General features: G+C 32.3%; 3 protein-coding genes and 1 pseudogene across 3 annotated transcripts; 2 read left to right on the top strand and 2 right to left on the bottom strand.

Moving 5' to 3' along the window:
• Nucleotides 1-28,102: 28,102 nt before the first annotated feature.
• LOC145557318 (uncharacterized) lies at nucleotides 28,103-36,412 on the bottom strand. Its single transcript, XM_081618512.1, has 4 exons — nucleotides 35,887-36,412; nucleotides 29,523-29,838; nucleotides 29,241-29,415; nucleotides 28,103-29,029 (listed from the first exon to the last, which is right to left on the bottom strand). The coding sequence occupies exons 1-4, from the start codon at nucleotides 36,410-36,412 to the stop codon at nucleotides 28,103-28,105; spliced, it is 1,944 nt and encodes a 647-aa protein (XP_081474638.1).
• Nucleotides 36,413-40,358: 3,946 nt separating this feature from the next.
• LOC145557316 (protein NRT1/ PTR FAMILY 2.3-like) lies at nucleotides 40,359-44,404 on the bottom strand. The gene is made up of 4 exons (XM_081618511.1): nucleotides 44,278-44,404; nucleotides 42,504-42,721; nucleotides 41,354-41,910; nucleotides 40,359-41,208 (listed from the first exon to the last, which is right to left on the bottom strand). Exons 1-4 carry the CDS (start codon nucleotides 44,402-44,404, stop codon nucleotides 40,359-40,361), a joined length of 1,752 nt encoding a protein of 583 aa, XP_081474637.1.
• A 3,612-nt stretch (nucleotides 44,405-48,016) lies between these two features.
• On the top strand, nucleotides 48,017-49,384 carry LOC145557315 (stemmadenine O-acetyltransferase-like). The gene has a single exon (XM_081618510.1). The coding sequence runs from the start codon at nucleotides 48,017-48,019 to the stop codon at nucleotides 49,382-49,384; it is 1,368 nt and encodes a 455-aa protein (XP_081474636.1).
• Nucleotides 49,385-51,402: 2,018 nt separating this feature from the next.
• LOC145559419 (2-methylpropanoate--CoA ligase CCL4-like) lies at nucleotides 51,403-56,269 on the top strand (annotated as a pseudogene).
• Nucleotides 56,270-58,593: the final 2,324 nt, after the last annotated feature.

The raw sequence follows: 58,593 nt of genomic DNA, 5'->3' as shown, positions 1-58,593 counted from the left end.
CTTCATTTCTGAAGCGCCAGTTCCTGTGAGGGAACTCTTCTATATGGCTAGCTCTGCTTCTGGCCTTCTTGTTCCTCATGGTATTTTTACAAGACACTTCATTCTCCTAGTCTTTGTAACTGATCTGAGTACACACTTAAACAATCAAGCGCTTATTAGTTTGTAAGTAAGTGAGGTTGTGTCATCATCAAAATCATTAAGTCCAACAAATGTAATTAAGGAGAAAGAGTGAATAATTAATTAAACAACTAAAAGTTCAGCACCACCACTAATCAACGCACACGCCACCAGAACCACCAGCAACGAAAAGCTACCACCTAGAACCACCAACGAAACCACCCAGAAACCACCCGAAATCACCCAACGAAACCACTTCTACCCGAAACCACCCAGATCTAGAACCCACGCCACCCACAACCACCACCCAGACCTACCACACCAAACCCACGAAACCACCAAAATCCCTCCTCCACCCCTGTGAAACCACCAACACCACCGATACTACCAGATCTAGACCCACCAACACCATCGATAACGACCAGCTCAATAACCACGCCACCAACCCCACGACCCTCCTCTACCCCTACAAAACCAAAAAAAAAAAAAAAAAAAAAAAAAACACCTTTACCACCGAACCACAAAAACCCATCGACGACCCAGCAGAACCACCCATGACACCACCAAAATCACCAACGACTTACTAGAACCACCCACGACCTACCAGAACCACCCACGACACCACCTGCAAAATCATCGACAAACCACCAAACTCACCAACAATTAGATCTGAAACCCACTAAAAGGGTGGTTTGGAATTTGATTATGAAAGATAAAGATGATGAAATGATAGATGAAGGAGGAGAGAGAAAGATAATGGGTTTGATTATTTGGGTGTGATTTCATACATAATTAATTTAGATTAAGGTTATAATGGATTGTTATTATGTGTAGCATTATGTGTTAAAAAAATTTAAATAAGGGTATATGGGTCATTTTGACAGAAAAAAAATTTCCAAATAAGGAAAAAAAATAAGTTTGTTGCAAGAAATGTGAACCACCCCAAAATGGCAAATGTTGCAAGAAATAAGAAATGGAGGGAGTATATTTTTTTAAAAGTAGGAGTTAGGTGAGATCTCATACTAACTACGGTCACGGAGTCGCGCCCGTGGTCGTTGGATGCTTATTGATGTTTCCGAAAGGAGGCATGGGGTTTTTCTTTTATTGATGTTCCAAATGGAGCATGGGTTGGACAACCTTGTCTATTGCGTAATCCAATGAATAAAAATAATGATTTACCTATTATTAATTAATGGAGTCTTAGTAATATAAATAGTTGAGTCATGTGTCGAGTCTATAAACTAATGATGCGTGGTGATAGATTATTAGTAGCATGTTAGGGATTTCTTTTATGTTTTGCAACTTGTATGTACTCAGCTTTGCTAATTGCGTGATTTGTGTGTCTTTCTTTGGTCATGGCCTTCGCCTTTCAATGACCCTGTAATGATCCAATCTTTACACTTGTAATATTGGGGAGCAGACTCATCACAGGTGTTTACATAGTTTGGACTTGCATCAAGGTGAAGGGATTTTGAGTGGAGTGTTGGTTATTGTTCACAGTTTATTTCTTTTCATAAGTTTGAATTTATTTAAACTCGGGTTTTATTTATTTACTAATTATGCATCAAGGCAATCATCAGGAGTTTTAAAAACTTCAACTGTCCGCAATGTGTCCATATTATATATCATCGATCTATGGCATCCTACCGCCATCACCTTCTTCTTGTCATTATTGTAAGTTTGATGATGAAATTTAATGAATTCATATATAGGAATCAGTCAATGAACACCAGCTTTTACAAAGACACCTCCATCTTATTAGGCTTTTTGCTGGAACCCTTGCTAAGATCTCTGTCCACAAATCCATCGGTAATTCCTCCGCCATTAATTTTGGTATTCAAGGAAAGAAATTAAAAAAAAAAAAAAAAAATTGGCAAAGAGAATCGGCTCACAAACTCAAGAGTAATCGTGCGTCAATTATGTTAATTGGTCATACGGAAAAAATTAGACCTCAACTAACAATACATGTATATATAACTAGTTTTGTGCCCGTGCGATGCCCGGGTTGTTTATTAAATTTTAAGATATATTTTAATCTATATGTCAAATTTTAAAATATATCATTGATACAAAATTAGTTAGCAATTGACGTATTTTTGTAACAATTTAAACTTGGAGATATGTAATGACTAATAATAATAATATTGGTGAAAAACATTTCTTGACCCTGTCTGAAATGACTCGTGACCCGACCTGATTAACAGGTCTACACACAATAATAAAATTATATTAGATTGTGAAGTATATTATTTTAATTGATTAGAATATATTATAACCCATGGATGTGGTACATTTTGAACTAATTCCTTCGCTCTAAAAAAATATTATGATACAAAAAATAAATTTATATGATAATTTATGAGAGTTATAATCTAATTATTTTTTGAACAAAATTATAATTCAATTTGTACATATGAAATATTGGTACTTTATCAAAAATAAAACTCTAAATTAACAATTTTATCCTAAAATTATATCCAAAGTTGATAGAAAATAAAATTCTAAACTAACTTTTTTATCCTACAAATTGAATTTTATATAACTCTATCCTACGTGGCACGAAACTTGGCAAAAAGTTGGAACGCCAAGTGTCGCTGTCTCGTCACCTGGCTAAAAGTTTAGCTTTATATATTAGTTATATGATATGATGGGGGTAGCAATACCTAAAGCTCCACAATATTCTATCATATCTTTAATAAGCTCCCTATATATATCACAATACTATCCTATATTATCTAGAACTATATTAGTATCCGTGCAATGTTTCTATAATGTTTAATCTTTTGTTGTTGAAAACTTTCTAATATGATTTGGCTCGTAATTTTTTTTAAAAAAATTTATTATATAAATATATATCAAAAACATGTACTTGAAAAAAAAAAGTTATAAAATGTTGCATCATAATGTAATACTTCCTCCGTTCTATTAATTAATATTGCAACAATGGACTTTTTGCACTATTCATCACTCTTGTTTGACCATATAATGAGTTATACGTAAGCAAAATATAGTCAAGTGGGATGTTGTTGGATTCGTCTCATAAAATACTTTCACAATATCAACTTTTTATAATTTTTACTCTTACACGATTATAGATATTTAGCATATAAAATGCGTTTTGGGATGCGTATTTTCCTCCAAGTTGCAATATTAACATAACGGAGGAAAGTATTTACTATGTTATTAAAAATATACTAAATGATGGTTAGATTAAATATATTAATGTTATATAAATGTATAATTCATTAAGCTTATACGTTTAAAGTGGAAGCTAAATAAACGTGTATTTACTTCTTTTTTTTTTTTTTTTAATGTGTATTACTTTGTTAAAAAAAAATGTGTATAATTAGCTACCAATATCTATGTCTATTTAATATTGTTATATTATGAATATCCAAAAGTAGTGTGGAGTATATACAACAATATTGATGTCAAATTCAAATTTCACACCTAATTGGTCCTAGTTTCTAGCTAGAAAAGACGCAAAAAAATAATTGATGACATCATAGGTAAAATTTGGAGGGAAAATTTTTTATGAGAGTTTGACACGTAATCACTTTAAGAAATTGCTGACATCGTCAAAGTTTTGTTTTAGTAATAGTTAATAGATATCTCCAATAGGGGCAATAGAGATTGATATTGGAAAGTATTTATGCTAAACCGATTTTTTTTTTTTTTGTTTTTTTGTTAAGAAAAGCGAAAAAGAATTTTATATTAAACTTAAATTCTCCACATACGTTCAGTGGCGGAGCTATTAAGGGGCTGGGTGTAACACCCCAATAATTCTCCCTTTTCCAAACCACTTACTTTAAATAAAAATAGAGGAGAATCATTGGCATGTTACCGCCACGTGTTAAAACGTTAAGGCTTTATCAAAGTATCGCAGCGGAAATCCAACTTAAATCTTAAAATAATATAATTTAGAAAACCAATTCAATAAGTCAAAGCTTACAAATTGGAACCATAAAGACCCTTATTTAAAACCAAACCAATAATCAAAGTCCCAAAACATAATTAAAGTAGTAAAACATAAATAAGTTCAACACAAAGAACAAATACTCTCAATCACACCAATCCCTTGACAATGCGTATGTCAAATCCCCGAACTTCACATCATCAAGCTAACCTGTGCGATACTGCTCCCCAATAATACAAGTGTAATAATTGGATCATCACAGGGTCATTGAAAGGCGAAGGCCATGACCAAAAGAAAACACACAAAAGCACGCAATCAGCAAAGCTGAGTACATACAAGCTACAACGTACCAAACCTAGCATGCTCAACTAATTAAAGTAAATAAACATACAACACGAATTCATTAATCAAGACTCCACACTTAAACAATTCAATCGACTCAACATACTTGCTAATCAATTCTAAACACTCGACTCTTTATATTTAATTTAATTAATTTAGTTTGGAGTAAGCAATAGACGAGGTTGTCCAATCCACCAAATCATTTTGGTTCCAAATGACCATTTAAAATAAAAGTTTAGCGCGATGCAAGGATGGGCGCGACTCCATTCTCACAAAGTTAGTCTAGGATCCCATCTAACTTTCATTATAAAATAAAAATGTAAATACAAAAAAAAAAGAGGACATATTGATCAAACAAGCCTCAGAAATCCACGGGCTACCACCGTGTACCCCAACCCATAATTATCAATACTCTAGAAGTGCACGCTTTCCAGAGTTTTATTGCTCATCCATGTTTCACTTTACGTGATTACAATTTTAATTAATAGCCGACTCATTCAAGAAGACCATTGTTGACCCTTATGTGTTTTGATGATGACTCAAGAAAACTTACACGTTTTAACAAGTGTCTTTAAGTATTGTAAGTCTTAGGTTTCAAGGAGGAAACTGAAGTATGTGATGATATACCTGAGGAGGAACGAACATACTAGAAGGCAAAGAAGGCTAAAGACTAAACGAGAAGATAAAATAAAGAAAGCAAGACTTTAGTTCCCCGAGGGAACTAAAGAGTGAAAACTTCAGAGTCGAAGAATCCTCAGAGAAAGCAAGGATTTTAAAAGTTAATAGGTTATCTTTTTAGCTTCTTGTACGTATAAATTATATTGACATTAGTAGGAGTCAAGTGGAATAGTTATCTTATTTTAATTAATTATATTTTCCTATATTTCTATTAGATATTATTTATGTAAATAATTATCTTTTGGAAATATTAAATATCTTTCTAAATTATCTTTTAACTGATTTGGTTTTTATTTTTAAGAAAAAGATTTATTCTGGAAAATATTTTAACGTGGGTTTTAATCAGTCAAATTGGTTGAGAAAATTAAGGAAGCAGTTTTAAGAGTTTGAAAAAATCGTGGGTTAGTTGCGTTCACTTGCAGCACAAGTATTTCACTTCTACGTGCTCCTCAAGTTGAGGAACGTGGAGTTAGTGGAACTAACTAACTGTTTAGTGGATACATTTCTAACCCTATAAATAACGCTTTCCTTAGTTTGCAAAAACACACTTGAGCATTCTAGCATATTTATTCTTACTTATTCCACTTGAGTCTAAAAGTGTCCTTGTGATTTATATTAGAGTTTAATTCATTGAGTTGTAATTTGGGGAGAGAGTTTGAGTGAACTCTAGAGTGTTTATTGCTTTGAGTGAAGCAAGGAGATAGAGAGAGTTTTGAGCGTTCAACTGATTGAGGGATCGGTTGAAGGGGAACTCAAGTTTGTTGAGGAACTTGAGTTAGAGTCTTAGATTGTAATAGGTTGTTTGCCCTATTATAATTAAGAGTTGAGTTTTAAAATCCCTTGTGGTCGTGGTTTTTCTTCTTAATTAGGGCCAAGAAGTTTTCCACGTAAAATCTCTCTGTGCACTTTAAGTTTTCGCTTAGTTTCTTTACAAATTCCGCAAAAATTACCCTAGTTTCCCCACAATACAATTCACCCTCCCTCTTGTATTGTTCGTTCAAGTCAACAACCATACATAACAATCATACATCAATTCACTTTTAATTTTATTTAGGACGATGGTGATCACATCGCAAGTTGACCTTTAATTCCATTAAACTTCCAAATTATTCAAAATTGTTGAACATAGTCAACCCACCTAGCCATTTCGGCTTAATCCACCTTTACTCAATATACTAATAAGTCATGCTCGAGTAATAAATAAAATAAATAACAACCTTGTGGAATAATTAATAAATTCATTCCACTTAAACCGTTCAATTCCAATCCTTTAATAATCCAAATGTGGTTAACAAACCAATCCAATAAAATATGTTTGTATCAACATTTCATACAAACAATTAATCCAATATAATTCAACATACTTGCATCCATAATTCCATACAAGCATAATTAATTCACGAAAACATGCCTCATAAACATAAATACATGAATTAATTAAATATATAACCAAACAATTTTCATCCAAGTGTTCTCTAATCATGAAACTAAGTTCTTTTCTTTGGTACCTAAACATGATACTACTTACAACGAAGTAGACATGTACGTACCTCGTGTAAACAATTCGGTTGGCCACTTAAAAACTAGAAATCACCTTAAAAAAACTCCTCTCCTAATCCAAACAATAACATCTCAATCAATACCCAATCAATCAAATTTACAACAATACTAACTTACTTTAAAACCTTCAAAATCTAAATCAAACAACACTTTAAAACCTTCCCTTTAGTTTAAAATTAAAGGCTTATATATAGTTCTTTAAATTTTATTCATAAAAACCTTAAAATACACTCTTATACATGAAATCACAGCAAGTTTAAAGTCTAATAAAAATCTGAAAATTATTTTAAAACCCCTAATAATTTCCCTTTTTAATGGGTGATTAAACCCTCTTTATAAAACATCAAAAGTAGTACTTAGAAACTATTTCCAACACTTAAAAATTCAATAAAAACATATATTTATGCTTAATTAACTTTAAACATAATTAATTTTATTAATCAAACTCTCAAGGATAATATTTTAAGTATAAAAAAAACTTCGTTAAAATAAAAAACTGCCCAAAAATCATATTTAAAACTTTGTTTCCACATGGAAAACACTACTTTTTTGTCAAAATAGAATGAGTTCAGAACCTGATCGGGATTAAAACGGGATTAATATTAATGAACGGAAATCTTAAAATTAAAACACGAATTTAAGTGTTCAAAATAATCTGGAATTAAGTTAAACTAATTAGTACTTATAATCACCAAAATTTCAAAACATCATTACTATAAAAGCCCTAAATCAATTGTTCATAAAAACCCTAAAATCATGATTTTCAATAATTAAAAACCCTAGGTTATAAAATTTACAAAATCTGAAAATTATGACACTTATAAAATCTGAAATTATAAAGTTTAAACATCAAAATAAAATTTGATACTAATTAAATTAATTTCAAACAATAAAATCAAAACCCATAATCAATAATTATAATTACACAAATTAATAAAACTAAGGAGAAAGAAAATAAGACTAACCTTTTTGTGTGGGAAATTTTTTGGGGATTCATGGGGTATTTATAGGAGAGAATTGTAGGGTAAATAAGAAGATTGAGCCTCATAAAAATAATGGGTCGATTAAGTAAACAAATGGGTTAGGCTTGTGTGATTGGACATAAATTGTAGAATAAAGGTGCATAAAATAATTTGTTCAAATAAATTTCGACCCAGATTAATAATTTGAAACTTTTGAAATTAAATTATGAAAAATAACAAATAAATATTATAAATAAAATAAATTTTCATTTATAAAATATTTAAAAATACGGGGGATTACACTGGGTGGCACCGACCTCGCCATTTTTTTAATTTTATTATTTAAAGGTGTAAATTTATAGGTTAAAGAAAACTTTAATGCAATAAATAATACGGAGTATTAAATTAGCTTTGTCATAGTGGTAATGTATTATATTTGTGTTAAAAGTCTTGGGTTCAAGTCTTTATACAAGCATTTTAATTATTTATTTATTTAGTGCCCTCCACTTTAAATATTCTACATCCACCACTGCATACGTTATCAAATCCTATTTATAACTCTATATACGTTCTCAAATCTTATTTATACTTGTATTTGGTTTAGGCAAATTTGTTAGAAAAAACCTTAGCTTTTAAAAGCACCATTCTGCGAAAAAAAAAAAAAAAAAAAAAAAAAAAAAAAAAAAAAAAACCCTTTTAAAAGCTTTTTTGTTTAAAATAACCACCACGTCCATTATTTTTGCGAGAGGAAACCTATTAACTTAAATAACCTCTAATTTACTTAATTAATCTCTAATTTCCTCCCATTTCTTCTAACTAACTTCTAATCCATCAAACTACTTAATAATTAGATTTAATTTATAAATAAACCACCACCCCAACCACCAACCAACCACCCTTTCCCTTCCCTCCCTTGGCAGCAACCCCTACCCCGGCCCACCGAATCCGCTGCTCGGATCCACCCCACCTCCGGCGACCTACTTCCACCGTCGGCCGACCCTCCCTCCCTTCCTTATCCCCGTCAGCGACCACCACCTCCCTTCAAATATTTGGCTCTAGTTTACTCAAACATGCTCAAATCAAGTCCAAATCAAATGCAATTTGCTTTTAAATCACCCTAGCATCACATATATACATAATCAAAGCCAAAACAAGTATCAATTGCAAGCAAGAAGCATAAAATTAAAAACCCCCCAAATTGATTTTCTAGGGTTTATTTTTCAAAATAAAAAGGTGGTGGTCGCCAGCGGAGATAAAGGGGAAAAACAGGGTTGGACGGTGGTGGAGGTAGGTCGCCGGAGGTGGGGGATTTGGGCGGAGGGTCCTGTGGGGGGGGGGGTTGCTACCAAGGGAGGCAGAAGGGGAGGAGGTGGTTGAGGAAGGTGGTTTGTTTTATATATAAATTAAATATAATTATTTAGTAAGTTAGTGGATTAGAGCTTAATTAGAAGAAATAGGAGGAAATTAGAGATTAATTAAGTAAATTAGAGGGTAATTAAGTAAATAGGTTTCCCCTTGCAAAAAAAAAAATAAAGGTGGTGGTTTTTTTAACCAAAAGGCTTTTAAAAGGTTTTTTTTTTCGCAAAATGGTGCATTTAAAAGGTTTTTTATGACAAATTTGCCTTTGGTTTAGTTGGTTTTTTAATTTGTTAACTACAATTAAAATTAAAATTAAAATTGGTTGGTTAATTGGTTATATCTTATATCAAAGGTTGGGACGGAATCTATTAGTTTAGGGAAGCATTTGCCGCACTATATACAGTATATAATATACATGTTATATAAAATATTAGGATTATCAAAATAATTTTTATGGTGCTTTTTAATCTTCGTATCATATCTATATCTATACTTAGTATTTAAAAACTATAACCAAGAAACTAAGAAAGACACATGTCCTCATCCATTCTATTACAATTCTCTAATCATAGTGCTGCATGTCATCTAACACTATTAATTTTTTTATTACACCATTTTTAAAAATTCTTTCATTAAACTTATAATTCATCTTTCATACATACTTCATCTCTTCATCTTCATCTCTCCCCTTTAATTCAACCTTTTCCTATTCTGTTTTTAATTTTAGCCCTTTCACCTTCTACTTAAGCCTTTTTTTTTATTATTATTATTATTTTTAAAGTCCAAAATTTTAATTTTCTTAATCATGTTTCCAATTACATATTATACCCTATAATGACTTACTAATATTTCTTCACTTATCTATCAATACAATTTTATATGAATAACCTGTGCATCGCACGGGCCAGAAGGCTAGTTATTACTAGTATGTGCCCAAGTCACGAGGCAGCAACACTTGGTGTTCCATCTTTCGCCAAGTGTCGTGCCACGTACAATAAATTTAAATAGACTATATAAAATAAAATAATTTAGTTAAGAATTTATTTTGATATAATTTTAGGATAAAATTGTTACTTTAGAGTTTTATTTTCGATAAAATACGAATATTTCAGGTATACAAATTGAATTATAATTTATTAAAAAAAGTATTAGATTATAATTCTAAAAAATTATAATATAAATTTATTTTTTATATCATAATATTTTTTGGAGCGAAAGAAGTAATTCAAAGCATAAAGCATAAAACATCTATTTATAATGAATACTAATCAGTTAAAATAATATACTTCACAATATAATAGAATTTTATTACTATATAGACTTGTCAATTATGGTTGGGTCATGACTCATCTGGATTGAGTGATCACTTCAAGTTACGAGTCAAGAAATGTTCAACTCTTCCCTAAAGTTTTGGGTTAGGATCAACCCAATGAGCTTTGAACATTTATTTTATTTAATTTATTTTTTACTAATTTTTTTAATTTTTTAAAATGTATTAAATCGAACATTTCCACCAACATTATTATTAGGCATTACATGCCTACTAGATAGAAAATCGTCACAAAAGCAAATCAATTCCTAATAACTAATTTTGTATCAATAATGTATTTTAAAATTTGATGCATAAATTAAAAATTTATGTTAAAATTCAATAAACAATCCGGGCATTGCACGGGGCAAAAAACTAGTTTTATGTTAAACTTAAACTATCCATATACGTTCAGTGGCGGAGCATTAAGGGCTGGGTGGCACCGGCTCTGCCATATTTTTTTTTTAATTTTATTAAAAGAAAATTAAAATTTTATTAAAAAAAATTATTAAAAAAATTATTTAATTTTATTAAGTTAAAGGTGTAAATTTATAGGTTAAATACAATTTTAATGAAATAAAAAATGTCAAATTAGCTTCGTCATAGTAGTAATGTATTGAATTTGCGGAAATTTCACCAAATGCTTCTGAGTAATTTTTTTATTCACCAAATACCCATCAAAACTTTCAAATTCACCTTACGCCCCTGATTTTAACAGAAATGTCACCAAATACCCTTAATGACTAACGGACGTTAACTCCGCTAGATATTAGGATAAATATGCCACGTGGCATGCTGGATTGGTTCTATTTTAATTTTTTAATTTAATTATAATTAATTAAAAAAATAAAAACTTAAAAAAAAAAAAAAAAAAAAAAAAAACCCAAGCCACCTCCCTTCCTCCATCAACCCAGCCCCCTGCCAAACCGCCGGCATCCACCCCCACCCCTCCCCACGCCGGTGCCGGCGTGATCCCTCCCTCGCCGGAGATTCCATCTCCCCACCCACAACCCCTCACTCCTCTATTCCCCATCACGACAAACAACAAAAACCCCCAAATCGGAAAACCCACTCCCCTCTCTCTCGTAAAATCCATCCTACCGCCGACGTCCAAGAACCCATCCCCGAGATGGCGAACCCAAACCGCCCATCCCCCCTTCCTTGACCACTACACCAAAACCCCAAAATCAAAAACATTAAAATCGAAATCTAGGGTTTTATTCGATTTGGGGATTTTGATTTTGGAGTTTAATTAAGGTGTTTATCGGCTGGGGATGGGGTTTGGGGACTGGCTGAGCGTTGGCTAGGCACCATCGGGAGGGGAGATGGGTTTTTTCGAGTTGTGGGTGGGGGAAAGTGGTTTTGGGAAGGAGAGGGGCGGCGACGTGGAGGGGAAGAGAAGGGGAGTGGCTGCAGATGTCGGTGGGTGGTGGTGGTAGGGACTGGGGCTGGGATTTGGTGGGTGGCGCCGGTGTGGGGATTCAGGCAGAATCCGCGCAGGTGTGGTTGGGGGTTCAGGGGACTTTCGTCGGTTGGGGAGTGGGGCTGGGCTTTGGTGGGTGGGTTTTTTTTAATTTTTTTTTGTTTTAATTTTTATAATAATCGATTAATTACTTTTAAAATTTAAATAATTAAATAAACAACCAATAACATTTTGCCATGCGGCATATTTAGGCTTTAAATACTAACGGAGTCAACTTCCGTTAGTCTTTGGGCATTTAGTGATATTTTTGTTAAACTCAGGGGCGTAAGGTGAATTTGAAAGTTTTGATGGGTATTCGATGAATAAAAAAATTACTCAAGAGAATTTGGTGAAATTTCCGTTGAACTTGTGTTAAAAGTTTTGGGTTCAAGTCTTTATACAAGCATTTTTTTTTTTTTTATTTAGTTCCTTCCACCTTTAATATTCTACATTCGCCATTGCATACGTTATCAAATCCTTTTTATAACTCTACATACGTTCTAGTGGTGGATCCAGGAATTGTACCTAGGGGGTTCAAACTTCATCAAACACCCAATATTCGAATGCACGGATATGAATCGGGTATTTAAGTATATGACTACGGACGACTATGGACGACTATACTAAGGGATTAAATCTGAACCGTTGATTTATTAGTTGTCTAATCATAGCCACCCAACCCAACACCTAAGCTACACAATCATCCAAGGATTGTTTAGTTACTTTTTTTTTTTTTTTTTTTTTTTTTTTTTTGTTTTACACATATGAATATATATATTTTTTCATTAAAATCGAAAAAAAAATTACATATTTCATCTTCAACCTAAATCATCTTTCACATTATTAATCTTTTATGTCATCTTCATCCTAAAGCCTTCATCTTCAACCAATAACATTCATTCTCCAAAAAAACTAACAATTATGATTTAAAAATTCATTAAATTGTTGTTTGGTTAAATAATGAAGGATTAAAAATTAATTAGTTACACGTAATTAGTTTCATCTTCAATTTTCATCATCAATAATGTTCAACTCAACCCTTATCAATGGATTATTAAAAGAAAAATCTTCATTCCCAACCTTAACCTTTATCATCAATTTCAAACTTGATTCATCAATAATGTGAAATTGGTAATAAAAAAATGATAATCACTACATTAATATCTACGTTTTTTTAGTCAATATAAATTGTAATATGATATCAATTACATGTTTTATGATTAAGCCACCATTGATGGACATCAAGGGTTAGCAGTTAATTCCTCACAAAAAAAAAAAAAAAAAATTGGAAAATGTGCGTGATAAGAGTATCTTTTAGTCTTCATTCTCCACCATCTTTGCCTTATATTTTATTAAAATAAAATTTTTTAAAAATTATTTCCAAAGGATAATTTTCTTTATATTTAAAAAATACTTTATGTATATTATTTATACATGGATTTTTTTTTTTACTATTTTTGCATACATTGAAATACTTAATTAAATTTGTTCAAAAAAAACTTAATTATATGTATTGGAATATTCAAATTTAATCAAATTTTCACATAACAAATTCTAACTATGTTTAATTAATAATTATTAATAACTTTTTTTCGAAAAAAAAATAATAAAATTATTAATAACTAACATTGTTGTGACATAGGAATATCTTAAAATGTTTTCATCTTTGCCTATAGTTAATCACTCATCATATTTAAGTTAATAATATCTTGTTTCTTTCTTTTACCCTTTTTCTACAACAAAAATCCCCAAAAAGAATCCCATTACAAATTTAAACCTTGGTGATTTGTGATTTAAGGTTGGATATCCCAATATCTTTTCATCTTTGCCTATAATAAGTATATTACCCAACTAGAAAATTATTTTAAATACCAGAATTTCTTTTATTTATTATTTTTTTTTTTGAGGAAAAGCGAGAGAGGATTATGATAAGGTTAATCTTTTTAACTTAAAATTATAATAAGGTTAATCTATTTAAATTAAAAATAATAAAAAATTACTATCATTGGTTGTGATGTATAGTCAAAATTAAAATTAGGGGTGGGGGTTTATCAGTTGGTAATTTGGTATATTATGCCGTTAATAACACTAAAAAAATGTTGAAAGAAATGTCTAACTTAGATTTTTTTTTTTTTAAAAAATCAAAAAAATAATAAAAAAAAAATAATAAATCTAAGTTGTGAGTAAGATCATTATAATAAGAATTTCGCTTTTAGATATCCTCGATTTCTTTTTATGCGTATGCAAAATTTGAATGTCATTAGTCAATTAGAACGATTGACAAATATAAAAATTAATTAATTAATATATAGATCACGTTCGACGTATACAGTGTTTTCCGTTTTGGGTATACCTAAGTTATATGTGAGCATATCTAAAACGAAGCGGTTCAATTTTTTTATTTATTTTACAAAATATAGAAGTGTAGACACCCATTTGTGTCTCCCCAAAACCAAACCCAGTGATGAGTACCTTTCGCGTCGAATCATAATCGAATGAAGCGAAAGTGTGGAAAGTCTAGTGTTGCGGAAAGTTTTAATTTCTTTTCTCTTCTCTTTGTTTTTGAAAACTTATTTTAAGAAAATAGTCAATCCAGTTTGGTTGGTCCATGATATGGGTCCAATAATGGTGTAGTTGGATGGGGTTTGAAAAGACCTTCCCAACGATATATTATAAGCCCAATTCCGATGAATATTGAGGAAGTTATGGCCAATTTACTAAACTGGGCCCGGTTTGAGCCTTATATACGGCCCAATGATCTAGGGGATGGCCTAATATGATTTATCATTCCTAATGCAATTAGGAATGGTTTTAGTCTTCTAGATTCTTCTAGAAGGTTCTTTTCATTCCTAATTCAATTAGCATTGATAAATTGACTTTTGTTGACTTTTCAGAGTTTTAATCAAAATCAAATAGCATTTTCGAGGAAATTATATGATTTTATCCTCCAGTACGGTAAACTTATCTGATTTCCGAAAACGCGTTGGAAATAAGCTTGGCGCCTAACCCCAGGCCTTGGCGCCTGGAACCAGGCCTGGCGCTAGCCATTGGCGCCTGGCGCTAGTGTTGGTGCCTGGCGCCAGTTAGCCAAGGGTGGCGCCAGCTCTGTTTTTTATGCGTCAGACTCTGTTTTGTTTAATTTATCTTTTTGGCTGATTTTCTCTATAAATATCGTATTAAATACTCCGTTTTGATTCACCAATTCTCCTCATTCACAAATTTTCACCTACAATCAGTTTTCATTCGCAATCATTAATTATCTAATTCTCTCTTAATCATTCACCAACTCTCATCAAGATTTTCTTGATTATTCTCTCTCTCTCTCTCTCTTTTTCTAAACTAGCCTTTTCTCAAATACAAAATTCCGCATTCCCAAGATCTAGAAACACCTAGCCATATTCGAAGTTGCCTTCGCCCTAGACGTGAAAGGTTTAATTTCTGAGGGATTGGTCCCAAATCTCTATTTCAATTATTTAATTTAATTGTTGTTTATTATTTTCCTTGAAGTTACTAACGTGTGTATTTTGTTATTAGAAAGAGGTACGAGGCATCAAAGTAAGTGCTTTAATGGTTTTAATTGATATTATGATGTAGAAATCATGCTTATATTGTTATTATGATATTCCTAGTATCATGTTTAGGGAAAAGGTTATAATATCAAATATGCTTATTATGATTCCTGCGATACTTCTTATGTTCTTCCTAATATTTATGATTGTTAGTATCATGTTAGGGTTAAAGATTTGATTTTTAATGCTTAGTGACATGCTAGGGTTTGTTATTAATCTTGTTAGTATCATGCCTAGGATCTTGCTATTATGCTTTAATATTAACATGAACATGATTATGATTATAATTGTTATAATTTATGATGATTATGAATATTATTATTGTTATTTTGATGATGATTATTTTATTTATGATTATTATTATTATGATTATAATTATTATTCATGATGATTATTATATGTTGCTTGATATTTTATTGTTATTGCTTGATCACCTTTTATTGCATGTTTAAAGGGAATTGGTACTTGTAGTCACGCTTAATCAGATAATTAATAATCTTGTTAGGGTTAATGTGATTATAATTCAAGTGATCGCCAATAATAGATTTATTTGTGCATTAAATTCAACCAACATAGATAAACAGGTTTAGGGATAATCCTAATGATTGCATGTTAATCAAAAAGCGCACATGAATACGATCAAAATAAAGTAGAGGCCTATTATTAGAGCAGGTTCAATCTCTTTTAGGTTGGATTTGTACCTTCATCCCCGAACCCTTATTTGGTTCTAGACCTTATGGAGTTGACGATCTCTTGGATCGTTAAGGGGTGTAACCTTCATCCTATGAACGGTTTACAAGTTCCTTAAAAAACTTGTTAGCGACTCTTTTGCTCTATCTTCTTCCCTTTTGGACACCACCGTACTTTAGTGTATGATCACAGTGGGGTTCAAGCTAGGGGTTAACGCTTGAAATTTATTCCCTACAAGAAGTATATGGTTATTTCAGATAATCACATCCATTTTTAGAACTCCTGGCTAGATTTATTGTTACTCTATCTGACTGAGGTCTCATTAGCATAATCAAGGTTATTATTAAAGTAGAACTGAACTGAATAAGCTTATAAAAAAAATAAAAAAAAAAACTTATATTCTGATTTTATATTTATCTATTAACATAATTGATATTTCCAAGGAAAAAATGACGCAAAATAATATTAATAAAGGAAACAATGATGCAAATTATTATTTTTTTTTTTGTGTATTCATCTTCAACCAAAACTCATGTCCATAGCTTCAACATCTAATAATGGCGGACGATTATTTACGAATTCATATGGCTGATCAAATTAAACATAAAATCATACCTATTCTAACAATTAATCACGAAATAATAAGATATAATCCGTAAACCTTCAAGAATGTAGATATTGAAATTGATTACAAACTCTGATTTTAAGAAAATTGAAGCATATATGTAATGATTATACGTTAATCTTAATTAAATCTTATATAATTTGATAATTTTTAGATGTGTTTTGGATGATTAATGAAAGTTGAAGGTTAAATTGGATGGTAAAAAAATTCATAATTTGAAAAGAAAAAAAAAATTACCCTCTAAAAGTAAGAAAACAAACAACACTTTGTTGACGGGGCGCTGACTGGTCGTTGACTGGTCATGACTTAAATAAGGTGTAAATTAGATTTTATAATTTTTCAAAACTGTAATATTCAAAGGCTAAGATTAAGCAACAACCACAATAAACGATTTATATTTAATCCCTTAGCGTAGTCGTCCATAGTCGTCTGTAGTCGTCCGTAGTCGACGACTACGCTAGAAGCTTCCATTAAAGTATAAGATAGAGTGTTCAAATAAATATCAATACACAAGTACATAACAAAATGAGTCCAAATTTCAATAAAATTGCTAAATAAATTGATCATATACAATAATACATAATTTTAAAGTTTGAATTGGCTCATTTGGAATAGGGATTAATGTTTGATATTCATAGTATCCTCTTAGTGACCTCCAGGCCAGGACTAGTTTGATGTTTTGGCTCCTTACTTTCAGGCTACAATGTTTACATTTAGCAATTAAATATGGAACTGATTCACGACATTTTCCTGTGAAAGAAATTTTGAAACGTAAAACTTTGTTTCTTAGAGATTCTTATTTTATGATGTTTGTTTTGAAGAAAAAAAAAATTAAATCAGTGTATGATAACTTGTTATTTGATACGATTTTAGAGTGATTTCGAACCTTGTTTACTTGGTATATTGGCACTTTGGTTCACTTTTACTCTATTTTTGTTCAACTTTTGTGTATCCCTTGCTTCACGGGTTGTTAGTGTTTTTGTTGGGTTTTTAGGTTCAAAGACGACCATTTGAGGAATTTGGATGATAAACCGAGGTTAGAAGCCGAAACAATGGAGCAAAACCGAAGAAAAGTGAAGACAAAGGCCTTAGAGAGTCTGCACGGACGTGCAAAGTATGGCACGTCCATGCAGAAGTGTTCCAGCACGACCAGATGCTACTGCCTACTGCTTTCAAGGCCTGCACGTCCGTGCAGAGCTCAGCACGTCCGTGCAGGATATTCAGCACGTCCGTGCCTGATCCTGCACGTCCGTGAAGGTTGCTCAGCCCAAATCAGTTTCAAAACTGATTCTACTGAACAAGGCCTGCACGTCCGTGCCATATTTGGCACGTCCGTGCAGGACGCCCTGACTAAAACAATACCTTCTGCCTCCCAGGTGCACGCCCGTGCCAACCTCAGCACGTCCGTGCAGGTATAGCTGCACGTCCGTGCCAACCTCAGCACGTCCGTGCTGACCTGTAGCTGTGCCCGACTCTTATTTTCTCCGTCCTTTTTATTCGGGGGTCTTTATAAATAACCCTTGGAGCTCATTTGTACGGCATCCAAGTTTTTAGTGCTTAACACAAATATTCTCAAATCTTTAGTTAGATTATAATTATTAGCTTGGAAATTTCATTCTCAATCATTGTAGAAGACAAGTTCCACCATTGATATTCAAGTTGAAGCTTCTAGTAACATTTTCCCACTCTTCTCTTCCATTTTAATTGCTTTGATTGTTAATTATCTTGCTTAATTCTTATATGCTTAGATTGTTATTTAGCTTAATCTTTAGTTAATTCTTGTTCATGAGTTACTTGAAATCCTTAATTGCTTTAATCTCTATGGATTGTGAGTAGTCTAATTTTCTAGGGTTTGGGTAAAACCCTCAATGTAGTCACTAATTACTTGTTTCATGTGTTAATTTGGTAATTTTTGGGTGTTAATAAGTTGAGCTTAAGTGGTTTAATTTCTTAGTTCTTGTATATGGCCATTGCTAGAACTATTATCTAAGCTTTCTCAACGAAGGATCGAGAGATGAACTTGAGTTAGCTCCCTTATGCTTAATTGACTTGAAATGCCATGAGAATAGGAATTTCCAGTCAAGGGAATGTTTTTGTCATCGTGATTATGCTTTAATACTTGTTTTATGCTTTGTAACCACGAGAGTAGGTTGTATTCATAATTCGAGTAATCCCTCTAGCTTGAGAGAGTAGTTGGGTGCTTTAGATGACTTCCCCTATATTATCCCCTCAAATTACCATTGTTTGCTACTTGCTAATTGTGATTTGTGACGAAATTGAGTGGTATATCCCAAGCCCTAGAACTCTCTAAATATTGTTAACTTCCCCCTAGCTTTAGTTGACTTGAACTAGTACTTATTACATAAAACCAAACCAATTTCAACTTCATTTAGCTTATTTATACGGTAGTATATCGGTGGTTGATTCAACGCCTCTCTTGGGTTCGACCCTTTCTTACCCTTGCTATTAGCTAGTGAGACCAAGATAGGACTTTATCTTTGGTAGGCTCGACGACGGCCAATCAGTGTATTTATATGTGCTCAAAGAGATAAGAGATGAAACATAAAAATAAACAAAAATAAATAAAAATTCAAATCACGACATATACATGGTTTTTTTTTTTTTTTTTTTTTTTTTGCTATTTTCTAACTTAGGTTGTTCATTTTATTGAGAAGACTTGCCTTGAGATTAGATAAGGAAGTGAGATAAACCTACTGTTTGTCGCAAAAAGGTGAGAGAGAAGCTAACCCATGGAATGGTAATGAGTACGATTGATTGCCCCATCTTCCAATGAAACAGTTGTGATACAACCAAGGAAAAAAAAACACTAAAAATGTATCCTGGCAGCCTCAAACCCATTAAGTGCTGCCCAACTCAACATTAACCTATCTAATTGGGCTACGCCCAAAACATTGTATATAATTGTTTCAAATATTTTTTATATAGTTATTCTGTTTTTTTTAATATTCCCATTTTTTTTTTCCGGATCTATCCAATGGGGTTCAGTAAAACCCCCTAAACCCCCGTAAGATCCGCCCTTGGTACGTTCTCAAATCCTATTTTTACTTGTATTTGGTTTAATTGGTTTTTTAATTTGTCAACTACAGTTAATATTAAAATTGGTTGGCTACTTGGTTATATCTTATATAAAAGGTTGGGACGGAATCTATTAGTTTAGGGAAGCATTCGCCGCACTATATATAGTATATAATATATAGGGCTTGTCCTAGTTTATCTCCTAGATAAACATTTGATGTTTATCAAGGGGTAAATATGTAAATTTCTATATAAAATGAAGGATATATTCGTAAATTGCACTATCATTCATCTTCTTCCTCAACTTTACTTCACGCACATCCATGTATCTCTTCTTCCTCCTTCCTTCACCCGCCTCCATTACAAGCATCTGTTTCTTCCTTCGACACCTTCATCTTCTTTTTCAAGCTATTTCAATGACTTCTCTAACACCAACACCGACATCACCCCTCCAAAACTAAGAATGTCATCATAATTGTTTTTCAACATAAATAAAAAAATTGAAAATGGTAAATTAATTATACATTTTCCTAACAGATTTCATGTTTAAATTGACTAATTATGCAATTTTCATTGGAGAAATTAAAGGAAGATCGCACTATTTCATTTTCTTATAAACATTATCTTTTTCTCCTACTCCGTATATTTTATACAGATTATATGAATGGGGTTTCAACTCTTTATTAATTTATCAATATATTAAATTTTGCTTAAATTATTTGTACTACATACATATTACACACAAATAAACTAAAAAATATTGTTAAAACTGTAACATATTGTTAAAATCGTGCATCGCACGAGTCTAATCTAGTTAATACTAAAATAAACACCGCTGACATCATTTGGTTTTTTGTAAATTGTACAGTCGGCTTCTCCTTAAATTTTTTCCCGCCTAAACTTTTTTTTTTCTCTTCCAATTTTCTTTATTTATTTTATTTTCTATTTAATTTTTATTTATTTTGGAAAAGCTAAATATTGACTGCAAAATACTTTTATCTTATAAGTTACATATAGCTAATCTTAAGCAAAACAAATATTAACCCTGTATATATGCGATTACTTTGTCTAATTACAAATTCCACTGAATTTTGATGTAAACATGAATTTTTTTTTTCATTATATAGAGTACTATTTTAATTTTGACTTGAAAATGCGTGTATACAATTATAAATCTTCTATACTCATATATCAAAAAGCGTTCCTAAAAACGTTTATGTGCCACGTGGCACCCTCGTCATGTCATATTTCAACTATAAGCATATTCTAATAAAAATTTCTATCACGAGATTCGAACTCATAACTACAAAAATATGCATTAGGTGTCTTACCATCTCATTCATATATTAATCATGTTTTTATACTCCACTCATAAATATATAGTTATATAGATTGGATGGAGATCTGAACATTTAAAAACTAAAATTCTTTTAAAAAAAAATTGATCATATTATTTGCTAATTACGCTAATCGAGGTAATACATACAAGCAAGAAAAATTAACTATTGGTATAAATTAATTTTAGTTATTTAATTATTTTGATAACAATTATTTCTTTATTTTCATTATATTATAAATTATAACAAAGGACATGTTTATATAAGTTTTTTAACAGAAACACATTTGTATATTTAATCAATAGTTGTTCCATAAATAATTTATTCAAAGGTATAATGAAAAATTATTATAAATTATAAACAATAACGGATAAATAAATAATAAAGAATGAACCTGTCTATTCAATTACAAATGTTCAAAAAAAAAAAAAAAAAAACCAGAGCATTTCCTGGGCCACACACTACTTTTTTTTATAATATTTGTGCATCGCACGGGAGCTAATCTAGTAGATATAATGATTGAATAAACATAACCTAAAAATCCAGCATTTCGGCAATACACAAAATTCAGAATAGATTGACATGACCATATACATTTAATCAAATTCTCTTAGATCATTTAAAATTTCAAGAAATTCGGTAAAAACTAATAATTTTAAGGAAAATGCTATACATAACATATAACCATTTAAAACACTACTGAAAATTGTTTAAATTTAGAAAATCATGATAAAAACACACTAATTACACTGATCTATGCGTGATTTTTTTTTCATAAATTTCCAATTTTATACAATTTTCAAGAGTTTTTTTAATGCTTATAAAGAAAATATGAGATAAATCCAACAAAACAACATTTAAGTTTAGACATGGAATTAAAATTAGGAAAAAGGAAAGTGATACCTCAATTTGGATATTTAATCTCTATGGAAAAAAAATTATTATTTTACTTCTTCATCGAACTTCTCGAAATTGCTATATATAGTCAAAATCTACAAAAATAAAAACTAAGTTTGATGAAAAAATATTTATAAAACTAAACTAAATTATTTAAAAAGTCTTAGAGAAGTTAAAAATCGTCTGAAGAAGAGATATTAAAGAAAGGAAAAAAAACTAGAGAGAAAAAGAAGGAAAGATAAGAGAGAAACAGAAGAACATAGAGGAAGTGAAAAAGAGAGAAAGCAAAAGAAACCAACAAACAAAAGAAAGCAAAAGAGACCAACAAATAAAGAAAGAAAAAAAATGGATAGCAAATTAAATTTTACATGTGTGAGTCTAGTTAGAAAAACGCCTCAACTTAATTAATCTAGCTCATCTGTCCCTTATCTAGTGGCCTATTTGGTTTTTTTTCAAAGGAATTAAGAAAGTTGCTTGTAAACTTGTAGCTTCCTTAAAGCTAATTATTGTGAGCATAAATATTCATGTAATTTAGAAAGAGAGAGAAAAGAAAATGTAGTTGTTAATAATTGAAGAAAGGGAGAGGGAAAGTGATGATATGGGACATAGGGAGTAGTGTACATCAATTTCTTTTATTAAATAACATTTGTCTAAACCGATTTAAATCACTAAGAAATATTCGATCATAAGGGCATAAGGGCATAAGGGCCTAGATAATAATGTACTAGTTAACTTTTTTTTTTTTTTTGAAATAAAAATGCTTCATAAATGAAGTCATACAACATCTACAAAGAGATTTAGGTCTAATAAATACATGATAATTGAATCAAATAAAAACATTCCATAAACAAAGCTACGATCGTTGTTGCAAATCGTACATTCTATATACCCTCTTTCATATCGCTGTGATTTACAGTCTTCATTGGTGAGGGGGTTTATCGATCTGTTGTAGTCGTACAGAAATTTTCCGTCTGATTCGCTAGATTGCAATCGAAATATTAACCTCTTTTTCGATCCTGCACAAAATTTTACCCATGAAACAACTCTATAGCAATCCATGAAATAAAAAGGCAAATCCTCCCTCAAAAGAGAGAAGAAAAACCCTGTCTTTTGAGGGAGAAATATTCCTTCTAGAAAAAGAAGAGTTATTATAAACCTAAAACAATAGAAAAAGCACACAAAAACAAATAATTGGGGCATTCTACCGATAAAAATCGATGGAAGCCCCTCCAAAATTCAACTATAAAGGCTAGGGTTTTAGAGAGAGAAGAGAGTATTGTACTAGTTAACTTGCCATTATTATTAACCATGTCTAGGATTTTTCCTTTCTTTTCTTTGTTTATATGGGAATTTGCATGTTAAAAAAATCTTAACAATCGATTTTTTTTAAAATAATATTCTTCATACATACTCGTACAACATAACATAGCCATCGGGTCTTATTTTATTCATTTTAAAATAATTTATTAATATTCAATTGTTATTATTATCCTTAATGAGCCGCTCACGATATTTATGGTCAAATTTTTGCGTTAACGAATGTGTAAAAAGTAAACGAATATTATATTTATTTAATTATTTAATCTGAGGAACTAACTTAATTTTAAAAAATAGTATTAATTTTTAATAACCGACTTAAAAATTAATAACGACTAAATAAAATATAAAAAAATCTTAATAATATAAGAAGTACCCATCGTACGCTACGTACAATGATTTTGACTAGAAGAAAAAAAAATTATATAAAATAATAATCTTGAAAACATAAGTAAATTATATATCCTATTCCTAATAATGATTGAGTTAATCTTAAAGCTTAGTTGTTTTCTTGATTTCACGTGTAAAAGAAATGTCGTTTTTATATTTATTTAAAAATAATAATAATAATAATAATAATAATAATAATAATAATAATAATAATAATAATAATAATAATAATAATAATAATAATAATATAATAATAATAATAACAATAATAATAATAATAACAATAATAATAATAATAATTATTATTATTATTTTTGTTTTTTTTTTGGGTTTTTCTACATGGTACCCTCTAATTATCGCATTTTCTATGTTGTGCCCTTCTTAATCCAAACTTCTACACGGTGCCCACAAATTTTATGTATTGTTTAATATTTGCCCTTTATAAACGGTTTTGTTGATGGTAATTAACTAGTAGTTAAGTTAACCACCCACCTTAGTTAATTGCTACTTAATTTAAAGGACATAATACAAAATAAAACCTCATTCTGATCAAACCCCTCAAATTCCCTCTCTCGCGCACCCTATTTGATTGAAAACGGCTATATCATTGAATTCCCAATTGTTACAAACCCTATAAGATTTTTACTCGGAAATTCGAAGCTAATAAGGATCGATTAATATGTACACATATCACTTCATCAAAAATGAGAGGCAAATAATACAAACATAACTACTGTGTTTTTGGATTGCTACTTTCATGTTTTACAAATTTACAAATTTTTTTGGATTACATTTGAGTCGACATGGGAGAATGACGATACGGTGAATATGGGCCTGAATTTGAGGGGTTTACGGGGGAAAATTTTATGGGTTTTAACGGGGAAGGTTGCGGGTTAGAAATTGGTTGAGGTTGTTTGCTAATTCATTGTTGCAGAATTCAGATATTAATTAGTGATAAGTTGATTGAGAAAGTTCAGAGAAAAAGAGTTCTTTTTATCAATGTTCATTTTGGAGAAGAAGAAGAAAGAAACTCACAATGATGGAAGATCTTGAGTTTGGGGGAAATATAACTAAATTATCTTAAAATAGTTAAAAGTAATTAAGTTAATTAAACTCGTGGGCACCGTGTAGAAGTTTGGATTTAGAAGGACACAACTTAGAAAACGCGATAACTTGAGGGTACCATGTAGAAAAACCCTTTTTTTTTTGTTTTGGGAGGAACTAACTTAAAACTTTTAAAAAAAATCTTGAATTGTTTTTTTTAATGAAGAGTAGGAAATAAATTCTTAAATCATGAGATGTTGATAAATGACTTTGAAAATAAAATGTTATTTTTTAATTCAAGGTGTAAAAATGTTCTTTTAAACAAAATTTTTTTTTTTTTTTTGAGGAACTAATGAATTAACTATAAAAAAAAAAGAAAAAAAAAAAGAAGCCTAACAACTGAGTGACTAACTAAGTAACTAACAACCCAAAAAATAACTAACTTATAACGATTTTCAAGAAGATGAAACAAATGTTTTGTTTTAATCTTAATTCAACGTGTAAAAATTTTCTTTAAAAGAAAAGATTATTTCATATTTAAAAAAAAGGACGTTTAATAACCGACTTATATATATATATATATATATATATATATATATATATATATATATATATATATATATATATATATATATATATATATATAAAGAAAAGGAAAGAAAGAAAGTTCAACGACTAACGACTAACGACTAACTTAATCAACGAATAACAAGTTATAACGGTTTTGAATGAGGGGTTTTGCTATATAAACATAGGAGGGCTAACATTTTCATTTGATTGTGTGAAAAACAAAAACAAAAGCATTACAGAAACAAGAACTAGATCGAATACATTTCAAGAAAAAGAAAGATCAAATAAAACTAGTAGGTAGGTTAACAAGTATGACATATCAAAACGAAGCATCAAGTTCGGGCAGTGAAACTGGAGGAGTGATGGAGAAGGGGAGAAACGGAAGGTTTTGGAGGTTCGAGCAGAAAATATCGGGGCGAGAAGGTTACGATATTTTTTCTCATTATTATATTTGTCATTATTATATTTGTCATTATTACTAATTATTTTTGGGCCCCATGCAATGTACGGATCTATAAATTATAATTTATTAATAATAATAATCAATTTAAATATGGTTAATTGAAATTAAATGACTTATGTGACTTTTTTTTTTTTGAAATTTAAATTAATTAATGTTTATCCTTTAAATTCTTATATGTTACAAATATATATACACAAAATTTATTAAAATAATTTTAAAAAATAGTATTTTGGAGGGAAAAATTTTCACAAAATTATGCCAAGTGTTTCATCTGGTAATTACTTTAGTGTAGATGCATATTTAAGTGCAAAATTGGTGAAATAGATTATTAATTAAATGTTAAATATTTTCATTTGAGATTAATACTTTTATCTATTACAAATTTGACTAAATTTATAATTTATTTTAAAATAAAAATAATAAATGGTATACTATGTACAACGTATGAAATAACAAATTCTATCACATAAATACAATAAATATTTATTTTAAAAGATACAAACAAATCGTGCGTCACATGCACAAGCCTAATCTATTTGAGAGTATAAAATTTATACTAAATCAATAATTCGATTTTGTTTTTTTTTCTTTGTGAAAAAATCATTATAAATCAATTGAACTACTTTGATATACATTTTTATTAATATATAACTTTATTTACGTTTAATAATTATCCGCACATGACAAATGAACAAGTAGATAATAACGCACAACTATTTATAGTTTTACAAATTACATAAAACTATTTACAAATCAATAAATTTACGGATTAGCTTCAATTTCTTTTTTGTCTGTTAATTTACATGCTTCTATATAAACATAATGGAGAAAAGCTTCAAACATAATTGGTTGATCAATAATTTTTGTAAAATTTTAACATTAGAATTATCATTATAAATAATTTTAACATAATTCTTATTTTACTTAAAAATCTAATCATCCACTTTTCACCAAAATTACCAATTTCTTTACACTATATAAAAGTTTCATTTATTTCCTTATTAATTTATTTATCACGTATCCTTTCACTAACTAAAAAAAACATAACAACTAATGGTTTTTTATATTTGTCTAATTTGTTAGAATTATCCAGTGTAATGGCAACATTTTAAACAGTATTAATCTCCATTGTGCTTTTCTAATCCCTAATTAATTGTAATTTTCCTCAAAAGCTAATTGTACTACATTAGGAACGATTTTAGAAGAACCAAGATTTTAAACCATAATACAGTAATCAACATATCACTTAAAAAAACACAAAATCATAATACGTCTATTTTTTGCCCTGATTAAACAAAAATTCTAATCAGATTTTTATAGGAAATAATTAGTTTTCTAATCATGTGCAAGTTAATGAAATATATTAATAGGTTTTGCAGAAATTAATAGATGTCCTTTATTTACACACCCCTATTTTTATATTTTTTGTTTTTATGTTCATAGACAGTAACTGTGATTTTTGTAATAAAAATTACTCATATTAATTAGTTGGTTGAATAATCAGATTAACTTAGTTTATAAAATATTTTTCTTGTCTTACACGATAGTTTTAGAGTGATATGTAATTGGAAAATGTTTTGTTATGAAAATCTCGTGTACATCAATGCGCAGTAACACATTAATCAAATCAGGTAAAATAAAATATATAATTTTGGCACAACAACACAAAACTCATTAATGCTCCACTATAGAGACAACCAAATTATTTGGAGTTGTGATTGGAAAAGTAATTTAAATAGTATTATTTCGTTGTGGGTTGCCAATAGCACAATAATTATTGGACACCGGGCCATTTTATTTATTTACTACGATTAATATAAACTTATCAAAAATTCATATCGCTTCTTTTATAAACATGAAAAATAATACTTCATTAGTTCCAAAAATATTGCAACAAGAATAAAACTATGCATAATTATAAAATAGTAATATTGTGAAATTATTTTATGAGACGAATCTAATAAAACCCCATATAACTGTATTTTATTTGATGTATAAAATTTTGTTCATATTAGATGTTAAAATTTCACTTTTTAAAATCATATCATAATAAATAATTTTAGCACAATTTTTCTTCCAACTTAAAAAGTTTGTTCCCATTTTATTCTAAAATTACCAACTTCTCCATAGTCTCCAAAAATTTCATTTGAGATTTTTCTTATTATTTCTCTCTTTATTAACAAAAACAAACAAAAATCTAATTTTTTTTAAAGTGTTTATTTCCTCATAATTGTCTAGTGTTTTGACAACATTGTCAACACTAATAATACCCATTTTTACATTACTCAATCCCATAATATAGTGGTGGATCCAGGATTCGGACAATGGGGGTACGAACTCAATAAAAAGCAGAAAAATAATTCAATAGAAAGAAAAAATTATTCAATACCAATAAAAATGACAAAATCCATATTACAAATAATGAAAAGACAAAGATTACATAAGTGACACATTAAATCTTACAAATGCATATGACAGGTTTTCATAACTTGAAAGCGATTAATTACATCATCATCACTAACTTGCAAAAACAAGTCCCTCTCAATAAATGTGACTAAACAATCATTCATAAATTGGTCACCCATACTATTCCACAATTTGTTTTTCACAATAGTCGTCGAGGAAAAAACCCTTTCCACACTTGCGGTTGCTACGGGAAGAATCAAGGCTAGTTTTAAAAGTAAGTAAACTAGCTTATAATCTTCATGTTTCTCGGTTTCAACTAACTTCATGGAAAGCTCCCCGAGATCTTTGACATCTCGAAACCTTTCATCATTTCGCATGTCACCAACAAAAAAATCAAGCTCAAAGGCTAGAGTTACCAAATCATTTTCCGAGAACTCATTTGGATATAATTCGGCAAGCCTAACCAATTTGCACTCATCAAAAGCCGCAAAAGAATTAAGTGGACTCAAACAAGCCATACAAGAAAGTAACTCCATGTTTAACTCATTGAACCTATTGTTGAGCTCTTGAAGTTGCAAATCAATAACAGATAGAAACATTTCAACACGAAAACGATGAAGATTTGTAGCTTTTGCAAAGAAGCGTTTTGATCTTCCATGGGGTTCATACATACCATTCATATCGGGAACTACAATTTCATGTTTAGCACAAAAGGAACATACCTTATTGAAAAAGTTTTCCCATCTATGATCTCTCATTCTCTGCAAACGTTCCTTAGTTAAAGAAACAAGAGTCATGGCATTAACAATATTTGCGTCCTTTCTTTGCAAAGCTTGACTTAATACATCTGTGTAACCAAATAATTCAAGCATTAATTGTGTCATGAAAACAAATTCAAAAGACTCAAATGTAGCCATAATAGTTCTAGCCTTTCCATGATCTTCTCCATAAATGGGGTTGTTTCCAATTTTCTCAAATACCTTTATGATTGTGGAATACAAAGTAGTGACATTCAAAAGAGTTCTGTAGTATGACCGTCAACGAGTTGCACCCGGCCTCTTTAAACCAAGTTCTTGGTTTAACCCTTGTCCACTTTCAATTTCACCCAATTCTAATGCTTGTAACACTTCTTGAGCTTGAATTTCTCTAAGCATTTCTCTACTCTTACAAGAAACCCCAATGACATTCAACAAATAGCCAAATGCAATCATCATTATCCTTAGCAACCGCAACAAGAGTCAATTGAAGTTGATGTGCAAAACAATGAACATAATAAGCAGAGAAAGTTTCATTCTTGATCAAAGTTTTAAGCCCATTTATCTCACCCCTCATATTGCTAGCACCATCATAACCTTGACCACGAACTCTAGACAAACTCAATGAATACTCCATAAGTAAAGACTCAATTTCTTGCTTAAGTGACAAAGAAGTGGTATCCTCAACATGCACAATCCCGATAAAACGTTCACAGACCCTCCCTTTTTTTTATTAACATAGCACAAGCAAAGAGCTAGTTCTTCCTTTTGATAAATATCACTAGACTCATCCGCTAATATCGCAAAATAATCATCACCAAGCTCTTCAATAATAAGCCTAGTAATTTCTTTGGTACATGAATTTATTAGTTCTTTTTTAATAGAAGGAGATGTCATTTGATTGTTTCCAGGAGCATTTTTTAAGACAACATTCTGAACATCAACATTATTCTCAGCAAGCCATGATAAAAGCTCAAGAAAACTGCCTCTGTTATTGGAATCCTCACTCTCATCATGACCACGAAATGCTAGACCTTGTTGTAAAAGAAATCTTAAACATTTAAGTGAATAGGTAATGCGGGATTTATAAACACTAGCAAGTTCAGCATTTTGAGAGTCAATTGATTCAATAATTGATGCCTTTGGTCTGATGAAAAAATTATATTTTTCTTGAGCTTCATTATGACAACTTCTAAAACCCCCAACATGTCTGTCAAATCTAGCAATTTATTCCAACCCCTAAACCCTTCATTCACAAAAGCATCCTGTAGGGAATAATATCAAGCCTTTAAAATCCCACTAGCTTGAACCCCACTGTGATCATACACTAAAGTACGGTGGCGTCCAAAAGGGAAGAAGATAGAGCAAAAGAGTCGCCAACAAGTTTTTTAGGAACTTGTAAACCGTTCACGAGGTGAAGGTTACACCCCTTAACGATCCAAGAGATCGTCAACTCCATAAGGTCTAGAACCAAATAAGGGTTCGGGGCTGAAGGTACAAATCCAACCTAAAAGAGATTGAACATGCCCTAATAATAGGCCTCTACTTTATTCTGATCGTATTCATGTGCGCTTTTTGATTAACATGCAATCATTAGGATTATCCCTAAACCTGTTTAATCTATGTTGGTTGAATATAATGCACAAATAAACTATTATTGGCGATCACTTGAATTATGATCATATTAACCCTAACAAGATTATTAATTATCTTATTAAGAGTGATTACAAGTATAAATTCCCTTTAAACATGAAATAAAGGTGTGATCAAGCAATAAATAATATCAAGCAACATAATAATAAATAATCAATCATTAGAATGAACATGAATAATAATTATAATAATCATAATAATAATAATATCATCATAAATAAAATAATCATCATCAAAATAATAATAATAATAATATTCATGATCATCATAAATTATAACAATTATAATCATAATCATGTTCATGTTAATATTAAAGCATAATAATAATAGCAAGATCCTAGGCATGATACTAACAAGATTAATAACAAGCCCTAGCATGTCACTAAGCAATAAAAATCAAAGTTTTAGCCCTAACATGATACTAACAATCACAAATATTAGGAAGAACATTGGAAGCATCATAGCAATCATATTCAATATTAAAAATACCCTAGACATGATACTAGGAATATCATAATAACAATGTAAACATGATTTCTACATCATAACATCAATAAATCAATTAAAGTACTTACTTTGATGCCTCGTACCTCTTTCTAATAACAAAATACACACGTTAGTAACTTCAAGGAAAATAATAAACAAACAATTAAATTAAATAATTTAAAGAGAGATTTAGGACCAAACCCTCAGAAATTAAACCTTTCACGTCTAGGGCGAAGACAACTTCGAATATGGCTAGGTGTTTCTAGATCTTGTGAATGCGGAATTTTGTATTAAAAGCAAAGTTTAGAGGAAAGATGAATGAGGGAGATGAATGAAAGAATGCTAATTAAAACTAATTGTTGAGGAAAACATGTGAATGAGAAGAATTGGTGAATGAATGGTGAATGATAGATGTAGATGATCCATGAAAACGGAGTTTTTAATACGATATTTATAGAGAAAATCAGCCAAAAAGATAAATTAACAAAACAGAGTCCGACGCTCAGAAAACAGGGCTGGCGCCAACCCTGGCTAGCTGGCGCCAGGCACCAACACCAGCGCCAGGCGCCAATGGCTAGCGCCAGACGCCAGGCCTGGTTCTAGGCGCCAAGGCCTGGGGTTAGGCGCCAAGCCTGATTCCAACGCGTTTTCGAAAATCCGATAAGTTTACCGTACTGGAGGATAAAATAATATAATTTTCTCAAAAATGCTATTTGATTTTGATTAAAACTCTGAAAAGTCAATTTATCAATGCTAATTGAATTAGGAATGAAAAGAACCTTCTAGAGGAATCTAGAAGACTAAAACCATTCCTAATTGCATTAGGAATGATAAATCATATTAGGCCCTCCCCTAGATCATTGGGCCGTACATAAAGCTCAAATTGGGCCCAGTTTAGTAAATTGGCCATAACTTCCTCAATATTCATCGGAATTGGGCTTATAATATATCGTTGGAAAGGTCTTTGCAAGCCCCATCCAACTACACTACTATTGGACCCATATCATGGACCAACCAAACTGGATTGGCTGTTTTCTTAAAATAAGTTTTCAAAAACAGAGAGAAGAGAAAAGAAAATAAAACTTTCCGCAACACTAGACTTTTCCACACTTTCGTTTCATTCGATTATGATTCGACGTGAAAGGTACTCATCACTGGGTTAGGTTTTGGGGAGACACATTTGGGTGTCAAAACATCCCCTGCTGGAAAACTAGTTTTATCTCTAAACAAGTAACAACTAAAACAAAAGGCAGCATCCAATTCAACACTATACTCAAGCCAAGCATACTTGTCAAACCAAGAAACGCTAAAGCGACGCATACCTCCTAATTCACGTTGAGGAAAATCATGTGTACGCAGCTGACAAGCCTTTTTGAGAATGTATCCTCTCCTTACAGCATCTCGATCATTGGGAGGATAAGAGGAGATTGGCTTTCTTTTTTAGGGGTCATGTGGAAGAAGCTCAACATCATAAATAGCTTCCTCACAAGTAGTTCTTGATGTACTGTAAGGTGTATTTTCAGCCCTTTCTTATTCAATTTCTTCCTCAATTGGAGGATTTGAAGCAGCAGGGACTTCATGCTCCATGGTCTCCATCTCCTCATCAACAAATCCATCAACTTCTTGCTCATTATCATTTATTAGAGGCTCTTATGATGGTTGTGAGCTTGGAGAAGATGCAGTACAAGATTTATGTGATTTCCCTAAACCTCCCTTCCAAAAGTATTCTAAACTTTTGTTTTTCATCCTCCAATTCTGTCAAATTTATACAAAGTTTTGGCATGAATTGCATATAAAATTAAATTAAACTAACTTAATTAAACAATTAGTAAAGCAATTAATTCAATATAATCTAAGTAATCTAACAAGCAGTATAACAACTAATTCAACATTTCAACTTATTCAAGCATTCAACAGTGAAACTAATCAACTACCAAATTGAAAAATTAAAACTAATTCAACAAATTAACACACCAAAATTATTAAACAAGTAGTTACTGTTAAAATTATATATTATTCAACAAATTAACAAACAAATTAATAAAATTATTCAACAAATTAACAAACAAATTAATAAAATTATTCAACAAATTAACAAACCAAAATGACAAAACTAATTCAATAATTCAACTAACTAATCATACTTATGACATATAAATTATAAAATTAAAAGTTAGATTGAGGAACTAATTCAAGGATTCAAGCATTCAACTATTAAATTGATTATTGATATAAATATATAATGAAAGCATTTAAGCACTTACTGTGAGAATCACTTGTAACGTTGTAGGAACTAGTAACTCAGAGTAATTCAATGATTAAGCCGTTGCCAGAGTGGGCTGAGGTCGTCACTCGTGAGGCGCCGCTAAGCAATATGGGGAGACGATGAATTTCGGATCTAGTTTTTCTGGTTTTGTGTGTGAACTGAGGAAGTGAGAATAGAGAAGCAGAGAGCGTCCATTAAAAAAAAAAAGAGGAGAGAGAGTATCCTTTTTTTTTTTTAATTATTTACTTAATTATGGGGACTGACAGGTAATAGGTATAGCACTTAATATTTTAACCAAAGAAACCGCCTATCTTAGAGAACATGTCTTTTTCACTATGCATAATTATCTAAATATTAACAAATTACGTAAAATTATTTATAAAATAACAAATTATATATAAATATGTAAATATTATATTATGCATAGTTGGCTCAAATAATTATATGTACTTTTCAGTTTAAAGATAAGTTGGGTGAATTGACGTTTGAAATTAGATCTGTATAGGCATAAAATTTCAGGTCAATTTCAATTAATCGATATTTATTTATATTTTCTGATTTTTTCTATCTAATCTAACATTTAATATAATTTATCTCCAATAATTATTCTTATTTCATTAATAAATTTCGCATAATTAGAATCTATAATATTTAACACACTTTTTTATAAATTATTAATTTATTTTGAAAAATAATTTGTTTTGCATATTAGAAAAATAAATAAATGAAATACGAAGTATGTATTTTAATAGAAAAAAAAAAGAAAAAAAAAGAGAAAATATGACAGAAAATTGCATTAAATCACAAACCACAGTTAAAAAAAAAAAAGTGAATAGTTATATAAGTTATACTACTCTGTACTATTATCACAATATATATATTTTAAACAATTTCTAAATTTTGGTATGAAAAAACCAAAATTAAATGGTAAAAAGAAACCTTGAACAATAGTGATATATAGCACAATAATAATATAAAACATATAAAAACAATATTTTTTTTTTAAAATTCCAAAATTTACATATTATTATTCCCATATTATTATGATTTTCTGATTAATCATATTAAAATAATTAAATGATAAATAAATCATTTTTTTTTTCATTTTATAAATGCATATAAAAATAATTTTTAGTTAAATACAACTTGGGTGAATTGACCCAAGCTTTTGAAATTAAATACAACCCTACATTAAAGTTCAGCTCAACCCTAATAAATTGATGTTCATTTATATTTTTTTGGTGTTTTTTCCTATCTAAGCTAACATTTAAATATAATTTATTCTCTCCAATAATTCTTCTTAATTAATTAACAAATTTTCCAAAATAACATTAAAACACTTTTATGAAGTATCAATTTATTTTTGCATACTAGAAAGAAAAATGAATGGAGCAAGTAATTTAATGGAAAATAAAGGAAGAAAAAGAGAAAATATAACAGCAAAATAAAATCACAAACTGCAGATAAAAAAACAAACAAACAAAAACAAAAACAAAAACAAAACCTAGCGAAAGAGAAACAAGCAAGAGAAAAAAGAAAGTTAAGAGTTATAAGTTATAAAACTGACTATTCTCACAAAAAATTAAGTTATACTTCTATTACATTAGAGCGTATGGGGAACGTACTGCCTTTCTTAAAAATGACAAAAAATTATTTGGTTTTTTTATATATAAAAAAAATAACAGATCATCTTATATGTTTGGGTTTTTATTAATGTTAGAGTGGAACAGTGATATTGGTGTTTTTATAAATCATTATTAGAGCTTGAGTTTTTTGTGATCTTAAATTCTAATACTACTACAAGCAAGTAAACTATTATTGAATTTGTTTAATTAAACTATTATTGTTTCTCATTCAAAACTCATTCATAATTTTTTTGTTAAAAAAAAAAAATTAATTTTTCAAAATTAATCGCGAGAAATGTTAACACTTTCCAAATTGGTGTATGAAAAATTTCAAAATTAAATGATAAAAAGGGAACCTTGCACAATAGCACAATAATAATACTAACAAAAAACCAATTTATTTATTTATTTATTTTATTGTATACATGTTTTCTTAAATATAATCTTGACCTCCTAATTTTAGTATTAAGTTCACAATAAAAAATTTCTAGTTATTTAATGTGATTGTCCTATTCCTTTTTTTTTGGGGAGCAGATCATCATCCAACCTTTATCGCCAAAAAGGCATTCGCCTAAAAGTAAACAAGAGAGTTCTAATCATACATGCTTGAGTTCTTGCCGTGACGAGGTGCTTGATATATACTACCATTAATATGAAAGATCGACGTAACCAAGTACACTATAGTTGAGGAAGGATACAACATTGGATGTAGGTGATCGAATTTGGTTGTCATTCACAGCTCAATGGCTCCATATGAATCACAAAGATGGTGAACCTATGGATGAAGGTCTGTTCCAAGTCATTGACAAGGAGGGGTATGAAATGTTCAAGATCCTATTGGGTGATGGAGTATGTGCTACCTTATGGTGATGCGTTTTATTCGTGTCCTCAAGTGCATCCCAAATTTCTCGACGTGCTTCATCATATTGAACTTGGAGGAAAGCCCCAACATCAATAGGTAACTCATCTCTTCGATTGTATACCCAACAATTTCTCCACCTCCATATCAAGCAAACTCCAATGCCAAAAAAAATTTGGCCATGACTCCTTACCTCCGATACTATCATCTTTGGCATTCTCAGTTATCCAATCTTTGATATTTCCATGAAAAAATCTCTGCATAATAGACTCATCCACGACTTTTTGCCACACCAATCTTGCAGCAGGACAATCTCGAATGATATGCAAAGTACTTTCCTCCGCAGCACCACAAATGTAACACTTGGGATCGTATGTCATTCTCCTCTTGAAGAGATTCAAGTTACCTAAAACACGGTCATGGCAGGCTAGCCACATGAAAGCCCTGATTCTTTGTTGCACTGGAGCATTCCACACAACAATATCCCAGCAATCTTCATCTAGAACATCCGTGTGGTGTTTCATAATCTGGATGGCAGATTTGATGGTGAACTTCCCTTTCTCACCATTTTTCCAATAGACAAGATCACCTATCGAAGGATTAGACCGTACCTCATAGTTCTGAATTTTTTTCAAGATATTTTGATCCGAATGCGGAGCAAAAATGTTCCAACTCCAACCATTCCCATCTTCCCACGTTTCCCCTACTGTCGATCCCATTCTAGACTTGTGAAGGCATTAAGTTTTAGGATATTTAATTTTAGTATTTTTTGGAAATCTCCTGAAATTGAAAGAGAGCTATAACCACTTGAGCTATACCTCACTCTCAACTTATTTAGTATAATTGTATAAGCTCAAGATCAATATGTTTTCTAATAAACATCACAATTTATTTAGACATACTTGATAGCCTTGTTATAATTTCTAATGCATTGCAAAAAGATCGCTCAAAGTAGAATCGTAAAATAACATTTGACTTTATCACCATTAGATGTATAAATTAGATCAAACAAACCCTTAAGATCTCAGTCATCTTCATCCAGTACATATGGAATCGAAAATAAAAGAATAATTGGTAAAAATAATTCTAACTTTCACATATTCACTTTATATAACCCCAACCTAGATTATTTTTAAATAATCCGAGCTTTAAGGTCATTAGCATAAAATGGTCCTAAGTTCCTAACCTGTCACCGAACCTATTATAATAGGTTAATGTGACACATTTTACTATGTGATTGATTGAAATAAAAGAGGAAAACTTATTAAAAATTAAAAATTAAAAAAAAAAAAGAAAAAACAGCCGCCTAGCCTCCACCAACGAACCACCTTCGGTACTGTGGCGATCTCTGCCTCCGTGCCAGCCAGAATACCCTCCCGTGCGCCGGCAGCTCCCTCTACCCCTATGTAAGCGCCCTGATATGTCCAATTTATATAGTGTTTTATCCCCGTCCCGTGGTCATTATTAGTAGTGTTTTTGGCTCTTTAGGGCCACTTTTATTATTAATTTGTGTTTTCTAGTGTTTTCGTAGTTTTAGTTGAGTTTACAGGAAATTGCACTTTTGGAGCATTTTCCCGGGTTTTTATGGATCAACTACGGAAGCTAGAAGGACACGGCCACTCTTGAAGCCCAGGATCGGTGAGAGCCGATGATTAAGGGCTCGGTATGAGATACCGAGGCTATTGCATCGATTAATCAAGACCCGATGAGGAAATCCAAATTGGGCCGAGGAATTGAGCCCAATCGAAATCCAAGCCTCGAAGAAGAAGACCGGGCCCGATCGGGCGGCTGCGCGCATAGGCACCTTCAAGGAAGAAGCGCGCCCGATCGGGTGAGCGTAAGCTCGATCAGGCGCGGCATACCAGCAGGGCGTTGTAAAAAAGGCGGGCCCGATCGGGCGCGTGTTTTTCTTAGAGCTGATTAGATTAGTTTTATTTTTTGTTTTGAGGAATGTTTAAGTACGAATTATGTACGTAAATTCCAATTACCTTATTTTTTTAGACTTTCTCTCTCTACTTAGGATTTTTCTCTCTCTTAAATTCTCTTTCAACTTTTGTTATTAATTACTTTCATCAATCCAGATTTCTTTTGGTAACAATTTCTTCTCTTTTAATTACAGTTATTTTTTTTACTTCTTTGATTATGTTTTGCTTTGTGTAGTTTTATTACTAGGGTTTATGGGGATCTAATAAATAATATGAAGGGGTAATTTTGTGATTGTTGATTATCAATGCTTGGTTAATTTCCTATTGATTGTTTTAATGCTATGCAATTAGGTTTGGCCAGATTTAATTGTATGAGTTTAGCAATATTAATTCGAGATTCGACAGATGAGAATTGATGCTTAGGCTTAGTTTCAATAGGCAGACTAATTTATAAATGGTTAAGTCGAGATTCGACAGATGAGATTTAATGCCGGTAAATTAACTCTGTGATTATAATATGTAGCGAAAGCCCTTCATAATCTGATTAATCAATGCTTGATGATTGCTTATTATGATTTGACCTTGAATATTGTTTATTAGTGAACCTATGCCCTAGGTCTTTTAATAATTAATTTCTCCCTATTTTATTTCTTCCGACCTTATTCTTCGTAGTATAGAATTTATTCCCAAAAATATTGGTTACTTAGATAATTTAGATTATAATAATTAATTAGGAGTAGAAAGACTTGTTTCCCTGTGGAGTTCGACCCTACTTCCCTATCTACTTTAGTTAGAGGACTTAGGTATTTACTTTTGATTAGGGGATATGACTTTACCCTGTCACGCCCCTTCCTCCAAAACCACCAAACCCACCTACCTAAAACCACCTGATCTGAAAATCCCTAATAATAACCTCCCCGCCACATTAAACCCCTAATCGCCCCTCCCCCCCCACCATCGGATCGAACCCCAAAGCTAGGATTTTATTGGAAGATTCAGTAACATGGTTTCTGATTTTATGTCGTTGATTAGACTCTCCTAGAGCTAGGGTTTTATTGGAAGATTCAGTGACATGGTTTCGGTCTTATGTCGTTGATTAGACTCTCCAGAGATCAATTTGTCTGGAAGGGACATATATGTCGTTGATTCGACGTTGACCTCTCATGTGACCTTCAAATGAAAAAGGGGTCATTTTTTAAGGTCACGTAATAGGTCAACGTCGGACAAAAAAGTCAATTATTGCTGGATTCCGACCTTAAGGTCCCCCCAAACAACAAATAAACTTATAAGGTCCTTTTAGACCACTTTAAACATATAAGGTCCTTCTAAACAAAATAGTGAACATATATGTCCCTTTCAGACAAATTTTCCATAAATAAATAAACGCCGACCATACCACTAAGCGAACATTTCTTTTATTTAGTCAATAGGAAAAAAATTTCACAAAATTATGCCAAGTGTCCCCATCCGATGATTACTTTAGTGTATAGTATAGAACATTTCTTTAATTTTTAGTTAAAAAAATGAATTAAGTAATACTTCGTAGTATTTATTAATCATTTTGCTTGGGAGAAAATACAAGTTGATATCAGATATCAACAAAACTTGTTAATATCAAGGCTAATTTTGTAAATTTAGATACCACACCAAGGGTAATTTTGTAATTTTAGCAACCACACCCCCTTTCTCTCCCCTCTATCACCACCGTGCAACCTCTATTACCACCTGCAGAACCCCCTTTAGCTTCACTAGTCGACCACAGCACGACCTTTACCTTCACCAATCGACCCCAGCCGACCACCACACGGCCTTTACCTTCACCTTTCGACTCTAGTCGACCGTCGCACGGCTTCACCAGTTGACCACCGCACACTCTCTAGCACCACCAGTCAATCGAGCACCAACATTCGCCAGCCGACCATCGCACGTCTTCACCCGTCGACCACCGCACACTCTCCAGCACCAACATTCGACCGCCGCAACACCACCAGGCCAGTATGAGAAAATCCCTTTCCCTAAAGGGTTTGTATGGCCCCAATTTTCATAAATTGCTACTAGGGTATTGTTTTTTTGGCCGATCGGCCGGCCGGCCGCTTTAGATCCGCAAATGTCGTCGACCTTGGGCATGGGAATGGAGGAGAGAGAAGGAAGTAGTTGCCATGGGAATGGAGGAGAGAGAAAGAAAAATTGGTCATGTGAGGGGAGGAGAGAGAAAAATTGGTGATATTAACATATTTTTGTTGATATCGGTTATCAACCTGGTTTTCCTCTTTTGCTTGGTCTGAAAAAAATCACTTTCCTAGTTTGGTTAGTTTCCTCTTATATTTTCTGTCAAAAAAAAAAAGTTTCCTCTTATATTTTATCTCTTTTTTTTTTTTTCTTTTTTTTCCTTTTTTTTTTATTTTTTTTGAGGAAAAATATTTTATCTCATTTTCTTTCCCTTGCATCATTTTTGTTTGTCTTTCTTCAATCCGTTTCTTATTAATAACTTTAATACAAATTCATTTGTGTCCTGATAGAAAAAAAAAAAAAATATATATATATATATATATATATAGATGGCAATACTTGAAAAGAAATTATTTAAAAGCAAAGAACTCGGTCATGAAAGTCGTCATCACCAATTCATCACCATACCAAGAATTGTCATAAAAGACTTAAAGTTGTATGTTTGATAATCAAGGGTATTGTGTGAGCCCAAAACTAGTTTCATTACATTGATAACAGTAAACAATGTCAACTAATTATCATGTGAAACAAATTCACTAAGACCCTCAGAATCATCATACTTGTACAATTTAGCACATAAAAGATAGTATAAAAAGCTTATAAACCCTAAAATTGTTAGCGTCCAATATAGATAATCTACATTACCATGGTTAATGTCATCCGGTAACCATGAAGTAGAACGTTGAACAACACTTAGAAAAAGGGTGCCAAGATAACTTCCAACCGAAAATTGTAACGCAATCATAGCATTTGCTGTATTCTTGAGTGAAGCCGGTAGTTCTTGATAATCGAACGCCATTAGTGTTGGAAAATAAAATGCTGACCCAATACCCATCAACCCAAGGGGAACGACGAGCCAAAAAACCGACATAGGAGCCACTACTTGTGCTTGTTGATCCATCAAATGGTTAGTCCTCTTAACTAAATCTAGTCTCTTCATTTCAACTACGGCAAAAGCTACTGCACTCAACACGTTAACAAGATACCCGAAACCTATGGACTCCAAAGGGGTCAATGTTCGACGAATTATGTGTTGTACCAATGGATGCATAATTCGGTCAAGTATAACGATCATTAGGCATGTTGAGACGATGATAAAGATAAGCATGCTTCCTGCCGGGATTTTGAAATGAGGTCCCATGCTTCGGTCCATTACTAAAGCTTGAAGCACAACTAGACTTGAACTAACTCCGAATATGATACTTGAAACTAGACCGGATGACCATATTGGTAATACTTTTATAAACCTCTTGAAGTCCTCTACTTCCTCCACTGTACATAAGCTCCATGATTTTGTTAATCTTTGGCTTGCTATCGCGTTATTATCATCCGTTCTTCCTAGGGCAGCTCGATTAAGAAATCTTAATTGATCATGCCAACAACATAGAGGATCCAATAATTAAATACTATCAACTTTAAGTTATAGCAAATCAAGCTAATTTGATTAAAACAGGAACAACATTTTGGGACGAAGAGAGTATATAGATGCATAACTACTTAGATTACCTGAGGCTATTACTTGGAGGATCTCTATGAACAATACTTGATGTTGAGGAACCATAAAAGTAAGAATCACCATCGATTTCTGACTTCGTTACATTTGTTTTAAGCTTCCTTACAGATGCCACAACAACGCGAGCTATGCTAGTGAAGGGGCTTCCTCCTCGAGGCATTACACGCCTATAAAAACATGATCCTCCAAAGAAGAGCAGTATAGCCAATGCATTTCCAGCAACACCAATACCAAAGCCGATTCCCCAACTCACATTACTCTGGAGGTAAACTACAACAGTGTACCCTATGATTTCACCAATTTCATGAGCACCAAGGAACCAGTTAAAGAAAACTTGACGATGTTTAGGTGAGTTAGGATATTGGTTTGCACCAATTGTTCCGAGTAGGAAGTTCGTGCCTCCGGCTCCAATCACAGCCAAACCTATTGTGGTATAAAGGAATCCTTGTTGTGCCATTGATGGAGGCTTGCATTCTACCAAGTTACTTCTGATGCATAATTCAGGCCTTAAAGACGAAACTGTAGCAGAAATCGTAAACAGGACAACACCCTGTGTACGTAATAAGGAAGAGGCCAACATTATCAGCCATGAGAAAGTAAAGAAAAATATTGATATTGTTATTAGCTCGTTAAGAACTAGATACATGGACACTTCATCTAGTCGTGGGTCTAGCTCTGATACCATGTTAAATACGGGTATGTACCGTATTCGCAAACCAAGAGAGAGAGTCCACTTTACAAGTCCAAAGAGATAATAGCCCCTTAACCTTATAAAATGATTAACTCTCTTTTCTTCAATTAGTGTAGGACACTTGCATGTGATACTTGAGAGGTCTATTCTTCAATATATTGTTAACATGATACAATATGAGGCTGCTTGTTGTAAAACTATTTAAGTAATTAATATATTGTCTATTATAGTATTATGTGTTAAAAAAAAGATTATGATGATACAGTATAATCTAATGAAAAGATTAAATGAACAAATATATAATTAAATTTATTTTTAAAATAATTTATTATATAATTTTAATATTCCGTACCCATATCCCTTATTTGGAGATAGACGTTTTCTTGTATTCATTTCTTATCCATATCCGTATCAGTATCTGTTCTTGTACGACCCAGGTTTAGAGTACTTACAATCAGAGAAACAAAAGATGCAACAATGAAGATGGTGAACGATCCGAAGAAAGAGTCAGCAAGAACTGCGCTAATGACGGAGACTAAAGTCATACCACCCATAACTATATTGTACAATTTTGCAGCTGTGATCTCCTTCATGTTGTATTGTTCTATTGCATATACAACTAGATTGGCGTTCCAAGCACTTGCTGCCAATGATAGTCCGATCATTGTCCCTATGTTTATTCCAAAAAAAAAAAAAAAAAAAAAAAAAAAATTGTAACTTTACACAGAAATAATATTAACAAATAAAAATGATGAATGAAATTTTTATTGTTAAATTTGTTTATAAGATTAAATACTTTATTATTGTGGCCATAACTACAGTTTTGTAAAAATAAAATTAAAAATAAAAAGTCTTGTACAATTATTATTGAATAGATTATAAACGAGTTAGGTCCCAAGTTGTAATCATTGATCTCATACTTTCATCTCCTGATGGAGATTCGATCGTGGAAACAGTAAGGTACATCTGTAAACAGAGTTGACTTTTGAAGAATATATCTCAGCAAAAATAGAGCAACGAATAGATTACACATTGTGATTTTTTGGGTTTAAATTAGTAAGGTTAACGAGAATAATTAGTTTACGACAATTAGAGGATTAACTAAACCAAAAGGTTAAATTGATAAAATATTTTATTTAGATGTGTGAAAAATTTGAAATAGAGCAATGAATAGATTACAAATTGTGATTTTTGGGTTTAAATTAGTAGGGTTTACAAGACTAATTAGTTCACGACAATTAGAGGATCAACTCAACTAACAGATTAAGCTGATAAAATATTTTATTTAGACGTGTGAAAATTTTGAATATGTAGTGACACACTTTTATGTCATGTTGGCTCATAATATACCATGTTGAAAGACAACTCAACCAAAAATTTAAAATAATGGTTTAGTCCATAATTGATTATATACTCTATCAAAGCTTTTGAGCTAAGTTTCATGAGCTCAAAACAACAAAACTCGATATGAAACCGACAATTTTTTTTGTCCACACGATACATTATATTTCTAAATACTCCTTTTATATCAATATAGCGTCTATTTTCATTCGCACACTCTCCAATACTGTTTATCATCAATATCTCTAAATACGTGTTAATAAAATTTTTATAAATAGTTTATTTGAAATTAATTTTGTAATATATCGCATTACTACATTTTTAAAATATATAAATGAGAATTTTTAGTAGATGTTTTTAACAACTTTTGAACATGAATATGGAAATGAACGATACTACGGGTACATTGGCAAACGTGGCAAGGAGGTTCCACCTCAAAACCATATGGCAATGAGAGGAGTAGCCATTAGCCTTATATTGTGGTGGTAACTCTTAAATTCTTTCAATGTGGGATTCTATTACCACTACATTCCCCCTTTAGTATTTTAGTACAGGACAAGAGAATGCTTACATGTGGGTTGTTTCTGGGCTCAACCAAAAAGCTTACAAAAAGTATGACAAAATAGTGATAACATAGAAAAAATTCTTGTAACTTTTGACTTTTTGAGAACATGTCACCACACCCATATGATGACCTATATAAGATTTTATGCAAGTGAATAAAACATTAGAGCTACATATTAATGTGTAGTATATCGGAATGTATATCTCCAATCCACTCGTAAAAATTAGAGCAAATTAATTGAAATTTGAGCTTCGTTATTCAAATGTAATACACATATTGTTTGAACAGAGAGAATTAGAGATAAAGAAAGAGAAATATACCTATGATGAAAGGGAAGGTTATCCAACCTCCTTTGTTGTTGTCGTTGTCGTTGTTGTTTTCAGTTTCTTCATTAACACCAAGTCTTGATGCTTCTTCTTCATGCTGCTTTGAGTCACAACTCTCCATCTTTCAGGTTTACTATAACAATAAAGATGGTCTGTTGAAATCCTTCTTGTATATTATTCATCAACATTGATCATGCTTAAAACTATTAGTTTATGTTTTATTAATTAATCGCCAATTGCCTACACTTAATATTTTGTACTATATTATTTTATGGACTTAGGAGTATAATTTATTGTGAATTGTGATAGCATAAACAATCCATAAACAAATTTTAATAATCCAAACTATAGCCGATTTACTTTTAATAATCCCAACTAAGGTTTATTATCTAATAATCCTAACTATTGGGTATGTTTGCCTCCAATAATCCCAATGATCGGATAATTTTTTTTTTAAAAGGTCACGTGTCAGTACATAATTGGCCTAAAATTAAACAAAATTAAATTTAAAACAAAAAAAAATTACAAAAAACCCAAATCCTACAACCACTACTCCTTCACCGTAAAATTAAACCCAAACTAAACTCCCACTACTGCCCACCGGAACCGGCCGCCACCTCCATAACCCACCCACCCGGCCACCCCCACCCCCACCCCCCCCCCCCCAAATGGTCGACGACCGACCCTCCCAAACCCCAAAACCACCAGCTACACCGCAACAACAGCCACCAATTACTCTTCCCGCATCGCCAGCGGCGCCCACAGCAGTCACTCCAACAACTGAACCACCACAAAGTCGACCTCCAATTGCCCAACAATTCGACCTCTAGCCAACAATTCAACCACCACGAAACAACAATTTAACCTCCAATAACCATAATTAGCCACAAATCACATCAATTTCGACCACAAATTTCAGCAGTTGCGTGGGTTGTTGCGGTTGGTGATGTTCAGGGGTTGCATGGGTTGGTGCGGCTGCCAGGAGTAGGTGGTGGCTGTTGCGTGGGTGTCGCAGTTGGTGATGTTGAGGGGTTGCATAGGTTGATACGGCTGCCAGGGGTTGTGAGTTGTTGTGATGGAAGCTGGTGGTTTAATTTGTGCAGCTGCGAGGAGTATTGTTGCAGTTTGTTGTTGATGGCTGGTGGTTTGTGCGGCTGCCCCTGCTACCTCAAAGTTGGTGTTGGCAGTCTGGGTTGGCCAGCCGGTTGTTTTTGGTGGCTAAAAGGGGGTAGCCAACCAGTTCGGCAAGGTTAGGGAGTGGGGGTTAGTGTTTCATGGTGGGAAAGGTGGCTTGGGATTTTTTTGGTTTTTTTTTTTAACTTTTTAATTTTATGTTTCTATTTTTTTTATTTTTAGACCAATCACACATTGACACGTGTAATGGTAACCTGTTATAACAGGTCGTTGACTTTGTGTTGACAGGTTGGGACTATTGTTGGCAAACATACCCAATAGTTAGGATTATTAGATAATTAACCTTAGTTGGAATTATTAAAAGTAAATCGGCTATAATTAGGATTATTAAAGTGTATTTTTCATAAACAAAGACTCCTCTCTCTTGAATAAAGACTAATTCAAGCTGGGGCCTAGTTGGTGCCCTAACTAAAAAGTTGCATATCATTTTTCAAATTTTGATCTCCAAAAAGACCAAATTTAGTTCAAGTAAAATCCCTAAAAGATACTCCCTCTTTCCCCTTTTTTTTCTTTTTTTTTTTTTTTTTTTTTGCAAAAAATTGGATCAAACTTTAAAGACTTTTACCTTAAATTCTCATTGATCTACAACAATCACATTTTTGAATATTAGGTCTTTGTTCTAAAAAAAAATCTCAACAACAATCAGATTTTTAAGTATTTGTTAAAGAAGAATTATCTGATAGGAGTTTGTTGTTAATATCACGGTGGCTGGCGATGTTTTGATTTAGGCTAAATGTTTGGTTTTCTTCCAACTGTGTAATCGAGAAGAAGATGTTAGTTTTTACTTTTTGGCGTCCCAATTTGCATTGATTCATAATGCAATTCGTATATATTAACTAATCTTCTTTTTTTTTTGCAAAAACTCCATCCAAACAACCAATCATTGTAAAAATAGCCAATTAAAGAAGGAAAAATGATTTGGTTTTCAAAAAGATTTGGTTTTTTAGATTAAGTTTTTGCATAGAAGAGGTGGGTTAATTAGTTAATATATACGAATTATTCACCCGATCCGAATGTAACCCAACGTGTTACTGGCTCGACCTAAACCCGACACAACCCCGATAAGATGTATGACCCGACGTGACTAGTCTCACGCATGATCCAACTCGTACCCGACCTGCATAAATTGCAACATTAACCTGAATTGACTCGACCCGAGTTGACTTCACCCACACTAATCCGAACCAAACCCAACTCATTTACCCGAATTGTTAGCTCTCTATATATACACACAATATAATTAGGGTTTGCTTGGATTATAATCTAATCTAATATATATATAAATAAAGTAGACATTTTTCGAGAGCATTTGGCGTGCCACATAAGAAAATGTGTTATTTTGTCCAATGAAAAATTAGATTAATAATTTATTTTAGAATTAAAAAATTTACTCGCCGCCTAATCAAAAGTGACGAATAAGATTTAAGAATTTTGACACATAAGTAAAAACAACGAATACAGAATAATTAAAATCTAAATTATTTTTAAAAACCAACAATTATCTTCTCTAAAAAAACAAAACAAAAAAAAAAGGCAATAATTATCTTTTTTATATATATGGATGCAAATTTTTAATTGCAAATATCTTTAATTTCTCAGTAGAAAATATTGTAAAAGTTTGTTTTTAATAATCTCGACGAATAAAACTAAATCTCATATGACTAATTTCCCATAATATTTAATAGTTAAACGATTAAAAATGAGACTAACATTTTAAATAGAATGAGTATATTAAATAAACGCAAAAGAAAAAAACTTATTTTGATCAATAAAAAAACGAGATTTGTCATTTCTTTTTTGAATTAAAATTTAAATTGTCAAATAAGCAAAATTAGTGAATAAGGTTATGGATTTTAAATTCAAGTGTCACATAAAAAAAAAACAACAAAAGATAACTTTAGTGTTAAAATTAAAAAATTATCTAATGATATTAGGAATTTTATCCATATATTTAATGAATGATCTTCATAAATATACACAATTTAAAATTAAATAAAATGATTACTAGAAACGTGCATCGCACGGGCTTACATCTAGTTAACCTTATAACTAGAATATTCCGAGATGATACAGGGAATATAATGGTTATCTAACAATATTTCATAACAAGGATCCATTTTTCATATAAAGTTGTTTTTTAATTTATAAAATTATCGATCACGGTGCACTCATCATAACTCATAAGACATCATACTCTGTCAACGTTATAAATGGTCATGTGTTATTAACGTATCGATCAGGATGCACTTATCATAAGACATCATCTTTAGTTTAATAAAATAAATGACTTCGATTTGTCGTACAACTTGCTAGCTATACTATGAAACAATAATATATTGTTCCTTAATCTAAAAATATTACTATAGTTTTATACAATTAAATTTGTTTTGAATCACTCAAAAGAATTACGCAATTATAACGTGCAAGTGAGCAACATATTAGACAATGTAATCTTGGCCTTGGATTTATAGTTGATCTCCAAACAATTTTGATCAAGCAGAATACATTCATAAATTTTTAGTAGCTATTAATATTTGTAATGGCTTTAATAACCACAATAAGCATCAAATTCATCTCCGAAGACATTGTCAAACCTTCATCCCCAACACCTAACCATCTTCGATCTCTACGAGCCTCGTTGTTCGATCATGTAAACACCCCTGTCCTTATGCCCCTTATCTTCTTTTACTCCCAAAAACATACTACCAATGTTAGTACTAATGATGTCTTGGATCGACTCAAAGGATCCCTTCCCTACACATTATCCGTCTTCTATCCACTAGCAGGGCGCGTTCTAGATGCTAATTCCATAAGTTGTAACGACAAGGGTGTTCCCTATGTGCAAGCCGAGGTTGATATGCCATTGATAGATGTAGCTTACAAGGCCGAGGTCTCTGAGCTTGATAAATTGTTACCCCCTTATGGCCAAGAAGGGTATACGGCCTTGTTGTTAGCCATCCAAGTCAATGTTTTTGCCTGTGGCGGTCTTGCCATTGGGGTGAAGATGAGTCATGCCATTTCCGATGCCTTCTCATTTGTGATGTTTACCAAAACATGGGCATCTATGGCCAATAATAATAACCAATATCATCACAATCTTTGTGGCCGTCCTTATTTCGATATATGGAAACTTTTTCCACCTTCGACACCAAAATTCGAAAATATGGATGATTTTACCAACCAAAATGCTAATCTTATCAAGGATAGACCGGTTACAAAATGGTTCATGTTTAGCAAAGAAAAGTTACATGCCCTTAGGTCCAAACTATTTTCCGAAACTAACACAAGTTATCGGATTTCCCTCCCTATGGTATTATCGGCCTTCGTTTGGAGCAGGATCAAGTCATCTTGTTACAATAGTGTCGATAGTAAGCCTTACGAAGTTTATCATGCGGTTAATCTACGACCTCGAGTGAGTCCACCTGATGATCAATCGTATTACTTTGGTAACATGGTTGTAAACGCTATAATAAAGTTGTGTACGACAATCAAAGATAAAAACTTACCAAGTAGTCAATGCGAATTCTTAAATCAAATGAACAAGTCCATCGGAAAAATGATAAACAATGATGAGTTCATAAGAGAAATGCAAGATGGCAAAGAGGACTTGAAGTATATAACACAACACTTCGAAAGAGAGAGCAAAGGAGAGATCGTTGCACTCGGGTTTAGTAATTTACGGAGTTTGCGAGTGTATGAAGCTGATTTTGGTTGGGGGAAGCCAATTTGGGTTACATCGGCAACACTAATGTTCACGAATTTGGTCATATTAATCCCTGATGGTCCATCATCCAATAATATTGTAGCTTATATTAACTTGAGTATCGAAGATATGGCTAAACTCGAAAATGATGAAGAATTTACTTCACTTGTATACAAGGCACCTCATGCTACCAGCAAGCTCTAAGAATCTAAAAACTCGATTTCATACTTTAAAGTTTAAATGGTCATTTTTTTTACAAGTTGTCTAGTTAATTACTTAATTTTTAAGGTATCAAAAATTGATTTATTGTATTAATGTTGTAAACGAGATAATTTCAACAACATTTGTTTTTGCAAGAAGTTAATGTCAACTATCTTTTAAAATAATAAAAAAAATATAAAGTATTTTTGTTTATCTATTGAAAAAGCCAGCTAAAAACAAGTATCTTCGATGATTTAAAAAGCATTGTGTGGGTTCATCAATGCTTACAATATTGGTTAAGGCATACATACATCAAACAGCAAAACTGAAAAAGATAGGCCGTCCGCGGTCCCTAATCTTTATATTATACTCCGTGTATCCCAGTTTACTTACAACCTTTTTACTGGACACGCTTGTCGATGCACATGTTTGACCGTCAATATATTTTATTATATATTTAAATAAGTTATAAAAAGTTTATATTAAGAAACTATGCATTAAAATAGACCCAATAACATCTTACATGATTATATTGACTTTCATATAATAGATAAAAAAATATGGTCAATGTGAGATGTGTGAATAGTGCAAAAAGTCAAACCGTTGCGAGTAATTTGGGACGGAGGGAGTAAGTTTGTAATTACTTTAATTGTTAATATTTTAATAATTGTTGAATTTGATCTAATATATACTATACAATATTTTGCTTACATTCCAATATCCTTAAAAAAGAATACAATAGAATAAATATTGGATATTATTTTATTTGTTAATATCTTAATAATTGTTGAATTTGATTTAATGTGTAGTTTTATAATACAATGCGTTTTGTTTGCTATTGACCACACTATCTGACAACTTTTATATATATATATATATATATATATATATATATATATATATATATATATATAATTACAATACTAATTGAGTAATTTAATCTCTTGTAACACTGACGAGTAAACCTTATAACACTGACGAACGAAATACCCCTATTACTGAGTAATCTCTATAACACTAATGAAGTAGCCCCTATGATGGTTATTGGCCATACCGCCACATGGTGTGACCAACCACATATAAGACTTTGTGTTTATTATATCAACTCTGATTTTTAAACTTTTATATAGAGGAAATATATAGTTTATTTTATTTTATTTTGACGAAAACCGAGCAAATATATTAATGAGAGGAAGAGTTAATATCAGCCATTACAACTGCTTGTATCTCCATAGGATACTCTTCAAGCCAAACTCTAAGAGAAGAAAAATTAAGACTAAGTTTAGCTAGGCTATGAGCAGCTCGGTTACCACTCCTCTTCACGAAAGCAAATGAGTAGTAGTAGCAGGAATTAGCCAGCTTGAGTATGTCTTTGATGATCATTCCAAAAGCTGTTACGTCCACCTTCTTCTTACGTAAACTATGATGGAGCTTCAAATTATAAATAAAAATATTGGCTGTCAAGAATACATGTTAAAGACCGTTTAAAGAAAATAAAATAGACATTGTATTATGAAACAGAGGAGTATTGCAACTTGGATGTACTATTGATACCTATTGATTCAAATTACCCGTATTAATTAGAGAATAATTGGTTGCGTACCAAGCAAAATTTAGTGGAGTTGGTGAGGAACTCACCTTTGAGGTCACTAGTTCGACCCCACGAACTACAAAATGCTTGGAAATAAGGGGGATTCCCTTACCTCCCCTCTCTCCTCTCAAGCGATGAGTTGCGGAGCTGCCTTCATCTCACCTTAAAAAAAAATAAAAAAAATAAAAAAATTAATTTGGTTGCGTATTCTAAGCAATACCAATTCTTCATGCTGCCCAATAACATATTAGAATATGATGAGCAACTTGATAATTAAAAAGGACGAATGACTTAACTAATTAAAAGAATATTAGTTCGTTTAAGCATATAATTAATAACATCTATAATCATATTCTAATATGTTAAGGAGAAAATACCATTCCAAAAAAGAGAAAAATACTAGCATTTTCTTAGCTATAATCATAGAAACATGGATGAGTTAAAGCCCTCAATAACAAATTCAACCCCTCTTACACCTAGACCTGGTTATTGGGCGGGTCGGGTCAGGGTCGGTTGCGGGTCAAGGTCAAAGAGGGTCACATTTTATAGGGTCAATATAGGGTCGGGACAATGCGGGTCGCGGGTCGATAATGGGCGGGCCTCCAAAATATCAATTAAAACAAATATTGGACAAAGCCATTATTAAATACATATGAATACAAATTAATCTATATAATTATTTTTATATTATGTATTTTCTTTATCAACTAAATTGGAAAAACATGTTGGCCCTGTATTGACCCTACCCAATGAAGGCCCTGTCCATTAATAGCCCTGTCCATTAAAAGCTCTATAAGCTTGGCCCTGACCCTATTATCATTGGGCTACCCTGTCCAATAACCACCTCTACTTACACCTCTATCTTTCTTGGAGAGAGCAGCTCTTGTTTACGGTAATTATCCCTCAATCATCTACAACACCACCACCCACACTTGGTCCCAAACTAACCAAAGATGTCTCCAAGTTGCTTCCGCCATCTCCGCCCTCGGAATCGAAAGAAAACACGTCGTATCGGTGGTAGCCCCGAATGTACCCGCTGCCTATGAGCTGCACTTCGTAGTCCCTATGGCTGGAGCCATACTTAATAATATCAATACTCGACTCAATCCCGCCACAATCTCAGTGATCCTTCATCACAGTGAATCAAAATTAGTCTTTGTCTATCACCAACTATGCTCTTTAGCTCTTGAAGCATTGTCCCTCCTACCCTCCAACCACCCTCGCCCTCGCCCTCGGCTCATCCTCATCTCAGATTATGAGAACACACTACTAGAAAACAGTGAAATAACGACAGAAATTTTCCGTCGGAAACACCCCGTTTTCCGTCGGAAAACTTGTTTCCGACGGAACTGGTTGTCGCAATACATTTTGTCGGAAAAACGCACTTTTCCGACGAAAATTCCGTCTGAAGGGATTTTCAGGCCTGGGATAGTCCGTCGGAAATTTCCGACGGACAGTATTCCGCCGGAAACTTCCGACGGAAAACCCGTCGGAAAATGCTTTAAAAAAAACAAAACAAAAAAAAAGCCACCCCCACCACCAGCCACAACCGCACATCACCAACCCCACATAAGCCAACCTAACCCGTACCACCACCCACTACCCCTACCACTAGCCACCACCGCACAGCACCAGCCCACCTAACCCCGCACCACCACCCACTACCCCCACCACCATCGCATAGCACCAGACCACCTAAACCAAAACCACCCAAACCAAACCTAGATCTACAACCCTAACCCAAGCCCGATTCGGCCGAACCCCCCAACCTAAGCAAAACACCCCTACCAACCACCTAAAATCACCACTGTGGCCACCAATAACCACCGTCACCACCAAAAATTATCAATAAAATTAAAGAAACAATTAAAATCCTTAACCATTACCAACAAAACCCTTCCACCACCATAAATTATAAAAAAAAATCCAATAAAACAACAAAATAAAATCAAAATTGAAAAAAAAGGATACATACCTTAATACGACCTCACATAACCTCGAAATTGGGTTTTTTAGGTCAAATTCGACCATGAAAACTCTAGATCTAGAGTTTTTATGGTCGAATTTGACCTAAAAACCTTTGTTTTTAACGTGAGAAGAGAGAGAAAGGGCGAAAACAGACGAAAATTGTTGTTGATGCCGATGATGGTGTTGTTGTTGATGTCGGTGTTGGTGGTGGTTAGTGTTGCCGGTGTTTGTGGTGTTTAGTGTTGCCGGTGTTGGTGAGAGATAGGGGAAAGTAGAGGACAGAAAGAGAAGAAGCTCGAGGAGAGAGATAGAAGAGGAAAGGCAGCAAGAAAAGGGGGAAGAGGAGAGAGAAAACGAGAGGAGAAAGAAGAGGGAGGAGAGGAGGGAGAACGCAAGGAGAGAGAAGGGGAAAGACAGAATGAGGGAGAGGAGGCGGAACATTGTTTAGGGTTTTGTAGAAGTGTATGATTCAAAAAAAAATTATATTTTCGACGGAAATTTCCATCGGAATATATGTGCTTTCCGACGGATTCGACGGAATTGTTAAATTCGTCGGAAATATCCGATGGAATGAAAATCCGTCGGAAATTTCGGCTTTTCTGACGGAATAATGTGTCCGTTGCAACAAGACAGTCGCTATTTGACTGTTTTCTAGTAGTGAAAATAGCACACGAATCCCACGTGAATTTTGTGAATCATATGAGGAGTTAATTGCGAAAGGAGATGCTACGTTCGAGTGGATTTCACCCTTGAGCGAATGGGACCCGATTGCACTCAACTACACATCAGGGACAACATCATCGCCTAAGGGTGTAGTCCTTTGTCATCGAGGGTCTTATATCTCGGCCCTCGACTCATTGATGGATTGGTTTGTACCAAAGCAACCAATCTACCTATGGACCTTACCGATGTTCCATAGCAATGGATGGTCCTTCACTTGGGCGATGGCGGCTGTAGGCGCTACTAATATCTGCCTTGAACGATTTGATGGTGCTAAAATATTTAATCTCATAAACCAACATAATGTGACTCACATGTGTGCTGCTCTCGTTGTTTTAAACATGCTCATCAATCATTCAAGTCGAAATGCTACACAAACCCTTCAGAACCCGGTGCACATCCTAACTGCTGGGTCTCCTCCACCAGCCTCGATAATCTTTCAAGCCGAATCACTTGGATTTGTTGTCGCACATGGTTATGGATTGACCGAAACTGGTGGGGAAACTGTTTCTTGTGCGTGGAAGCTAATAAGAGAGAAAAATTGAGAGCTCGGCAAGGGGTCCGTTGACAGGGTAAAGTCGTATCCCCTAATAAAAAAAATTCTTAAATCCTCTAACTAATGTAGATAGGGAAGTAAGGTCGAATCCACAGAGAAACGAGTCTTTCTATTCCTAATTAATTAATATAATCTAGGTTATAAGGTAACCAAAATATAATAATCGAAGGAAACTAAACTACTAAGAGTAAAAGTGGGAAAGAATAAAAGTAGGAGGAGAAACAATAAATAAAAGGCGTAGGGTATAGGTTCACTAATAAATAATATTCCAGGGTAAAACATAATAATCAATCATCAATGCATACATTAATCAGATCATAAAGGGTTTTCGCTACGTATTACAATCACACAATTAATTTACCGGTATTAAATCTCATCTCTCGAATCTCGACTTAACCATTTATAAATTAACCTGCCTATTGAAACTAGACCTAAACATTAATTCTCATATGTCGAATCTCGAATCAATATTGTTAAACTCATGCATAAAAGATCTGCGCAAATCTAGTCACAGAGCATTAAATCAATCAATAGGAAATTAATCTAGCATTGTTAATCAACAACAATAAATTACCCTTTCATATTATTAATGGATCCCCATAAACCCTAGAAAGAAAACTACTTACACATAATTAATATAAAATAAAGAGAATAATAATAGTATAAAAGTAATAAGGAAAACAAAATAATAAATCTTGTGAAAAAGTAGAAAAGAAAAAAAAAAACTAAAACTAAAAGAAAAGAAACTTAAAACTACTTAAAACTAAACTAAGAGAACTTGCCTAACTCCTAGCCTACGTCCTACTTCGGTAATTCCTAATATATAGGAAAGAAACCCACAAATCCCACTCTTAGTAAAACTCCAAAAGCAGCCGTTCACCACTTCTTTGAGCCCGATAATTCATGCCCATTAGTTAAGGGATTGGGCTTTAATTAACAAAGCCCAGCCGATTGTCAAATCAGCGTGAGTGTTCAGCGCCCGATCGGGCCAGGCCTCGCCTGATCGGGCCCGGTCAGCAGGAGTTGGGCTTCAATGTTCCATTCTCTTTTGTTCTTGGACTTGGTCTTTTAGAGTTCATCAGCCCAAATTCATTCACTTGTTTGGTCCGTCGTGATATAATAACTTGTAAAATCTTGGACCTTCTCTCGTATCAAGCCCTTAATTGCCGGATTAAATTTCTCTAACTCGACCTTGGGCTTTAAATATATGGTCATAAAATACGATTCGACTCTAATATCTTTGTAGTGGCTCAATCAGCTCGGAAATTGACATAAATCTGTAAATTCCTACAAAATAATACCAACTCTACAAAAACACTAGAAAACATATATTAGTAATAAAAATAGCTCCGTAGAGCTCAAATAAGCACAAATATGACCGTGGGGCGGGGAATAAAAATATATATATAATAGACTTATCATCCGTACCCTTGGGATGACAGCTTTAGACATAATTGATCCATCCAACAACAAACCAGTGAATCGAGACGGTGAAACTGTTGGGGAGGTTGTTATGCGAGGGAGTTTGGTTATGCTTGGCTACCTCAAAAACTCTCAAGGGACGTTGAAGTGTATGGGAGAGGACGGGTGGCTAAGGACCGGGGATCTTGGGGTGATCTACCCAGCTGGATATATCGAGATCAGAGATAGATCCAAGGATGTAATTATAAGTGGAGGTGAAAATATAAGTAGTGTTGAGATCGAGTCAGTGCTATATACTTTTCCGGGGGATCAAGAAGTTGCAGTAGTGGCGCAACCACATGAGTTTTGGGGGGAGACTCCTTGTGCTTTTATATGCTTAAAAACCAAAGGCGGTCAGGTAGAGGTGGGTGAGAAGGAGATTATTGACTATTGTAAGGCAAGATTGCCTCATTGCATGGTACCTAAACGGGTTGTTTTTAAGGATGAGCTCCCCACCACTTCGACGGGAAAGATTCAAAAATTTGTGTTAAGAGAAATGGCCAAAGAAATGGTAATGAGTCCAACACGGAAACCAAGTCATTTATAAGTTAGTAACCAAGTCGTTTAGAAGTTAGTTAATGTGTGGTTAGTGCACCTACATGATGCACCCAGAAAGAACATTATATATTTAAATAGACATTTATAAAGAATGCGAGCATAATATGTTCTTTGAGTTTGATTATTATGTTATTTGAGTTTGAACTATAGGTTCTTTAATGAATGTACATAAAAAAAAAATATGTTAAATTCAACCACCTGAGTACAAAATGAACATGTTCTTTAACGTATTATCATATTTTGTTTATAACGACTTTATATTCCTTGTCTAGAGGTGATCAAAGTTAGCTAGGCCCGCTAGCCCAACTTGTGGCTCGTTTTTGGGCCGGTTTTTGGCATAATTTTTTCGGCCTAAAATCGAGTTAAGTCTGACCCGTCCCGAATTTATTTTTATTTTTTTTTGGCGGGTTTGGGAATGCATTTTTATGTTTTTTTTTTTGCCTGGCCCAAAAAGCTCGCACGGCTCGACTATTTTTGGCTGGTTTGGGCACAAACCCTCCGTAACCCATGCACATCCTAACTAGTAGGTCTTTGTAGAATGACTATAGGTGTCAATTCAGGTTTCTTAGTTGGGTTCAGTGAACTTTTCATATTAGAATTTTCAGGTTTCTAAGTCGGGTTTGGTGAACTTTTCATATTTAAAAAAAATATATTTATATTTTTACATATCTAGAAGTTGTAAAAAATTATGTCCTTTCCAAACAACGCATGCGAGTATCCTACATCAAAGGTGGTAATCAGGTGTTGTATTGGTTGCAGATCAAGTCAATTCAAGTCAAGTCAGGTCATTTTTTGGTATGAACCTTTTGGGTAGATCGTAAGTTCGGATCAAGCCATATTTGGTTCTATTGACATGAAGGATGTATGTGATAAATTCAATGATTTTACGGTGGTCGTTTGAAAATGACTACCATATTTATTTTAGTCATATATAATATGATTGGCTCATTTTTTCACGTTATAAAATGGCCATAATTAGTCTTATATTATCTACAATGTAAATATAATTTTTGAAAATTATAATTCAACCTGAAATAAATATTTTTTTGAGAAACTATAAAATAAGAACAAAAATTACATAAATTAAACTAAAATTTTGATAAATAAAAAAAAAATGTTGATAATACTATTTAATACCATTAATAAAGTAATATAATTAATTACTTGGCAAAAATATGTCAATTATGAACTCTATAATCATTAAAACATTACAAACTTTTTTATGTGGCTGCTATATAGGCCACATGGTGCGGTGGCAGGGGTTACTTGTAGAGTGTTACTTGTAGGTGTTACTTGTATTATGGGGGTTACTTGTAGGGTGTTACTTGTATTTTGGGGTTACTCGTAGGGTATTACTGGTTTTGATCAAGGGTTACTTGTAGGGTGTTACTTGTTTGGTACAGGGGTTTGGTTTGGAGTAACTTGTAAGGGTTACTCAGAATACAAGTGACACCTACAAGTAACTCATACAAATAATCTTAAAATACAAGTAACTCATACAAGTAATCCAAAATACAAGTAACACCTACAAATAACCCCTGACAAAACCAGTACCATGTGGCTTGCCGCATTGAAAAATCTCTGTTAAAACATTATGGTAGTCATATTTCAAACAACTAGTGTATAATTTTCGATAAAATTATACGGAGTAATAGAGAATATGGTTATGGTAGTCATATTTCAAACAACTAGTGTATAATTTTCGATAAAATTATACGGAGTAATAGAGAATATGGTAAGGGAACTCATGGATAAAAAGAAACACAAGTTCGTACAATAAGCAAATGGATTAGCCAACTTAGCTACACAGTCGGTAAAGACATAATGTCTTTTAGATTAGCAATGTGAGTAGAAAAGTAGATAAATGTCTTGCTTGAGTTGCTTTGTGACTTTGGTTTTCTAGTCAACAATAGCATTTTTACTCTAATCAATATGCAATTCTTGTTGTAAAAAAAAAAAAAAAATTAAAAAAAAAAAATTAAAAATTTATGGAATTCTAATTTTTCTCTATCTAAGTGATGTTTACTTTGTCTTATTTTTGCTGAACTAAAATTATTCTTATTAAATTTAAATTATTTTTGCTGAACTTAAATAATTTTATTGAACTGAAATTATTTTTCTGATTCTCTACTACATACATTTCTTCTTTAAAGTTACTGATTTTTATTAAACAAAACTAATTTTAACTTAACTGAATTAAGCTAATTTTTGTTGAACTGAAATTATTTTTACTATATATTATTTTTTAATTAAAGTGATATAAACAGGGCCTAAATTTGACATTTTTTTGTTGAAAGGTTGGTTGCAAAACATATTCTTATGATTGATTATATCATTTACAAAACTCATCATTAACCA

The sequence above is a fragment of the Chenopodium album genome, chromosome 9, assembly GCF_948465745.1.
Source record: "Chenopodium album chromosome 9, dcCheAlbu1.1, whole genome shotgun sequence".
In the NCBI taxonomy this organism is placed as follows: domain Eukaryota; kingdom Viridiplantae; phylum Streptophyta; class Magnoliopsida; order Caryophyllales; family Amaranthaceae; genus Chenopodium; species Chenopodium album.
The sequence above is the reverse complement of the archived record's forward strand: the minus strand, read 5'-3'. Positions and strand labels throughout refer to the sequence as shown.

What these genes read in the sequence shown, in the direction of transcription:
- LOC145557318 (XM_081618512.1), bottom strand. Translation starts at nt 36,412, where the DNA reads ATGGGATCGACAGTAGGGGAAACGTGGGAAGATGGGAATGGTTGGAGT. An exon ending in CAAAGATGATAGTATCGGAG is followed by an intron (nt 29,839 to 35,886) that starts GTAAGGAGTCAT and finishes TTTTACAACAAG; the next exon opens with GTCTAGCATTTCGTGGTCAT. An exon ending in GTTAATAAAAAAAAGGGAGG is followed by an intron (nt 29,416 to 29,522) that starts GTCTGTGAACGT and finishes GAGTTTGTCTAG; the next exon opens with AGTTCGTGGTCAAGGTTATG.
- LOC145557316 (XM_081618511.1), bottom strand. Translation starts at nt 44,404, where the DNA reads ATGGAGAGTTGTGACTCAAAGCAGCATGAAGAAGAAGCATCAAGACTT. An exon ending in CATCTTTTGTTTCTCTGATT is followed by an intron (nt 41,911 to 42,503) that starts GTAAGTACTCTA and finishes TTACGTACACAG; the next exon opens with GGTGTTGTCCTGTTTACGAT. An exon ending in CCTCCAAGTAATAGCCTCAG is followed by an intron (nt 41,209 to 41,353) that starts GTAATCTAAGTA and finishes TGATCAATTAAG; the next exon opens with ATTTCTTAATCGAGCTGCCC.
- LOC145557315 (XM_081618510.1), top strand. Translation starts at nt 48,017, where the DNA reads ATGGCTTTAATAACCACAATAAGCATCAAATTCATCTCCGAAGACATT.